This window comes from Amblyomma maculatum, chromosome 11 (assembly GCF_055883805.1).
Source record: "Amblyomma maculatum isolate TAMU_Amacu chromosome 11, ASM5588380v1, whole genome shotgun sequence".
NCBI classification, from domain to species: Eukaryota; Metazoa; Arthropoda; class Arachnida; order Ixodida; family Ixodidae; genus Amblyomma; species Amblyomma maculatum.
The window spans coordinates 155,042,082-155,114,170 of record NC_139354.1 but is presented as its reverse complement, the minus strand read 5'-3'; the positions used below and the strand labels follow the sequence as shown (position 1 = coordinate 155,114,170).

The following is a 72,089-nucleotide window of genomic DNA, read 5'->3' as shown; positions in this document are numbered from 1 at the left end:
CCTGGACTAACCTTCGTGGTCTAACCTTGCCACGTATCATCTTGGTGGAGGTGGCTAAAAATCCCCGTGTGCGCAGATAAATCCATTTAGGCAGCCAAAAGCTGGACTTGCGCAGTGGCCGCCACCTACCTGAGGTCACGTCAACAACGGCCACTAAGACCACTGAGGCAGCTCCTAGCACCGTAGCGAAATCGGCGCAGCGCTCGTCCTCACAAAAATCTGCCACCCTCCCATCTTTAATGGCGAAAACAAGACAGATGTTGATGATTGGCTGTGTGAATACGAGCGCTGCAGCAGGAACAATCACTGGCGAATCATGGTGGCGAATCTCATTTTCTATTTGGCGGGAACCGCTCGCACGTCGTTTTGAAATCACGAGCACTAGCTGGTGACCTGGGAAATTTGCAAGCAAAAGCTTCATGACTTGTTCGGGAAGACCATTGGACGGGCTCTCGCAGCCAAAACGTAACTTTCGTCTCGCGCCCCCTTGCCTACATTCAAGACGTGCTTGCGTTGTGTCGCAAAGTGAACAGCTCCATGCTGGAAAGTGAAAAGGTGGGGCACATCCTCAAGGGCATCGCAGATTACGCGTTCAACATCCTCTTCTGCATGGATTGCTCTGCCGTCGAGTCGGTGCTTCAAGTCTGCCGAAGATTCGAGCAGGCTAAATAACGACGCCTGGTACACAGCTTTGAGCGCCTTCTAAACACGGCAGCTACATCATCCTGCTATAATCTGGCTCCTATACAAGAGCCTTCTCCTTCCACAACCATGACTCGGATCGTCAGGCCCTAACTCGAGGCCGTAGCACCTACGCCACTCACATCTCCACTGACCGGCACCGTGGCCATGACACAGGCTGTTGTCCGCCAGGAACTTGCCAACGTCGGTCTTTCCTGCAACCCCGTACCGCCCTCGTCACCATCGCATCCTGTTTCAGTAGTGGCTGCTGCAAACACTAGGCAAGCTCCCCCACGTCGCTACGTTAGTTGCAATCCTGCACAGTGGCGCACCTCAGACAACAGGCAAATTTTTTATTTGCTGTCGAGCCGGCCACACTTTACGATATTCCCGCAGCCGTACCTTCCCCACCCCTCATTCTTATTACAACGCTGACCATCGGTACTAAAACGGACCTCGACGCTTCCCTGCCCAACCTGAAGAGCTCCGCTCCGCAAATGATAGACCTGGACACTTCCCTCCTCAGCCAGATGAACCTCACACCGAAGTCGTCTCAAGTGTCCGTCACTCCAGCCGATCTCCATCTCCACGGCCTCGTCGATCCCATTCACGGGTGCCTCGCCGCAGCTCCTCACCATTTTACTCTGGTACCTACTCGGGAAACTAGCGAGTGCAGCGCCCGGGAGTGACACTACATTACAGATTTAGACTGTTAACTCGGAACTTACCCTCGCACCCAGATGTAACCTCATTGACATTCTTGTGGACGGAGTCTCAGTTTATGCCCCTATTGACCCTGTCGCCCAAATTTTCGTCGTCAGTTTCTCGCTGCGTCAACGCCTCAACAAAGTCCTCACACCCGCTTCCGCATCTAGCGTTCGTGTTGCTGATGGTAACACAGCTACTGTGATTGGTATGTGTACGGCGAGAATTACCATTGCCGACCCCACATCTCTGTGCTATTTACAGTCCTCACCAGGTGCCCTCACGACGTTATATTAGGACTCGACTTTTTAACTAGACATTCCGCGCTCATTGACTGTTGTTCTGGACTGCTTCATCTAGACCTGCCACTCTGTCCTGACAAACAGGCTTCTGATACTTCAACACTCCGTCTCCGCTCCTCTACATTTACTCGCCTGCCACCAGAAGCTGCAGTGTATGTGCTCATGTCGCCTTTCCTCCCCGTTCCTGAGGGTGACTACGTTCCTTGTCCAATAACCGACGTGACACTGTATCATAAAATCGCTCTCCCTCAAAACATCGTGCACGTAGAAAATAACGTTTATATTCCAGTCTTTAACTTCGGCCTTTTTGTGCACCTTCTTTTTGAGGGCATTACTGTCGCCGAACACCCCCCCCCCCCCTGTCTGACATCACAGTGGCCGCCCTTGTACCTGACCCTACTGCTAAAGTGCCGACACGACCTGCACGTCCCAACCTCCGGAGGCCCGCATATCAGGAATGGTTGCACCTAACATGTATCCTGATCGTGCTACTGCACTTACGAGCCTTCTGAATTCGTACAGTGATATTTTCGATTTTGGTGACCACCCCTAGGACCATCCCTCGTCACACATCGCATCGATACCGGAGACGCCAGCCCAATTCACAGACGACCTTATCGACTCGCCGTTTATGAACGTCACGTCATACAAGATGAGGTGGATATGTTAGCAAAAACATTATGGAGCCTTCGAGCTGTCCCTGTGTGTCGCCTTTCGTGCAACACAACAAAATTACAAAGAACGTTTACCCGCTCCTAAGAATAGATGATTCCCTCGACTGCTTGCACTTTGCCAGCTATTTCTCTTCCATTGATTTTCGTTCCGGTTATTGGCAGATCGCAGTCGACAAACGAGACCGAGAGAAGACCGCCTTCGTCACTCCCGATGGCCTGTATCAATTCAAGGTGATGCCTTTCGGCTTGTGTAATGCGCCCACAATGTTCGAGCGCATGATGGATTCTCTCCTGCGCGGCTTGAAACGGACGACGTGCTTGTACTATCTCGATGACTTCATTGTATTATCCTCTACATTAGAGAACCATCTCCATCGCCTTGATGACCTTTTTGGCTTCTTCCAAAGAGCTGGCCTTCATCTGAACCTGAAGAAGTGTAGCTTCGGCCGAAGTGAACTCAAGGGGCTCGGTCACGTGGTCGATGCCCGTGGCGTTCAACACAATCGAAACAAAATATGTGCTGTAAGTGCATTTCCTACACCCCGTTGTACCAGTGACGTTTGTAGCTTTCTTGGGCTTCACTCCTATTTTCGGCGGCTTGTACCCAACTTTGCTGAGACGGCTCGTCCACTGAACAATCTTTTGAAGAACGACGCTCCATTTTGCTGGGACCAAGAACAATCCCAAGCCTTTTCTGCGCTCATTGCAGCCCTCACCAACCCGCCCGTCCTGGCACACTTCAATTCCTCGGCACCAACATAGGTACGCACAGACGCCAGTAGTCACGGTATTGGTGCCATACTCGCCCAACAGCAGATGGGTCGCACTCGCGTCATTGCTTATGCCAGTCGCCTCATTTCTGCGGCAGAACGGAATTACTCGATTACAGAACGTGAGTGCTTAGCCCTTGTGTGGGCCATTACAAAGTTTCGCCCTAATAGTTTCGCTGCCCGTTCTCCGTCGTCACAGACCACCATGCCGCATGCTGGCTTTCTACGCTGAAGGACCCTACTGGTCGCATGGGCCGTTGGGCCCTCCGCCTTCAGGAATACACATTTTCAGTCGTCTACAATTCCGGCCAGAGCCACGCTGACGCCGATTTCCTGTCCCGCAACCCGGTAGAACCCCCACCTGCGAGCGAGTGTGACGATAACACATGTGTGTTGGCCATCTTTGACCTTTCAAACGTTCCCCATGAGAAGCGCTTAGAACCCAAGCTTTGCAGCATTATCAATCATTTCAGCACAGATCACCTTGATGCTTCCCTTGCTCTGTTTGTGCTCCGCAACGGCACCTCATACCGGCGGATTATGCGAACAGATGGCGCCACACTTCTGCTCGTAGTCCCTGAACACCTGCGGACCACCGTTCTTCAGCAGCTGCACGACGCGCCCACTGCGGGCCATCTTGGCGTATCTTGTACTGGCGATAGCGTCCGCCGCCGCTTCTTTTGGCCATGCCTCTATCGCTCAGTTCGTCGTTGCGTGGCTTCTTGTGACCGGTGTCAGCGACTGAAGAAGCCCTCGGGTATGCCTGCTGGATTTTTGCAGCCGATCGACATCCCTTTAGACCCGTTTTCACCAGTTGGCCTGTATCTCCTCGGACCTTTGCCACTTTCTGCGTCGCGTAATAAATAGATTGCGGTGCCCATGGAATATATTACGCGCTACGCTGTCACCCGATCGATGCCCACCAGCTGTGCAACTGACGTGGCTGCGTTTCTTCTCCACGACATAATCCTGCTCCATGTTGCTCCACGCCAGCTGCTCACTGACCGTGGCCGTTGCTTTCTTGCTTGAGTAGCCAACGAATTTCTTCTGTACGGCTCCATTAGGCACTATTTTACCACCGCTTACCATCCACAAACAAACGGCCTCGCCGAATGCCTCAACCGCACGCTCACAGACATGCTGTCAATGTATGTCTCGGATGATCACCGTGACTGGGATATTACTTTGCCGTTAATAACGTTTGTGTACAATTAATCCCGTCATGACGCAATGGGCTACTAACCCTTGTATCCTCTATACGGCCGTGAGCCTCCCCTTCCGCTTGACAGCGTACTGCCTCCCACCGTTAACGCCAGTTCCTACGTTCCTGACACCATCTCCCGAGCTGCTCGCCGTCGACTGGCTTCCTCACGAAATTCTCAAAAACGGCGCCATGATTCTCGCCGATGATTCAGAAATTGGGCATAGGCAAAAACCAGATGTATGCGATGAGGGACAAGGCGGGCAACGTCGTCACTGATATGGAAAAGATAGTCAAAGTAGCCGAGGAGTTCTATACAGATCTCTACAGTAGCCAAAGTAGTCAGGATCGTAATGAGATTGGCGGTAGGGAAGAACAGTCAGACGTTCCACCAGTGACGAAGGACGAGGTCAAGAAAGCACTAGAAACTATGAAAAGGGGGAAATCAGCTGGAGAGGATCAGATAACTACAGATTTGCTGAAGGACGGGGGGGATATCGTGCTAGAAAAACTGGCCACCCTGTATACGCAGTGCCTGGTGTCATCGACGGTACCGGAAGCATGGAAGAATGCAAACATTATCCTCATTCACAAGAAAGGTGACTCTAAGGACCTTAAAAATTACAGACCAATCAGCTTACTGTCAGTTACGTATAAGGTATTTACTAAGGTAATCGCTAATAGAATCAGGACAACCTTAGACTGCAATCAAACGAAGGATCAAGCAGGGTTTCGGAAACGGTACTCTACCATCGATCATATCCATACCATCAATCAGGTGATAGAAAAATGCTCGGAATATAACCAGCCCTTATACATAGCATTCATTGATTACGAAAAAGCATTTGACTCAGTTGAAACCTCGGCGGTGATGCAGGCATTGCGAAATCAGGGGGTAGACGAGCCGTACGTGCAAGTGCTGGAAGATATATATAGTGGCCGCACAGCAACCATAGTTCTGCATAAAGAAAGTAACAAAATTCCCATAAAGAAAGGTGTTAGGCAAGGAGACACAATCTCCCCAGTACTATTCACAGCTTGTTTAGAGGAAGTATTCAGAGACTTGGAATGGGAGCAGTTAGGGATAAGGGTAGATGGAGAATACCTCAGTAATCTGCGATTTGCTGACGACATTGCCTTGATAAGCAACTCGGCGGATGAACTGCAAATAATGATTGATGACCTAGACAGGAAAAGTAGAAAGGTAGGCATGAAAATCAATATGCAGAAGACTAAGGTAATGTTCAACAGCCTCGGGAAGGAACAGCAGTTTACATTAGGTAGCGAAATACTGGAAGTAGTCGGCGAATATGTCTACTTAGGACAGGTAGTAATCGCAGATCCGGACCACGAAAAGGAAATAACAAGAAGAATACGATTGGGATGGAGCGCATTTGGCAAGCACTCGCAGATTATGACTAGCGGCTTACCGGTATCGCTCAAGAGGAAAGTATACAACAGTTGCATCTTGCCTGTACTCACCTATGGGGCTGAAACGTGGAGGCTAACCAACAGAGTTCTACTTAAGTTGAGGACAACCCAGAGGGCTATGGAACGAAAAATGGTAGGGGTAACATTAAGAGATAGAAAGCGTGCAGAGTGGGTCAGAGAAATAACTCAAGTTACCGACATTCTAGTAGAAATTAAGAAGAAGAAATGGACATGGGCAGGACATGTAGTGCGAAGAGAGGATAACCGATGGTCGCTGAGGGTAACAAACTGGATTCCAAGGGAAGGAAAGTGCAGCAGGGGGCGGCAGAAAGTTAGGTGGGCGGATGAGATTAAGAAGTTCGCAGGGGTCAAGTGGATGCAGCTAGCACAGAACCGGGTTAAGTGGAGAAATATGGGAGAGGCCTTCGCCCTGCAGTGGGTATAATCAGGCTGATGATGATGATGATGATTCTCGCCACCGGGATGTCCACTACTCTCCGGGCTCTCTCGTCTTGCTCTCGACTCCCGCTCGTAAAGTTGGGCTGTGTGAGAAGCTCTTGCCACGCTACGCAGGTAAAACACGCTACCGTGTTTTACGGCCAGGCACTTCTGTGACATACGAGATCGCCCCTACACATACGCCACAACAGTCCTTCATGCCACGCACCGAGATTGTTCATGTCACCCAAATGAAGCCGGACTACCCCTGCAGTAGATCGACCTAGTGCTCACCGGGACTGTGCTTTACATAGGGGTGGGCGGGACATATATGCCCTGTGTCGCTGGACATTGAAGAAGACAACGATCAGCAGCAGTGACACAGAAGAAGACGAAGTGGTAGCAACGGTTGGTGCTAGAAGAAGGTGGACGCTGCTGTGCTTCTGTGTGCTGTGTCATCTTGGACTAACCTTCGTGGACTAACCTTGCCACGTATCAATATGTATATAAGGGTTTCCTCTCATCATCAACATGGAACAACTAGCTTTTGCTTCTTTATTGCTATGGTGTGGACCTTAACCGATCGACACGAGTGCTTAGTTCTTTTTCTAACTTCAGGTTTCCATTTATTGTTCAGACGTTTACCTCATCACCATAGTACCAAACGAGAAATACGAGTCTATCGTGCAGTGTTTCCCATATTGCGGCAACTTACAATGTGAAGCTACTAACTCCGCGCGAACTAATAAAGGCACTAACTAAAATATTTGGGAATAGGGGACTCGACATGTGTATGCACTCGAACCAGCATCTATAACATGATCTGCAATTAAGTGCCATTAAGGCAGTTGCATCAAGTTTAAAGGCACAGCTTCAAGGCGCTCAATTTATTGCAGCACGTTGAAAGATTTTTTCCACGACATCAAGACATTTCCATTCGGTCTGCTAAGAAATGTCGTGGCATACAAAAGGTGCACTGCATTACCATTTGAATTAGACCTTTCAATGTGTGCTGCAATACGTACTGTTATGAAATTTTAATCTTTCTCAATTATACATTCGTTTCTATAAAGGGCTCATATGAACATCACTTTGAGCAGCAAAGAGAAAAATGTAAAATCTCGACAACCTGCAGAGCAGACATATGTAGTATATAGCTTAAAAGAGTGCGGAGTGTGCTGTTAGTTAACTATAATTTTACTCCAATCAGTGTCCCATAAGCAGCAAGCCTACAATCACTCCAAAATCCGGAATCTTTTTCCAGGGCTTCTTTTCGGCAGATCGAATTCCGAGGTCCGTATGGTTGTTCGAGCCCGAAAGCGGTCATTTGCCATTTGTTGAACCCGAAGGCTCCGGAGACGATGTGATCGTCATGAGTCATACCTCTGGAACAACGGGTACCTCAAAGGTCATAGAAGTGGAGCAACAACCTTTCATATCGCAAATGTGCTGCCGAGAGTAAGTAACTTTCGATGTTATAAACATCAACGCGAAACGCGTTACTTCACTCTATTTGACGTGCTGCTTCCTCACATTTGTTCAACACCGCCTGGGTGGCGCAGTGTTTAGGGCGCCCGGCTACTAAGAATGCGGGTTTGATTCCCGGCTTCGTCGGCTGCTTTTCGGTGGGGGCGAAAAGCCAGGCGCGCGTATGCTGTGCGATGTCAGTGTACGTTAAAGAACCTCATGTGGTCGAAATTTCCGAGTCCTCCACTATTGCCTCTCTCAGAGCCTGAGTCGCTTTGGGACGTTAAACCCGACAAACGAAACCATCACATGAGCTCATGTAATAGTTTGTGGATAGTAGTTATGATTGAATGAGGAAAATAGGCAACTTCTGCGGCAATATCTTTAATCGCCGGTTGCTGCTGTGAAGACCAGCGTTCTAAGAGCGAGCACCAGCTTCGTCAGCTTCGTTGTCTTCTCCTCACGCTTTTCTACCGGGTGTCCCAAATTCCATTCTAAAAAACCGTGCAAGGAACAACTCAGCGACACTCAGGAGAGCGGACAGCTACAGGTGCTGAATAATAACTGTAATTTTATTTCAAAACGCAATGTATATAAACATCTATATAGAGGTGGATCAATGGGGACGCTGCGCGATCACCAAAAACAGTGTAGTCATATCAGGAGTAAAATAATAGATGATCAAAAGAATAAATGCTATAAGAATAACAGCATTGCATTGGCCCCACCCCTTAATGCATGTTTATATACTTTGCGTTCTAAAATAAAATTTGAGTTTCAGCGCCTGTGTCCGACCTTTCTCCTGTGTATCTCCACGTTGTTCGTTGCGTTGTTTTAAAACGCTAGACCAACTAGCCCGGTATTTGGCACCCCCCTTGAAGAGACGCAACACAGGCGGATTAAGAGGAAGACAAAATAAAGGAATCATAGAATTGCTTGAGGCAGTCAGTGTGGAAAATTTCGTGGCCTTGGCATCGGTGATCTGCTGAAGGCGTGGGAGACTGTACAACATAATTAACCGGATAAGTTTGTTAAAGCTGGTGATAGGGGAATGGTATTGTCTGAGAAGCTTGGTCGGCGGCCCCGAAATTAAAAAGAGCACCCATAGCCACTCCAAGGATTCAGGACGATAACCAAGTGGCATACATGTAGAACCTGTGCGAATATTTTTCTCCTGGTTCAGTTCTCGACCTCAGATCTGACGTCAGACTTAGGCACAGGATAGGATAGTGTCCATTGTACAAGAATGTTTCCAGCTGTACAGAACGAAATGAAGAGAGACTCCGGTAGCCACTAGTGTGGCAGAATTATATTCACAGGTTATAAATGGCAATACATGGTGCTAGTTGGAGTGGGGAGGAGAAACGCACATGACCATCACATCTCCAAGGGTCTCACTAAAGGGCTCAACGAATACATTTGTCTGCGTGTAATAGGAAGACGTTGTACGGTTAACAACATTACAGCCCTAAGAAGGGCTACAACTATACCTGACAATCCCACGCAACAATGATAACTCAGCTATTCCTAAGAGTACCTTGACGCAGGATAATTCTCTGAAGTATAAAACAGGCATCACGGGCGATGGAAGCTGGACGCTGGTAAACAAGCAGTTCCGGCATATCGGGTTAGATGACCGATGGCAACCATGATCCACTGACTTCCTGCAGCAGAGGAGGGATTAGGCTCATAAATGTCAATTCATTCACCCTGGAAAGGTAGAGCTGAACACGGTGGATGCTACAGACGATAGGAGTCGTAGTGGTGGATTATGGCTCCGCTGCTAGTTGATGTAAGAGCTGACCAAAACGATACATTCCTTGCCAGTGGTAGCGATGGCGATTAAATGTTTTCAGCAATCCAGCATGGGCGAACTCTCGATCTTCGTGAAAGCTCGCAAAAATGACGGAGCGGAGATGTCGAGGAATTGCGAGTAGCCATTTTCGGCCATCGCGGAGGTAGTTTCGGGGGTAAAACAGGTTGTCGTAGAGAGCAAAGTGGTGTGCTTGACGTAGAAAAAGCTTTAGAAGGCAGGGTCGGTGATTGATAGGCGATAACGTCTTTGATAGAAGCAACCCAGGAATCGTTATACTGCTCATACGCCATGTACATGGTTTCAAGGAAAGGAGGATTGAGGCGGGGACTGTTTATGGTTCAGGAGCGGGAGAATCTGCATCGGAATGCGTATGACCAGAGAAGTAAAGGACCTGATTGTCGTAGTCATGTAAACGAAGAGGCCAGCGATGAGGCAGCTGGAATCATCTTTGAGAGATGACCGCCAGCAGAGAGCTTTGTGATCAGTGATAACATTGAATGACCATCCGCATGAATTCGGGCAAAATTTACTATGGGCCTAAACAATCGGCAAAACTTCCTTTTCTCTGACTACTGCAAGTCTCTCCTTTGGTCAATGCATGACGCGAGTAAGAAAATGCATACTCATGAAAGCCAGGTTTACGTTGAGCGAGAACGGCAGCAATAACAATGCAGCTGACCTCCGTGTGGAGTTATGTAGGAGCGCAGGGGTCAAAATAACGACGTATGGGAGGGGACGAGAGAAGTTCGCGGAGTGTAATGAAAGTTTCATCAAATGCCCATGTCGACAAGTCGGGGCTCCCAGCAAAGAAGCAATTATTTCTGGAAAATGTTTGACGAAGCGGCAGAAGTAGGAGTGAGGCCCTATAAATATTCTCAGTTTTTGATATAGGTGAGCCTGGGAAATTGCGCCACTACCCGAAGCTTGGAAGGGTCCGGTAGGACACCATTCTTGAACACGGTGTGGCCTAATATATTTAACTGTCGACTACCAAAGCGGCAGGCCTACTTACCTCAGAAATCAAAGAAAACTCTCGAGGTGAAGTAGATCAGACATAAATTCTATCGAGAAGACGACAACATGGTCGAGGTATGAGAGGTATGACTGCTATTTCAGCCCCGGGATGATGTTTTCCATCATGCGCATTAAAGTGAGTTGAAAGCGGCGTGAGACGCTGCTTTCAGAGCTCGTCATAACTCTGACACAATGAGAGGAATCCAGAAACGCTTTGGGGGTTATTGGCGACCAGTATCTGAAGTGCGTAATCTTAAGTGCTCTGGATGACATGCTTGATCTTGTCTTCTTCAGCCACAGACGACGTAGGTCGACATCGTCAATGTAGCTGGTGAAGTATTCAGCTTTCTGTTTGGCCCGAGAGGGCAGCCGTTGTTCGGCGCGAAGTTTCCGAACAGCGAGGTGGCCGAAACCCTCAGTTCGAGTAGATTTAGAGCCGTCCACGTAGAAATATTAGATTCGTAATATCGAAACCAATTAGAACGAACTCAGACAGAAGATGACGTTGATGAGATTAACGCTGTCATCCCACTTATTGTAGGCACTCATCAGTTCCTGGCTCACCACTAGTTCACCACTGGTGAGCCAGGCTTTTACGCCTGTGTCGTCCATTCCTCTGAAGATTGGGGGAGGGATGGTATTCCGCACTGGTCAGAATGGATGATGGCATTGTGAAGCGGGGCAGGCTATGTCGTGATGTCGATCATAGTGGTAGAGCTGGTTAAAGAGCGACTTCGGAGCTCCAGGATGCGTACAAGCGGCACATCCACCAACTGTAATGAGTCGGATTAAGCAATTTGTAAGGCGATATTTTAGTCGCACTTTGCTGCTGTGAAAGCCATTGTTCACAGAGCGAGCTCGAGCTTCGTTAGCTTCGTTGTCTTGCCAACTTCGTCCCTTTTGTCATCAAATTAGGCGCTTGTCGCGAGTATTGCAAGATCCAAATTTCCGACTTACAATGAGAACAATTCTGAATAACGCACAATTCTTGTCGTGTCATGTGTGCGTATGACATGGGCCACTAAAGCGGATTAAAATATACCCGCCAGTCCACAAAGAGCAAAACTTCGCCTTTCCTCCTTTGGGCGATCAGGAATGCATCGCAGACGAAGAGCCAGGTCTGCGAAGAATAAAATTCATGTGGTTATATACACAAGGCAGCTGTACGCAAATACATTGGTTTATTTTACACATTTTTACCTTCGCATGTAAAAAAACGAGTGTAAGATCAGGTCGTTAAAGCCCGTGATTAACCGCCACTCATGGTGCCGAGTAAAGCTAGAGCTATGCATGCGCTGACTATTAGTTACGTGCTTCTTGCGCGGCCGGGACGTCATTACATGCTCTCTACGTTGAAAAAGGTACGAGATTTTACGGCGTTTACCTCAATGGCGCAATCCGCGTGGAAGAACGGCCTCTGCAGACCTTCAAAGGCTTCTCAGCACTTTGCTTGATGCAGTAGAATGATGCGCAATCAACTATTGTAATCCACACACTAATTTTGACGTCTCCACCTGTTTTGATGTTCTTAGCGCGATCATCATCTTACATAAGCCGAAAACCCTATAGGAGGTGACATTATATGTATGCGCTTTCGTTTATAACACTTCCTGTCAGATGGATGAAAATGTTCAACTTATAAGAAAGTGCCGGGTAGAATAGTGCTACTTAAAAGCAGTTCCTAGAGTGGGTAACTAAGAATGACATATTTAGAGTAGTTTCCTTTAGCCTAAAAAACCAGTGACTCATTCAGCTGTTCATTTGTGCTTGCACTAAAATATATAGGAGCGTTGGTGTCGCTGCCTCTTTATCTGCACTAGATTAGAATTCAGAGAAACTAAACATGAAATGCTTATCAGCATGCTTGACGCCATCACTTCATAACTTTACTGCCATTTTGGTAATTCCAGACAGTGTAGTGTCTTCAAATAATGGTGTTTCTAAGTGAAAACTCTCTTTCAGGGTTCTTGACTTGCTCAATGAAGATGATGTGATGCTTATAGGCGGCAACTTATCCTTCTTCTTCGCCTTCTCCTCTGTGATTAACGCGCTCTTCATCGGAGCAACAATTGTCCTGGTCAATTCCCCAAACGACCCACGTGTCTTGCACGTCATCAGTCAACACAAGGTAAGGTTTTTCTGTAGTACGTTTCAATGAGATTGGGACTATGTAGCAGGAAAAGCACCGAACAAGGCACGGCGCTCAATAGTCGCTTATGAAATGCGTACGCCATTATTTTAAGTAGAAGGGCACTAGTCGGCGTTTGCTCTACAAAATGTTTTAGGCAATAAAAGACGCGTTCATGAAAGAAAATGAGCAATAAAAAATTGTTTTTGTTTCTTTTCATCCCGATAGAAATTTGAGACGAAAATATGTATTCCTGATAACAGTTTCAAAGTGGAGGTGTAGAGCAGTTAGCCTAGGAGAACCGTGTAAAAATTACCTGGTGTCACAGAAGGTCGCATGAGTCAGTGACGGTGTCTTCGGTAGTTCAGTGCTTGGCCCTTCGTAATGCGTTTTAGAAATAGACTTGTTTATGACGCTTAACTGTGTTAACCTATCAATTCATGAGAGCCTATATTTGTCTTCAAAGCACATTTTTCGCCAAATGTTTGAATTTCAAATGATTTGTTTGTGAGCCACATCGTTTATCTCGTAAGGCATCCTTATTGTTGTATTTGCAGTGAACGTAACAAGCTTTCAGGCCCTGCCCCTCAAAAGGGTAGTATTGGTGCCAGTGGTAAGAGGACGATGAAAAGGAGCAGAAGACGAAGAAGTTCCTGTTTTCGCGCCTAGACCGGACGTCCCTTGACTAAGCCAACAGCGGCTCTCTGTGTTGCCGTCTCTGCGGCCTTCGTACGTCTTTTTGCCGTGAAATCTGGTGGACACAGAACAGTTAGAGAGCACTGCGTAAACGGAGTTTTAGGATTGGCGCTAACTGCTCTGTCTGTTTCTAGCCTTGAGAGGAGAGGGCGCAGATGCCATAAATCTCTGAAATGCGAGGAAACACGGGTTGGAGAAAATGCGCGTCAGAGGGAGCCGCTGTCGGTGTCTTCTTGGGAAGATGCGTGGACATACGTCTCTTTGAAACCGCCGCCCACTCGCAACAGACCTAGGGCAGTGATCGCAATGTTTGGGCCTAAGATTTGCATGTGCGTTATATCTGTGTGGATTGAAAGGGCAACCGTCGCCGTTGTTTGTCTTTGTGACTGCTGATCACCTATTTCGTGGGAGGATTTTGGAGAGAGGGTAAATCGCAGTTGTGTGTGTTTGCGGGCCCAGCCACTCACTGCTTAGTGTGTGCTTTGTGTTTGTTTCACTTAACATGCGTTGCAGAGGGGTATTATGTGGCAAAGTGATTGGCCAGCTCATTTTAGAAGCACTGCATGCTTTTGGTCACAGAGTGACTAGTCGTTGATTGGTCAAAGGACTGGAGTGGAAGTTTTGGAAATGGAGGAGAGTTGGGTTCGAAAGACAGTCAGGTTCGGGCGAGAGTCGAGTGCAGACTCTCTGAGGAGGGAGGCTAGGCTGACGGAGGTTTCCAGGGACGACGTCCTAAAGTGCAGCAGAATGCCAAGGCCTGGATCTGCTAGCCTCTGACCTCCGATCCTTCACGTATTTGCAGTTTAACCTTCTGATGTTGTGATTTCGTATCTGATGACGTTGATGTAAAGTCTCCTAAGTGAAGTTCTCATCTCCGCACCGCAATGGGCCGGTGAGCCTACGGATACAGCGGTGGTCACCAACGCTACTCGACGAGCGAAGGCAGAAGAAGAAAGGACGAAAAAATACCTGCCATAGAGGAAAGCCATTCTCTCACGCATTCGCACATCATAGTTTAACTACACCCAAGTGAAAGTGTGATGGTGTAGCGGAAGAGATGAAGCTCCTTTTCCGCCGCGCAAATCCAAACAGGTCGAAAGAGTGCAAAGTGCGATTATTGATGAGAGGTGTTAGGGAACAACTCTTCGTCGGTCTGGTTCGCAGTCCGCCAGTGACCGTGGATGTTTTCGTCACTGAAGCTACTTCTATCGAGAGGGGGCTTGCCATGCGGGCAGGGCAGTACGAGCGCACGACCATGTCGATGCTGTCCAAGTTTACAGAGAGATCCATCGTGTCATCCGCCGACTAACTGCGTAAGGCCATTAGAGCCATTTTGAGCGAAGCGCTGGCGAAACTCTTGCCTATGCCGGCACAGCCACAAGTTGCGTCGGTCACAGATGTTATTCAAGAAGAAGTGAAACAAGCATTGGGTGCCTCGCCGCTTCCTGCAAGCTCTCCACAATCACCTACAATGACTTACGCTGCCATCACAAGTCGTTTTCTTCCGCCTTCAACACCACGTTACGAAGCACCTGTGCCGGCTTCTCCCTAGATGCACCGCGGACTACCCGCCCCTGTGCTACAATTGTGGTGAAACTGGGCATGTCTAGCATCACCACCAAAGAGATGGCTCTTACTGGGTTCCCCTTCAGTGCTCGCTGTCCGCTGCCGTGACAGCGCCCACGGGAGATCGCCGACTACCTTTGTAACTCGGACTCAGTCCAGCGTCACCTTCGACCCGCCGCTACGATTCCTCCGAGTCGCGGGACCAGTCTAGAAATCCCCGTAGGGGAAACTAGATGCAAAGGCTTCTGGGGTGTGGCTGCTCAACGACGATAAGTACAAGCCTATCGAACGATGCAAACTACACCGCCGACGCTGAACAACCCAGAGACGACAACGACGATTACTGAGCTGCCTAAATTTACGGCAAGCCCATACCCCGACCAATGTCGTAGCCTGACTGCCTCTCTACGACATCGCACCTCTTCAAAGCGCCGCAGCCGAGACCAGACACCGCGACATTACCGCAGTGAGACGCTACCACCAGCTGATTCAAACCTTTCAGTTGGCGGCATCGCCATAGCCGCTTTGGTGGATACTGGCGCCGATTATTCCGTACTTAATGGATCATTTGCCGCTGCACTCAAAAAGGTTACGAACGCCTGGGACGGCCACAGATACATATCGCTGGAGGACATTTGATTACACCTAGAGGAGCGTGCACGCAGCGCGAGTCGCAGTGCAAGGGCGAACCTTCCTCGCAACATTTGTTGTGCTGGCGGTTTGTTTCAGAGACGTTATACTGGGTATGGACTTCCTGACGGAAAACGGCGCCATCACAGATCTGCAATCACAGTCGGTTCACTTTTCTACAGACAATGCCCTCGAAACTAACTCTGTTTTGCCAGCGCCGCTCTACATTCTCGACGAGCACGTGGCTGTTCTTCCCCGCTCCAGTGTAATGGCGACCGTTGGTGCGCGCACGTTCCGGAAAGTTGAAGGTGTCGTCGAGAGTAAACCGCCTATGCTTCTCGACCACGGCATTGCTGTTGCTCGGGCTATTGTCTCCCTCGAAGATAGAATAGTTGACTAACTCCGACTAATTTCAGCAACGAACAAAGGTTTCTAAATAAGGAAACGCTGTCGCTTATATTGATGCCATCACTGAAACGAAGTACTCTACATAGTTTAACTTGGGATTCTCGAACGGAACAAGAGGAAGCCGCTGACTACGCGAAGACATCAACCTGGTACTTTCGCAGAAGGAGCAATGAATCTTGAAGGAGCTCCTCAATCGCTACAGAACTGCCTTCTTGTCGCTACCACGCATCGGTCAAACACACCTTGTTAACACCTTATTATCAAGGATGATACAGTCTAACCACTCCAACAGTCAGCTATTGTGTCTCATCTAAGGAGCGTGCCACAATTACCACTGAAGTTAACGAAATGCTGGATCACGACGTTATTCCACTATCTCAGAGCCCCTGGGCGGCACCTGTCATCCTTGTCAAGAAGAAAGATGGAGCATTATGATTCTGTGTGGATGACCAACGATTTAACAAAGAACTAAAAAAGGATGTTTACCCCTTGCACAGAATCGATGACGCTTTAGATCGCCTGTGCAACACCAAGGATTTCTCTTCCATAGACCTCAAATCTGGGTACTGGCAAATCGAGGTAGACGAGATTGACCGCAAGAAAAGTGCACTTATGACTCTAGAAGAGTTGTACGAGTTTCAGGTAATGCCGTTCGGGCTTTGCTCCGCTGAAATAGCAGACGTATCTCGTGTACCTGGACGATGTGATTGTCTTCGCCCCAAGTTTTGCAGAGCACATTCGTTGCCTGGAGGTGGTACTGCAAGCTGTGAAATCTTCCGGCCTTACTTTAAAGGCGGAAAAATGTCACTTCGCCTAGAAGAATTGAAGTTTTTAGGTCATGTCGTTAATAAGGAAGGAGGGTGTCCCGATCTCGAGAGAACTGTTGCCATTGCGAATTTCCCGCCGACGTCTTTGCAGACTTCGGCGCTCAACAAAGCACCGACCCTTATCTTCAAGGAATAATTGATTACCTGCAATGTGCTACCGGCATAGTTCCTGCAGCTTACCGGCACGCTTTATCTTCTCTCTTTCTACGCGAGGACCTACGTTTCAAGAAGAATGTTGGTCCCGACAGTCGCCATTACTTGCTTGTCGTTCCTACGAACCTACGCAACGAAAGTTTGCGTACCTGCCACGACTAACCAGCTTCCGGCCACCTTGGAATCACTAGAACGCAAGCCAGGATTCAAGAAAAATACTACTGGCCTCTTCTGGGACATGACGTTAAAAATACTTTCGCACTTGCCATGACTGTCAGCGCCGAGCGATTCCACCTGTCAAGCCAGCCGGCTTCCTAAAACCCATGAGCACCCTTTCGAGTCGTTTCAACAAATCGAAATGGATTTGCTAGGACCATTCCCTACCTAAAGCTCCGGACGCAAGTGGATGCTAGTCGCCACCGACTACCTAACATGTTACGCGGAGACAGCGGTTCTTCCGAGTAAAACCGCTATTGAAGTCGCAAAATTCTTTGCACAGCAAATCCTTCTGCGCCACGGTGCTCCTCGGGTTGTCATCACGAATAGAGGTGCTGCCTTTTCTCCTGAGCTTATTCAGCATATTATTGACTTCAGTCATACAAGTCTCCGCAGGACTACTTCCTACCGTCTCCAAATGAACGGACTAACCGAACGTTAAAACAGGACGCATGTCGACATAGTTGCAATGTAAGTGGATATTAAACACAAAACTTGGGACGCAGTCATACCTTATGTAACATTCATGTACAATACAGCCATTCAAGAAACGACCAATATGACGCCCTTTAGCGATATGGTCGCCAAGTCACCACAACCCTCGACGCTATGTCGACGATCCCCCCCCCCCCCCCCTTCCCAATGACGACGTTGCGTACTTGCTGCAACGTGCCGAAGAAGCCCGCCAAATCGCAAAGCTGCGCATTCGTGACCAGAAGGTACTGGATGCGCGACACTACAACCTGCGGAACCGCGAGGTTGAAAATCAGACGGGTGATCTCGTCATGCATTGGTCTCCGATCCGACGACGTGGACCTAAAGGGACATTGAGCCTGTTTTCAAATGTACCTATACTATAAGATTTTGAAGTAGATTATCTGTTGATCATGCCCGCGAAATTAGTTTTTCTATTATGCATAAAACACCTGCGCAATCGTCGACTGAAAGCGCCCAATTAAAATTTCCCATGTACCGCGCGACAGCTATAAAGTAGGAAAGCAGAGGGAGACATCTCGCTTCTCCGTCCGTCATGACGTCAACGTGACGAGCCGGAGGCATTCAGAGCCAACGGAGGGGGTTTTCGGCGTGCGCTGTTCCTCTTTCTGCGCGCGTTGCGGACGTACAAAACACTTCAACTTAGTGTTGTGCACCTGATACAACACGGCTCTGCATGTGTTCGGATGTACGAACAGCTGTGGACGCGACGATGTAATCGTCCATTGTATTAAAAGCTAGCGGCGCAATGCGGCGTTGCTGAGAAGAGAGATAAATTCAAGCCGACCAAAGGAAAAATTCTAGTCGAAGTGTTTTCGTAACTGTGACTACATGCAGTTTATTTCTAATGAGACTTCTATAGGGCTTTGACGAAAAGGCATGGCTGAACCATGACGCGGTTCCGTCTGTTTCCTTGTACAAAACAGTCGAGACAGTCATCTGCGACCCGTTCATGGACTGCAATCTCATGATGGGACGGTCAGATAGCATCGATGCGTGGTTGTATTCGCGTGTCTCGGTTTTTTGTTGTTGTTTTTTTTTTTTGCGAAAACGCTTCGCGCAATGGCTTCGGTGTTAAACATGCACAACTCATCAGTAATACGCGCTGATGATTTTTGCGAACTAGCAGATGATTAATAAGAGTCCACTGCTGTGTCAAACCTAGGTTGTGAAGACTGCGAGATCTTTTCCAGCCCGGCGCGTGCCTGATATGTTCGTGGAACCCTTACGGGAGTATTATTAAAAGATAAGGAGTGTACCGCTCAGCTGGGTATATGCGCATTCAGGTAAGGAGCGCAAAGAGCGAGGTTTCTTTCCGTGCGTCCAAGCAATCAATAATCGAAGTTGTTCATACATGGCCTTGCAAGTTTGCACTCGTTGCTGTCTCGTCATTTTACGTAGTCCTGTCTTGCTTGGGGATGCACATTAGGTTGGAAATGAAAGCGACGAAGCTCTTGTAAGAAAACACGTTTCGGCACACTGTTTTCTCGTTAAGGTATGGCTGCGGAGGAGCTGCGGCTTGGCTTTCAACATACGTCAGCCGTGAATTCACTAAACGTGTATTGTGATTGAACGATAAAGAGGAAAGGCTTTCAACGTTTGCTAAATGTCGTATGACTCAAGCAGCATTATGCATGCATTTGACTTGGTTTCCAGCACAATGGCCCCGTCAATGCCTCATATGCATTGCAGAGCTCCGCAACCGCGCTTTGCTTATTGTTCATTTGTCTGTTGGTAGCTGTGTATTGCTTCACCCTTTCTATAACATTCTACGTTTCCCCAAGGTACCACGACTGGCATTCAAAGCAGGATTTGGTACACCAAGCTTTGGGTTCATTTTTCACAACAATGACCTTTCAGGCGCGGCGAGAGGCCTGAGACGGAGGTAGTCGGCTAGGGCATTGTTCGCTGCCCTTCCATCCCAGGAAAATGGGGGCTGAGGTTTCGCTGAGGGCCATGTAGTTTCTGCTAATAATGACACGCACTACTTTTCAAAATGCCTCACTGTAATCAAAGCAAGTTTTCATGCCAAATCTACGCTCCCCACAACGGAAGTGTTGCATCGTTTGTGGGCGTATCTGGTACGGATACATGCGGTAAAAATCCGGATGGTCATTTGTGTGGAAATGGCATACCATATTGACATTGACAAAGCCGCAGAGAGCTTCGATCAACCCAGCGCAGCGAAGGAGCCGCACCGGCAGCTTTACCGGTCCTCAGAATGTTGTCACGCGACGTCTTGGCTAAGCACGGGCGGCGGCGCGACCCGCGGTGGGCCCTGTCGTGCGGGCTGCGTATTTCTGCTGAAAAAAGGCTATTTCTGCTTTCTTCTGCCTAATTTTATTCTGCTATTAAAGTTCGCCGCATGAAAAACTATGGCTTTCCGCTTAAAGCTCAACTTTTGCAAAAAGTGCTGCAGTGTCCGTTTAACAAAAACTTCTTGCGTCGCTATTTGGGTCCTTACCGAGTTCGGCGCCGCTTTGGCGCTCTCAACCACGAAGTTGTTCCTCATGAGGCCCCACGATCAAGTCGTGCCGCACGTTCAGAGATGGTCACGTAATTCATGTGAAACCATATCATGTGAGGACTCCCTCCCTGTGAGTCCGTGAATTTCCTTGAGCATTGGGTGGATGCTTCAACACGGGGGGAGCTATGATGCCAGTGTGAAGAGGACAAGGAAAAGGAGCAGGAGATGACAAGTTCCCCGTTTTCGCGCTTGCAACTGACGTACCTGGACTACGCGAACGGTGACTTTCTGTGTTACCTTCTCTGCGACCTTCACACGTCTTTTTGCTAACGTGAGAGTATGTCCTGGAATGAAGCAGGAGTCCCACATCAGGGCTTTCAAGCCAGCCACCTTGACTTTAAACATAACACAACCCTATTAAGAAAACCTATTTTAATAGGTCCTTATGAAATGATATGGGAGCATGTAGGAGCCGATATCGGGCATAAAGGACATGTAAAGAAGAATATAGGACGAGTGGGAGGACGCGCAGGATATGAATATAAGCCCTGTGTCTCCTTTTCAGACTCCTAACTGCAGTATATCGCATGTGTGATATATATTGGGAGTTATCGAAGTTGCGACTAGGTCCTGTGTACCATGATATAGTAGTTGGATGGGCTCATACATCAGGATTTGTTTACGAAAGGTTTCAAGGAAAAGTTTGATATACGCATGCAGTGTCCCAGCTAAATTCGATCAAGACTTGAAAACAATAAAGCGTTTTTTTAAATTTGAGGGAAGTGAACATTATTGAAAGTTTATTTTGCCTTATCGATCCCTCGATGTGCTCCCGTGAGCGTGTGCAGTATTTACAATCAACAACCGCTGCACGTCGTCTGATCTTATGTCGCACATATCTGCCAATGATTACGAGTCTACAATGCGAAAGTGCTGGGAATAAATCCGCCTTTCCACAGAAACATAGCAAGTTTGCTCGAGATTAACTGAAAACTCGTCGCCGCCCACCGAACTATTCACCGATAGCGGCATATAAACAGCTATGCTTATTTAAGTGCCAGGATATGCAAAAGGCGTAATGGGATGCAAATATTGCCGCCGCTGTTCCTCCGGCAAGCATGTGAAGCTAAACAAATCAACCGTGACATGCAGCGCCGTATGACATATCTCTGTAGTAAAACGAAAAATGCGCTCTAACAAGACGAAACAATAGCCAGCACATAAAATACTCGGATATTATGAGATGTGCGTGCAAAAAAAATACTGATACGTTTGAATGATGCATGATATTAGCCATCCGTGGTGATAGAAGAAAAAGGTTCAGCGTGTTGTTCAGCGTGTTTACAGGGCAGTTGTCGTAGGATAGCCACACTCAAGGAAAAGATACTAAGTGCGAAACATCCCATTAGCGCTAGAGAAGGACGTATATAACCGCACCAACCATTGGAGGTTGATTGTTAACAAATGGTTAGGGGCCCTAAATCAGCGTAAAGCATTCCGTACGCCAGGGCTGTCCCCTCTTGCCCTCTCTTATTTTGCATCCATATCGAGACCCTTTGTTTGAAAATACTGAAAAATAATTGCATTCAGGATTTCAATGTAAACCAGCCGAAGTAAAGTTGCTAGCGTATGCCAACAATATCGCTGTTTTTACTGATGACGTGAGGGGTATTTGCCAAGCTAGGAAGTGTGTGCGCGAATTCAATCACGTCACCGGTAGTGGAGTTAACTGGTCGAAATGCCTCGAACTTTGGTATGCATGGTAGCCACCAATGCCTGAAAGGTTTGCCAGTGCGCCTTGGACGACGACACCTGACAGGTACATGGAAGTTCCGCCTATGGCTGACCGCGACAGTGAAAAGTATTGGAGAGGGCAGGCTAAAGAGATAAAGGACAAAGAGCAGAAGTGGAAAGGGACCAACCCATCTATTTTTGCCAGGGCTACCGTTTGCAACTCGTTCTTTACCAGCAAGCTCTGCTACGTCATTATTCCTCAGTATTCAGAAGATACTTTCACCGTATATGTCTGGGCATTTGAATGGGAGGGCTGCAGTCCGACCAACTTGGCCCGACGAGTAAAGGACGGTGGGGCTAGGGTTGGGCCATCTATTTTTCCGACAGGTAGTCAGTATTTTTTTTTTTTATTTAGGAACACGACTGACCTTTTCTTATGCACCGTATGCAAAGTGAGGCTGAGGCGGCTGCTGCCGGATTATGTTTAAACAAAAAAATTGTCTGCATGAATTAAGGTCTTTTACAGCAAAGTCATAGCAAGTCTGCTGTTTCTTTCAGCGCATTTTTCAAACGATTATTTGGCAACAGCAAGACGAAATAAATTTTACTGTGCATTGTGCGGCATTATGTTCCGAGTGCCTTTGTACCGGCGCTTGCACAGTGGAGGCCAACATCAGGATCATCATCATTAGCCTGGCTGTACCCACTGCAGAGCTAAGACCTCTCCCATATTCCTGTAATTAATCCAGTCCTTAGCTAGCTGCATCCACTTTACCACTGCGAACGCGCCCATCTAACTTTCTGTCGCCCTTGCTATGCTTTCCTTCCATTTGTGCTTTATCTCTTCTTATGCTTTCTAACCTTAAGCGGACATCGATCAGCCTCTCTCCGCAGTACTTGTCCTTCGCATTACAGATGAGGCCAGGAGCGAAAACCTTCTTTTTTTTAAATTTCACAGAGGGAACCTTGCCGGTAAAAACATTTTTGGAGATAAAGGAAATATTTACACCCTGTGGATCACACTGTTTAATATGCAGGTAGCCAGAAACAATAGGTCATGTTTTTGGGAAGGGATTTATTTTTGGGATATATTGGAAAGAACGCTAATGAAAGATTTTCCGCTAGACCCGTATGTTATCCGGTACTTATATGTAGAAAGAGAGGATAGGTCTCCACTGTATATAGAGCTCAAGAATGGCTCGTTACAATTGTGATAAAGATGAACGGCCTGCCCGAATTTATTTTCAGGACAGCATGTACAGGTTTTTCGCAATTCAGAAAGCTGCTGCAGAACCTCCCGAATGGCTCTCACGAATAGAGCCTTTGTTGTGTATGTGTGAATTTTAGTGTGTCATATGCAATTCGAAGAACACAGATTAAATACTGGCAGAAGACAACCAAAGGCACATGCGCTTCCCTGAATTTTTCCTAGGTATCCAGATATACAATCTCACATTCTTGGATGCTTACAGATGGTGAGCTCACGCACGTGTCACTAAGCATCCAAGAATGTGAGATTGTATATCTGGATAGCTAGAAAAATTCTGTGAAGCGCATGTGCCTTTGGTTGTCTTCTGCGAGTATTTAATCTGTGTTCTTCGAATAAACGTTCAGTTGATAGTAGCGCCTGTCCTTGTCATATGTAAATAGCGAATGTAAATAGCATTTTGTGGGGTTTTTGTTGATTTTGTTTTCGTGAAATTCAATGGGTAAAGACAAGGTAATAAACAAAAAAAGGCGCTGTAGTGTAGTGGTTAGCGTACTGGGCTGATGTGCGTTGGGATACCTAAACCCGTGATTCCATTCCTGGCGTGACTAGTTTTTATATTTTTTTTTTTATTTGCCTGCTTCATTTTATATGTCTGAACGTTTTAGCTTTGATCCACATTTTATCCTCAACGAGGGTTGCTGACCACATTCTACAACCCCCATAACCTGCAACACCTAAAATTACACAACTCCCATGTCCAATACCATGATATGTAGAGGTCCCATATATATATACGTTTTTTCAATAGGGAAATGGGTGTAAATCTCAGAATCAATAATAATTCATGCTTCAAAAGATATTTGACGTGGTATTACATGTCTGAAACATTGCAGTTATCTTAGCAGCATCATGACAAGGAGCTGTTTCTCAACATTTCATACAAAAGAAAGTCCGCACATAGATGCGACTTTGTGCAAAGTATAATTTATACAATAAAGGGCTGAGGTTTCAGTTTAGCCGTCTGCTTCAAAGAAAACGTTTCACTTACCTTTTATGCTATTACACGGGCTATGCCACGAACGCCTTCATGTAATGTCGTTCTTGGTTTTTACAGGTATTGAATGATGTGTTTATAAATATAGTAGCTATATAAGCCATATTGAAGACAACGATTAAGAACGGCAAAATTACCTGGAGTTCATTAGATGTTATTGCTTTATTAGCAGTGATATTGTTGAGTATTTAGAGACTAAAATGGCAGTCCAAATAAAAGTGGCAAATTAGTACTTAGTACGAGGACTAAGCATTAGCGCTTTTAGGGCATCTAAATAGTGTTGCTGTTTGTCAAGGCTAGTTGTGATTGGAATTTTACTAGTTTTACCTTACAGTTTTCATCATATACCATACGGCTGTTGTTTACCGTATGGTATAAGATGGTTTCGTAAACATCTAGACTATCTCACAGAATGAACACTGTGCACTATTGTACACGTAGAGAGCATATCCGAGAATGAAGTGTTTCGATTCCCCATCAGCACCTTTGCTTTTGCAAAAAGTGTTTTTTGTTAACAGGTACGCTATGCTGATGTTTATCTTAGATTTCGAATCTGAGGATGATATAATATGCCACCAGAGGCTCGTTGCCTTGTCGGTGGTTTGGAGGGGAAGAGTTAGGGGGAGAGCCGCCATTGTGTATATTAGAGTTGGGGGCCGCAAGACCAGACGCTAGAGCGCCAATGTAGTCTGTTGGGGCAGCACTATGCTGACTGAACCGCGGGTTTTGCGCTCACGTCTCGCCGCGAATGGGTTGGAGGCCTCGAGCCTGAAAACTTTCTCTTCGAAGGATTGGAGCGACGCCTGCATGGTCGCGAGCAGGTGAGTCAGTTTGTCAACCGTGGCAGCTAGTTCCTGCTTGCCATTCGTGAATGCCTGGCTGACCTTCATGATAGAGGGGTCAATATGCGCCACCGGGTGACGCGGAGGAGCGAGTAAAGATGGTGGGGCTTGGTGTTGCCGCAGAGACAATACTTGTCGCCGAAGGGCGGCGATCTCCAAACGTAGCTGCCGAATTTCGGAGTGGGCAGGTATTGGGGCCACGATGGCAGCTTTGGGGCATTTAACAATGCTGCTGCTGGGGGTGGAGGAGCCGCTAACAAATCTGCCTATATGAGCCCAGGACGCATGGAGAGAGAGAGAGGTCAACACGATGAGGGAGATGTCCGGCGGTAGAGACGTTCCCCCCCCACTCCCCGCTGTGGCGTGTCGCTGGAGTTGGCTGTGTAGCAGGATTTGTCGGCGGAACAACGGCTCGCGAGGTGGAGACAGTAAGATGTACACGTTGCTCGCTGGGTGGTCTTCGCAGAATCGGAAGTCGAGGACGCGGTGTAGCGTAACGGCGAGGGCAAGTAAGGTCCGCCGTCTTTTGCTTGGCGTCGCACCTTGTGCGACGCCAAGCGTTTGTCTAATCGGGTGTGCTGACCCATTGTCGATCATGTGATGGGTGTGGGAAGGCGGAATTGGTGGTGGCGGATCTCGAGCAAAGTCGAACACGTCCGCATGTTTCAAAAGAATTTCCATCAATATTCGGCGGCCTTTGATGGGTAGCGATCCGTTTACCACGGACTTAAACTGCAAATCGGCATAATCAGGACGTCTAGTTGAACGAGCAACGCCGTCACTGAACGCAGCGATGTGCATAGAAAGACGTTCTTTTTTAAAGTCGGCGAGTTTCAAATCACACGGCAATAAGGCAGGTTCGTTGGAAAGGTTGACAGTTCAAAGCATGGCACCACCCTCGTTCACTCGAACAACGCTGCGGGGCACCGACAATACCTTCAGAAATATTGTGCAACGAACTGTTGGTGGTTAGGGCTGGAAACGTGCGAGGAATCTTAAGAGCCCTCCCAGGACCACCACTAAGGCAGTGAGGGGTGTCGTATATCCCTTCCGACTTATCTTACTCTACCTGCGGAGGGGCACCAACACACTCATTTTCGTGCCAGAAAGGGAAACGGGTTCCACCAGAGCGTCTAAGGCATTGGGAAACTGCCACCAGAAACAAATGGGACGAAGATGACGGACATCGCCGGAATGACGGTATCCTCGAAGGCAGAAATTGCTTGGGCATCCCGCGGCAATTCTTCAATGAGGGCCGATCGAAGGCTGGGACTTATTAATATCTCGCCACTGTTGAAGTCGAGAGTTGCGCCACACTGCTGTAAACCGTTACCTCCTAGAATAATGTGATGTGTAGAGCGGGAGCAGCGTAAATTGAGTTCTAAACACGTGCCTGGCGGTCGCTACATTAACATAATAAACACCAAGCTGAACCAACCATTCTTCCCCTACACCTCGAAATATAACGGTTCTATCCCAACCAAACATAAATTTGCGGCCGAGGCAATTCTTAAAATCTAAGCTCATCACGGAAACTCTAGCACCCGTACCCACCAAGGCCATAACACATAGTCCACTAACACTTCCAAGTGGTTCTTGAGCATAACGACAAGTCGAGGAATTGTTCATCACAGCCAATTTTGCGAATCATGGCGACTAAATACGGACGCTCATGAGTATTCTCGTGAGACTCCATGCTTGCAACTGTGGCAATATCGATCACTTGGCGACTCCTGGACTGACGTTAGAACCACGATTCGACCAGTGGCGCTGGTAGCGTGGAAGCGGATTCCGGTGGTGGCAGAATCTAGATTATAGTGAACTAGAATACTATCCTAGTGGCGTGACCGGAGATGCCTGGCCGTGCTCTTTGGCGTAGAAGGCACCAGATGGCGCCACCGCAACCTTTTCTAGCAGCGTCGTTGGTGCTGCTTCGGGAGCTCGCGCGTGTTTCTCCATGTCGTTGCCCGTTGTGGTGCACTTATACACCTTTAATAAAGAAACTGCATGCCGCTGGCTTCAAACAGCTTCAGTGTAACTATCTACGCCTTTATTTTTTCTTACCTCGCCCTTTTAAGCAGTTCGGCAATGATGAAAAATCCCGTCATACCATGTCGTCTGCTACCGACACAGGGCGATGTGAAATGCTTGTTTTGCTGGCGGATGTCAATTATTTACATGCACATCTCGGGCTAAATTTGTTTACCTGCGGTTATGGTGAACTACACCTGTGATTCATCTGTAAGTGCGCTCTACTTATGCGCACTTTCTTCTTCTGAAGCGGTTCAGGGGCCTCAGAAAGCCATTTTATTTGCAAAATTTTACCCACTATCGAACATATTCCCAACCCATTTGCCGGCAAGTCTTTGCAGCGTGTGCAGATGTTGTCAGGTTGACAATACACGGGAGGCGAGCGTTTTATTGTTTATTGTCAAATGCAAGGAATTTGAAAATAAACATTGAACCAAGGCTTTGTTTCATGGGAGGCAGATTATTGTTGTAACCAGCTGAAATTTGGTTACATGGAAATTTCATGCACAGAAAAAAGGAAACAAGGCTGGGCTTCTAGCCACTCAAACTAGGTGCTTTGCAGATCTAAGTGCACCGACTCATTTTCAGGTACTTAGAAGCTTGGCGCTTCCTGTTGTTGCTGCTATTGATACTCTTCATGAAAAGTGAAGGCGGGTTGTTAAGTAAAAGGCAATGAGCTCAGCTGCCACATTTTCACAGTGGTCAGGACCGTCAAGTCCGAGCTCTGTTTTTGCCTTAACTACTTCCACAACATCAAGGATACTGTCTGCATGTAGTTCTAGGAGGCTAAAACATGTCATGAAGGCATTTTCCAGGTCAGATACAAATTTGTAAAGGGGGCAGCGGGATACAGAAGACCACCGTTGTCTTTCATGCGAGTGAACTGGGCTAGATTTAAATTCCCAGCCGCTTCTTTGGTGATTAGAAGCAAATTCAGGAAGCTTTCATAGCCAGTCTTCAGAACACATTTTCTGGCTACATAACCAGCTATATAGAGAATTAGCCAGCTGTCACTTGATGCTAAGTGCAAGTAGAATGGTCTGGAAGTACTTTCAGGAGCAGTGCGTCTGCTGCATCTATATTGCCTGAATCTAGCAGTTTATCAACAAGTTCCTGTCTTCCACTAGGAGAGCTTTGCTGGCCAGCATCTGCATCCAAAAGGGAACTGAGGATGCCAGGCTCACGGTTTCCCGTGGACACAGTGTGGGCCAGGTTATTAAATGCAAGGCAGTTCACAGTAACTACGAACTGCTGAGGTGTTGGGTGGGTATTGCAACCAGAAGACTGGCGCACAATCCCAAAAAGATGCTCAATCGGATCTTGGCTCAGCCTACTGGTCATTAAGTACTTGAAATTTACACGTTCTGATAGGTACTCCAACAATGACAGCACACTAGACAGCGTCACACATAGCCCCCTTCTTCCTGGGGTCATCGTCAACGGGGGCAGCGAACAAAGACGCCTACCGGATAACCACTCCGACAGCAAAGCAATGGGAGTCCGTCTTCCGGCATCGTGCCTCCTAGTACAGTCAGCACTGAAGTCATACGATAGCATACACGAGGCTATTTTCCTCTCTCACAGTTGGTTGCTCGAAGAGCCACGGCGAAAAGCACAAAAAACGCAAGGGGCCACCGTCCGGAGAGCCGTTTCGACTGTGCTCAGCAGCACGGCGGCAGCGGCGCGGGGCCAGCGGGGCTACTAAAAGGCGCAGCAGCGCCCCCTGCGGGCCGGAGAGGCGTTTTGCTTCAGCCGCTCCGCTGGCGCGCGCCGCCGTTCGCGCCACTAGGATAGTATTCTAGTTCACTATAATCTAGATATATGGCCAAGCATACCACTGCGGTAACATACTGGTGGCTCACGAGCACGGTCCAGATAATAGCCCTCGTAAGCAGAATCCAAGTGATCAGCACAGTCCAGCCGCTGGTGTCGTTGCCGAGGAGATGGCGCGCTTAGTGGGAACGAGCTAGTGGAGCAGAGGAGTCGTTTCTGCGGTCACGGACAGGAGAAGGTAGAGGGGTAGAGCCCCAAGGAGAAAAGGGCTGGATGGGAGCTGCCTACAGATAGCAGCTATCACAGGGGATTGCATCGCGGTTCACAACATCTTGATGGCGGGAGAGTTCATCACAGCCAATTTTGCGAATCATGGCGACTAAATACGGACGCTCATGAGTATTCTCGTGAGACTCCATGCTTGCAACTGTGGTCACATTAGGCAAACGGCCGGACTTCGGAGTTATTCGACGCAGCTTTAAAGCTTCGAACTTACGACAGTGCTTGGTCACGGCCGTGAGAGAATCCATGTTGTATTTTGTAATTAAACGTTATATACGTTCTCCGCGATGCCTTTTAGGAGGCGTCCAACTCGGTCTTCTTCAGACATGCTCGGATTCACCGCTTTGCAGGGTTTTAGGACCTCTTCAGTGTACGTTTTGCATGTTTTTCCAGGCACTTTGGCTCACTGGAGTGAAGACTGCTCAACGCATTTCTGTTTTGCCGCGGTATCTCAGGAAAAATTGCGAATCTCCTCTTCAAAACGATCCCAGCTCGTTAGGGACGCTTCATGGCTCTCAAACCATGTCAGGGCTGTGGCATCAAAAAAAAAATCATTTGCCAGCTCTACTGTGGCATCACAGCGATTGTACTTGCTCACCCGCTGGTAAATGGTAAGCCACTCGTCCACGTCTTCGCCAGCCTTCCCAGAAAAGGTTCGCGGCTCATGGTAATGCTGCCAAAAGGGTGCCGCCGGGGCTGACTGCCGTGCGTCGCCGTCTCGGATCATTGTCACGGTCAAAGGGGAGAGCCCAGCGAGTCGTCGGCTCCAACGAGCAAGAGACGAATCAGTGGTGATTGTTGCAGCACCTGCCACCACTCTGTTAGATTATCGTGTCTCGCCAATGTTCCAAAGGCCGCCGCCCTCGGTAAACAGCAGTAGTTCATGTCGCAAGAATGAAGTGCTACCACTCTCCGAACTCTGAATGACAGCCCAAGGTCCTCGTCTACGCAGGGGGAATATCAGTCATGCGCACAGAAGAGAACAAGAAGGTGTGAAAAAGAAGCTCGACAGAAGGGAGGTTGAGGAAGAGGAAGATCATTATATACTCTCTCTGTGCCCTTGTTAATGCCCTATTAGTAGCTATGCCTGTAAATCATGACTTTTGCCGGACCACCTCTCAATTTAGGTGCTAAATTATAATTGGTTGAGATGCTAAAGGCCTCAAGGCGACGGCGGTCAGCGGGGTCTATGATATCCCGAAATGTTTAAGCTATCTCAACACATTCTGACATTTCCGTGACACACAAAGGATAATCTTTCTACTCGTTAGGATTCCAGTTAGAGGCGCAAAGCGCCACTGAATTTCAAGCTGAAGCTCTTGAGCGCCATACCTCGATTGCGCGACTAAGGCGCTGTCCGCATAGTAGTTGGCACATCTGACCACCTCACACATGTGACAGGCCGCAGCAGGGCTAAACGTCATCTGTCTTGGCTTGTAAGTATCAGCGCGGCTAGATAAAAACGCCATATCGCAATAGAGAGTGCGAACAAGGAGAAAAATATCCTCCACTGGGTTGCATACTATGTTTTGTGGAAGGAAATGGTCGTTGGAATTGGAAAAAACTGGAAAGTGGTTACCGTGAATGGTTTCTATCGCGCCTTGACTAGGGTGCTTTGATTCTCTAGGCGATGGTGTTCTGCTCTTCCACAATTGCTTTGGCTTCTTCCGAATCTGTGATCCGCACTGCGGTGAAAAGTTTTAAAGTGGAGGGTAAAACAAACAGCGGTGGCCGTAGAGGCCGCGGTCAAGGGCCGGCTGACGGTCTTTGTGTATCTTTGCCGGTTTTGTACTCCGGGGCTTTTCTGTGTAGCAAAGGTTCGCCGATAGGAGCCATCTACATACAGGCGATGCATGGAGAAATAATGATAAACAATTCAATCTAAACCTGAGAAAGTGCTGCAACCAATTACCTCTAAATTACTTTAAAACTTACTGAAGACATATCACGTTTTGTCAATGGACCCTCAATTGATAAGAGCGCTCCCATCACATCAACATCTTTTTTGCTGCTTCAATGACTCTAAAAAAGATTGATCGCGCAACCTACAAAGCAGAACTTTGACATCAAGACTTACTCTTTGAAGTTTTGAAAAAAAAGAAAGCATAATGACAACCTCCTGAAACAGCAGCAGCTGACTTTCTGGCATGTGAACGTAACCGACCTCGCCGTCCAAACACCATCTGATGAAGTCTCGCTGAGACTTCAATAGAGCAACCGTGTCCGACCGGCTCAACTACCTCCTCAAGGCGCGACTTTTAGAAGAGGAAAAGCGCATTTATGCACTTAAAGGTGCTATGGAATCGCTAGAAAGGCCACTGATCACGTTTGGAATCTGTAGAACGAAGGCTTCCTAGCGTTTCTCCAAGGTACAACTGTTTGGGACAAAGGCAGCTATTTATTCCTAATATTTAAAAACGTTTTCTTTAAATCGCGGGCTGCTCAGATCTCGCCTGGTAGTGAGATTTCTATTCTGCCGTGAGTACATACGTCAGAATTACAGAGCGAGACAGGCTGCCATTGGCTGCAGCCGCGACGACCTCTACGTCACGGGCACACTTCCGGTAGCTATGAAAGTCCTCTTTCGAAGGATTCGTGCACTGCCTGCGTGGTTTCCTGAGCTTGGCGCTTCGATTCGCGAAACCGAGAAGGTGATGGCGTCTAACTGAAAGTGCAGGTCGGCGCCGCGGAGTTTGAAAAGAGCACGAGCTCGCCCGATTCAACTCCGTACAGACTGTACATTTCTGCTTCAGATCATATATCATGAGCAGCACATAAAATGGACGGCGTCAAGCTTCGTGCGCCGACAGACGGCGCAGCAACACCGTACTTAAGTCCCGTTTCGTCTTTGCAGCGTCAATCAATTGTGCGGCTCATTGATAATTAAATGAAACGTGCGTCAAAAATTCTTGCCCTCAGCTGTATCGCCAAAGTACACAAACTTGCACCGGTTAAGTGCAGCACCGTATGCCGCCAGGCTACTGCAGAGATGCCGTCCGCAAGCCCTGCGGCTGGCGGCACTCCGCTCGTGCATTGTTCCTTGGTCATCGCTAGGCCTTGTGCGTTTGTTTCGCATAGAAGCCACAGGAGATAGCGTTTTGGAATCGGCCGCTTTGCTGTCTGTCTAGTGTAGCCACACACATGCTCCTGTGCGCGATTCGTTTGTGTAGCTGCGGAAATCAGTGAGAACTCTCCACGCAATTCCGAGAGGTCAAGAAACTGCAAAAAATGGCGGTTGAGAAAGACACGAGACAGGGTTGGAAGCTATGCAAACTCAGAAGGGAGGGAAAAGCCACAGACCGATGAATGCGTGGACGACGCCGCGACGCTCGGGAAAATAGGCACGACAACCGGAAGTCTGCGAGACGGGCGTCACCCGAGGACGTTTCATGGGCGAGGAGGAGCTCCTGAGCTCTTCTCAATTTTTTTCAGGTGTCTCTGAGTGTTAAGTTGGGGGGAGAGGAGGAGCATTATTTTTAATCGCCATTGTCTGCGGTGTTAATGAAGCTAGCTGAAAAATGTTTGCGATTAATTTATTCATGAGGGAGCCCCTATAAATCTTGACTGATTTCCTTCGCCTCATTTTAGGCATTTCATAGCCACTCCAAAGTCAAAAATTTACATACTAAACCCATGCAAATGTTCAAGTGCGAGATGTGCGAACAAGAGCCTAAAACTTGAAGCGAGAAACTTCATTCGTATATGCGGTGAGCACGAGCACTCAATTAAATTGGCGTCCAACTCACGCTACGCCTACATAATTGCACCACAGGAGTACACGCGTGCTAGTTCATATTCTGTTGGATTGTGAGGAAACAGCTTTAATTAGGCGTGTGCTTCTGGGCTGTCGCGCCGAGCATATAGTAAGCGACATGAGATAACTCGGGTTGCGCCGATTTTTAATGCTGCTACATCGCAGTCTCGTGCAAACAGGTACTCAATATGAGATGTACTTCTGGTTGTGGCTTGATGCGGGTTATTAACAATAGCCATAGCTCATAGCGCCAAAGCAACATCGGCGCAGTTTAGAAGTAGGATATGGAAAAGGAAAAAAAACTGCCATTCAAGCAAAAGAACCTGATTAGCGGAGTATACGGCTACTTTTAGGACAAGTGGCGCCATCTGGTACCAGTAACACGAGGAAACGCGATGCACGTTGGCTGTGCTAGGCGGTGCACCTAGTCGTGTAGCTGCAATCATTGGCGCCGGGCTATTAGGCTGGTTTGTTGCTTTCGCCGCGGCATTTGCCTTTGAAGAATGACTGTCTTGTACATTCACAAAATCTTTACAGGAGGTATAGGAAAAATCTATCTGCGGTTAGTAATTTCTCACTTCACATTATTTTGAATAACACGTAGTAGAACAACACACGATAATTTATGTAACTCCGTGGAGCGTAAGGATGTCATTCAGGAATCTCCATATATTTTCGCGGAAGGAACCGTGAATAACAAAAAGAACCCAAAATTTTGCCATTATAGTTATTCCTAGGTCCAAAACTCCTTACGTGCCCCCCCCCCCCCCCCCCCGCAGGGGCACCTTGTGTAACGAGGTGTTGGTGCTTGGCGCCACCGCGGACCCTGAGCCCCCATACCGAAGCTGTCATCCGTACCGTAGCGAAAGGTTGACAGGTGGAGAGAGGAAACCATGAACGCTGGCATTAGAGGCCGTGCTCAAGTCTCGGCCGATGGGATCCTCGCCTGTCTACCAGGTGAGGGGCTCCGGGACCTTCCTCTGCGTATAAGGGTGAACCAGAGGCGACATATATTAGGACCCCTTAGACTATCCATACTGTATGGAAAAACTATCTTAAAAAAAAAACGTGATTGACCTCCAAAAAGGAGTCGCACCGAAGTTACACAACAAATAATGGCACCAACTGATAACTTCCCGAAGTTTCTTGTTCTGCGCTCTATAACAGAGTCTAAACCAGTAAATGAGCTATCAGTTTTCCTGATTGCCATTTTGCTGAAGGCCATCATTGGGGCAAACTATAAAGACAAAAAACTAGGATCTGGTGACCTACTAATAGAGGTATCAGACAAAGCCAGTCAGACAAGCTCCTCATAACAAAGACATGTGCGCCCCTTGACGTTCAAGTATCACCGCACCGCAGTCTGAACAGCGGCCAGGGAGTGATTTCTGAACGAGACCTCCTAAACGAAACAGAATCAGATCTCTTTGAGGGCCTCCAGAACCAAGGTGTACCTGCAGTTCGAATGATAACAATCAGGCGAAATAAGAACGAAACATATTGTTCTCACTTTCAACCAGAGCACGCTTCCTGAATTCATCCGATGCAATGTTAGCCCGTACATACCAAGTCCGCGCAGGTGTTTCAAGTGTCAGCGGTACGGGCATGGCAGCCAGATATGCCGAGGACGCCTTACCTGTGCAAAGTGCAGCGCACACGACCACACAACAGATAACTGCAGTGCAACTGACTACAAATGTGTGAACTGTGAGGGCATCCACCCCGCGTATGCACGGCCTTCCTGTGCGGCCTGTGCGGCCTTCCAGACCGAAAAGGAAGTAATCAATATAAAGGTAACTGACAAGACAACATACGGAGAGGCGTGAAAAAAGCACAGAATGCTTTCCTCCGCTCCCTATGCTGACGCAGCCCGCCGTGTCTAGCAGCGGTGGGGACGCAGTGCAATGCTACTGACGTGCTCCTACCACGGCTCCTCACTAAGCAGTCACCGGCTGCACGCACCAATCTTTGCAATCCCGAAGGTCACTTTATCCCAGACGTCCGGGACACCAAAGACATCTGAGAGGGAGTTGGTTCCTCTTGAAAAATCTCCTGCCTCCATGCCTTCCCCAGGGGCGATGGAGGTGAGCATGGACTTCGCAGCATCAGTGGCGCCTAGGGAGTCCACCAAAGAGAGGCGGGGCCTGCTGAACTGCTTCAAATAAAAAGAAAAACATACGCCTGTTAAGGCACCTGATAAGGGCGGCGAGTCTTAATCCTACTCTATATTCTTTCCACATTTACCACAATGGCTATCGAAAGCATCATTTATTGGAACTGTCGAGGACTACTAAAAGTCTGGATGACGTATATGAAATCCTAGCCACCAACCAAGCATAGTTTGTCTGCAAGAAACGCATTTGAAACCAACGGACACAAGTTAGTTTTCTCATGCAGTAACATGTATTGAGGAAAGATAGGCAGGGCAGTACTCACCCCTCCGGTGGCATTGCCATTGTAACTCATAAGTCAATCGCTTGCCGAAACATTGTCGAAAAATAAAAACAGTATGTTCGCAGTATATTCCACCAGATTATAGACTATGCAGCAAAAATTTTGAAAAGCTGATTGACCAACTTCCAGAACCATGGCTGCTGGTCGGAGACCACCCATTATGGGGATGTACAAGAACGGACTTCCGAGGAGCACTAATTGAAAAGTTCTTGTTGTCCTCAGTATCATGTTTGCTCAACTAAAAACAGCCAACGTACTACAGCTCAGCTCATAATACGTACATAGCCATTGATTTAGTTATCGGCTCCCCGATGCTCTAGCAGCTATAGAGTGAGCTGGTATTGTCAATCTATATGGAAGCGACCATTTTCCAATCTCTGGGAAGTACACAGGCAATAAAAATGTAAATGTGTCTATTCCCAGGAAATTTAAAGAATATGCGGTCAACTGAAAGATGTTCAGGGAACACTCAGCTCTGCCCTGTTCATCAGCTACTGCCTTAGGCGTTGGCGAATCTCAACTCTTGATAACGCTGCACATTATAGATGCCGCTAAAAAGCACATCCCACAAACATCAAGGAAGCCACGAAACAAACGAAGACCCTGGTGGAATGCAGAATGTAAGATTGCCAGTGAAACACAAAACAAGGCATGCTCAAAGTTACGCCGATACCCCACGGCTGAAAACCTGATAGGATTTAAGCGCGCAAAGGCAAATGGCACGCCTGTTCGACGCATCTCCAAGCGAGAAAGCTGGTCATCATTCCTTTCTTCTGTGAACTCCTATTCTGATGCTCACAAAGTATACAACAGGATAAGAGCACTCAAAGGATATAGCACTCTTCCAACACCCCTTGTCAGCACTAGTGGTGACTCTCTTGAACATCAAGCAGACACACTAGGGCGACGCTTTGAATGCATATTCAGCTCAGCGTACTATACAGATTCTTTTTTGCTGCACAAGGTAACGGAGGAGAGGAAGCCAATACATGATAACAGAACATGCAAAAGAGGGTACAATAGTTCCTTTCACCATGCAGGAGCCGAAGATTGCACTAGGCGCGTGTGGGAACACAGCACCAGGTCCTGACAGGATCACATACGAAATGCTCAGGCGCCTGCATGCGGATACGCTTGAAGCCCTACTCTGCCTGTGTAATAAAATATGGGCCACAGGACGCTTTCCTAAAGCATCGAAGGAAGCGATCATTATCCCAATATTAAAACCCGGGAAAGAACCCACACTTGCGGCTAGTTATCGGCCTATTGCACTAACCAGCTGTCTATGCAAGCTTTATGAAAAATAGGTAAATTGTCGCCTTCCCCATTTTCTTGAATACGATGGTCTTCTTCATCAAAACCAAGCTGGTTTTAGAGCTGGGCGGTCAGCAGCTGATCAGCTCATTACATATGAGTCTTATGCAGTGGATGCTTTTGTACATAAGCAACATTTTTATCTGTCTTTTTCTATCTTGAAAAAGCATATGATACCACTTGGAGCTATGGTATCATCTGCGACCTCTTCTTTCTTGGCATCACAGGGAACATGTTGAAAACAATACGAAGTTACTTGTCTGAACGGACCTTCAAAGTTCGTGTCTGCAATGCAAACTCAAAGCAGTACACACAGGAAAATGGTGTCCCTCAAGGTGGGGTACTCAGTTGCACATTTTTCATAGTCAAAATGAACTCGCTAAATAGCGTACTGCCCAAAACCATTTCTTGTTCTGTTTATGTTGATTACGTGCAGATAAGCTTCAAGTCTTGCAAACTGGCCATCTTGAAACGACAGATTCAGCTAGGTGTTAACAAATTGTCCAGGTTGGTTGATGACAATGGGTTTAAATTTAAATCTGAAAAGAGTGTGCACTTTTCTCTAAGCAGCGTGGCATCAGACCTGACCTAAACATTACACTGAATGGTCAGAGCCTTGACTTTAAAAGAGAATACAAATTTCTTGGCGTTGTTGTCGACGAAAAACTTTCCTTCATTGCCAACATAAAAGAGTTGCGACTGAAGTGACTCAGAGCAATGAATCTGCTAAAAATTCTCTCTCACCGGTCATGAGGCAAAGACCGCGACTGCCTTCTGAGACTTCTGAGTAGTGTAGTTTTATCACGCATTGACTACGGCTCGATGGATTATAGGTCATCATCATCCTCTGCTCTAAAATTGCTTGATCCCCTGCACCACCTCGGCCTTCGCCTCGCAACAGGCGCTTTTCGAACTAGCCCAATTGCTTGTCCTTATATCGAGGAGAACCGATGGTCACAGCAACGTGAGAACTTTCTTGTGTAACTTATGCAACTAAACTAAATCATCCAACTAAATTATCCATGTCGCCGGCTCCTGCTTGACACTACTAGCACAGAAATTTTCTCAAGAAAACCATCCCTAATGCGAGTTGCCACGCATATTGAACATCTAGACATTCCGGTTACCAGTCTTCATACAACTTCCATGAAAGATGTACTATTTCCTTCTTGGGAAATACACGCTGTTGTGATCTATCATTCCTTGAAGTCGGGAAACATGCGTCACCTATTGCCATACAGCAGCACTTCATGCCACTTCAGGAAAAGTACATAGGCATTGAGTATTACAATGATGGTTTAAAGTCCGCTCAAGTCTCCTGTGCAGCACATGGACCACAGTTTTCACAGTCAAAAACACTGAACAGACATACAAGTATATTTACCGCTAAATACCATGGTATCCAAGAGTGGAAGCGTGGGCGAGTTGTTGATGGTTCGATTGGTGCATAGCGCTAAAAAGACAAGGACACAGCGAGACACACAGGACGGGCGCCCGTCCTGTGTTTCTCGCTGTGTCCTTGTCTTTTTAGCGCTATGCACCAATCGAACCATGGTATCCTTTTAGCTGTGAGACACAATATAGAAAATAAAATACAGACATCGATCATCTACACAGGCTCCCTCAGTGTTTTAACGTCCCTATCCTTTTGGAAGTGGCATATAAGAACCCAGTCCTGATTTCGCGTCATAACACCCTTATGCCTGCCCATAAATTAGAACTTAAAATTACACTATGTTGGGTGCCAGGCCACCGCTGTATACTAGGTAACGAGAGAGCTGATGGGCTTGCTGCATCAGCTGCCCTTCGAAACACTACAGACATTACCAGCATATCATATCAGGACCTCAAGCCACACATCTAAAACATGATTCGACAACAATGGCAAGAGGAGTACGACACAGCAACTGGGAATAAACTACACACAATAAAACCAAGGATAGGCAAGTACACTACAGAAAAACGAAACAGATTCAAAGAAGTAGCTCTGTGCAGGCTGAGTATAGGTCACACATTATACAACACATTCATACCTTTTAACAAACTCTCCTGCACCACATTGTTGAAGATGCAGTGACCGGGTAATAGTGCTCCATATTTTAATTGAGTGTCCGAGACTGAAGCAGCATAGGAGACGTCATTTTCCCGAAATACACATGGAACAAATACCCACACATCCATCCATCTTTCTTGGCGATCATCCAGTGTTCCCCTTAGAAAGAATGGCGTCTCTCGTAGCCTGAGTTGCTTTGGGACATTAAACCCCACAAACCAACCAACCAACCCACCCCTTTAAAAGAATGCTTAAATATTTATTAAAAGTAGGTTTTTATATGGCATCATTTATCAACGTGGGCGTCAGCCCGTTTCTTTTACTTAAATGGCTTTATTTTGAATAAATTGTTTGCTGAGGCAGCTTATCCTTTTAACATGTACATGTCTCCTTTTAATGTTTACTTAGACCACTATACACCGCAATTCAATGTTTTAGGCCCTTTACACCACTGTTTTTAGACTATACACTCCGAAAGAACATTTAGGCCCTATACACTACCGTTTTTAAGTACATCATTAAACACCACACCTCGGACATTTTATTAACTTCAGTTGACACCTCACCTTGTGTTTGGCGCTCTTTGGCCTAAGATGCCCTTGCGCCATAAAAATCAGTTATCATCATCATACTACGTGAGCGGCTCACTGCTAGTCTCGGCCCAAGCTCATATTGAAAAGCGTCTGGGATCATGCATCCAGTACTCAAGGCAAATGGCGTGGGGCAAACGGACAGCGATTGCTCCGGGCAGCGATTCGCCAGGCTATGTCCTACATTGTCTCCGTATGGGCCACCGTGCCTTGTGTGACTCGCGGGGTCCGCAATGCGTGCCCCCGCTGCTGCAAAGAGGTCCACATAGGAGCAGCGTGCCGAAAGCCGCTGTGGTCGCACTGCGATTTTTTCAGCTTTCAAATTGCCGGGTGGCAGGCGGACTGTTGATGCTGCGGGGAAGCGCATGCAGCTGCAGATTATATGCGACCACGTAATTACGCCGATGCCGATACAATATGGAAGCCTATATCTCCACTGACCAAACTTCCGTAGATCGGAGGAGAGGCTCATCAGGCTGAGCAGCACCTGGTAAACAGGCCCTCAAATTCAACGGGCGGAGCAGCCCTCATAGATAAATCAGCCAACCGAAGCTGCTCAGGCGTTGTCAAAGGGCGCTGAGGAACTGTTCAGCTTTGGGTCGTTTGCGTCGCAAACCATCTCGGACATGACAGGCACGTTTTCGCTAGACTCACCTTTCGCGTTAGTGAGGACGGAGAGCCCGACAACGGCACCTCACTGCGCCTCACAAGTGCCCTGAACTGCGAACAGCGCTTGGCCCCATCACGACAGGCTACCAGGGCCTGCCCGTCAAGCGCCTCGAAGCCAGCATCCTGTGTGGAGCCCGGACGGAACCTGCCGCACCGCTCCTATCAGCGGGACTGAAACAGGTGACCACGACCCAGTCCTGGAGCCTAGTTAAGCACTTCCCCAAGAACCAGTGAACTGAAAATAACATCAGTGGTCGATCGATGAATACATGAGTGAAAAAATATTTGGAAACTACGCTCTGCATGATTCATATGAATTGTCTGAGGGCACCGCACTGCACCGCATCGATCGGCCCAAGATAACATTTATATTTAGGTACAGAGATCAACAAATGCTCGAGAAAATGGAATCCTTTTATATGCATATCAGTGGAGCTAGGTGCGTACGTCACGCTTCCGTCCGCTTCTCAAATAGAGAATTTCGGTTCTTGGTCCACTCAGTCGGATATGCGGGGTAACACGTGATGTTCTTCTTGTCAGCCTTCTTTTGTTTAAGTTAGTTTTCGCTATTTATTTTAGCATGTGTCTTGAATTAACTTTAGTTGTGGGTTAGCGCTCGTCCTTAATTTTCGCGACCTGTCCTTGTTTTTTAGCGCAAACCTTTTAGTATGCATTTCAACCAAATCGCACAACTTTCTTTTCTACATGAAGGTAAGTTTACTCAGAAGACAGACTGCGCAGTGTTGCGCAGTTAGCTTCAATATCGGGTATTCGGCGCACATATATTTGAAAGTAACTGCTTGGCTATATGGTATATTGTTTTTTACATGCATTATATAGATGCCATCAAAGAGCAGATGCTGCTGGCGATCAGTGGGCATTTGGTACACTGCTGTTATGTGGCTGTATTCGCTAGGGAAAAGTGTGACGTCAAGAATAGCTTATTGTACATCTTGCGTACGAATCAGAAACAGGTATAGAAAGCTGCACGTTATTAAAATTGGCCACAAATGGCTGGAGCTAGGCTTCGCCATGAAAGGGGTCAAATTAAAATACTCCCAGGATATTTTTACATTAGAAGGCACTAAAATCCGCATTCTTAAAAATTCGTTATCCAGTGTCGCCATAAATATTGTCGCGCATCTTTGAAATCTTTATTTCTTTTTTTCAGAGCCGCCGGCATGCAGGCCTTTACATTGTTTGTAGCGCGCTGATCGATACTCTACTCTTTGTTCATGCTGGCAGCTTGAACACTTTCTTTGTCGTCCAAAATGCACCAAGATGCATTACAAAGATTGCAGCCACTAGCGTCAGTTTTTACAATGTTCCAGGTCAGGCTAGTCATCGCTTGCTGCTTTCACATTCAGTGGCTACATCGAAGACTGGCTTCTTCGCAGCCTGTAGCTCCACTACTTGCGTGCTTTATCTAGGAGTTTCTTCGCCGCCTATAAATTGAGAGTTGATGGTTAACACTGGTATGACTGTTCGACAACCAACGAGCTCTTGTTACTATTGCCGCCACCTAATCACTTTGTTTGCGGGAACAAGTCAACCAAATACAGAGTTTCGGCAGTGCACTCCCATACACCTAATTTTTTTGTCGTCGGCCTTGTCATCACCATGTGAAATCTGGTGTAGGTGCTAAATTCTGTCAGCGTTGGATACCATTGAAGATTCCCTACGAAGAACAGTATGGTTCTCTTGTCAGGAAATCGTCCATGTTGTGCGCCTTAAGGCTAATACGGGCGCTAAATGTACTAGTTATTTGATTTTGTAGAAATGTGTTTACATTTTTGTGTTTATTTTGTAAGCATCGAGGGGACACTTTATAAAGGAGGGAGTCGCTTAGGGTAGCAAACTAGATTCCAAGGGAAGGAAAGCCTAGCAGGGGGCGGCAGAAAGTTAGGTGGGTAGATGAGGTGAAGAAGTTCGCAAGGGACAAGTGGCTGCAGCTAGCACAGAACCGGGTTAATTGGAGAAATATGGGAGAGGCGTTCGTTCTGCAGCAGGTATAGTCAGGCTGATGATGATGATGATGATGAATGCCGCGAACCTTTGAAATCTGTTTTCTACAGTCGCCGGCATGCAGCCTCATCACTGTGTTTGTAGCACACTGATTGATACTGTGCTCTTTTTTTGTTCAGCGTTCAGAATGAACAAACACCACTCAATTCGGACGCAGTTTAAAGGGCCATGGGCCGCTCTTAACTTTCATCCTCAATGCAGAGCTTAAATTTTTGTTTAGTTTTTGTCCTTTAGTAGATGCAGCACCGCTGGCCTACAGGGCCCAACTGAAGTTCTAAATGCATCACAAACTCTGCATACTATATTTAAACCAGGAATCAGTGCCGTCATCCCACTGCTTTTTTTTCTAAGGTGAACGTGATAAGTGCCACTCCTCAAGTGCTGCTCATGTTTGCCAATGAGGTCAAGAGCAGCGGCACGACCGTGGCCTCACTGAAGAAAATACGAACCCAGGGAGTCTTCCTCCCGGAGCGCATAGCCAATGAACTCAAAGAAGCTTTCGATCCCGATGAACTGCGAGATTGCTACGGCATGACCGAAGTCAGCGGCTACCTTGCTGTGCCTCCCAAGGGAGAATTGGCAGAGGGGAACGTCGGTTTTCCCGTCTGCGGAACCAAGATGAAGGTGAGCCATCAAGCGGTGTGCTTACATGTTTCGCAGCAGTGCAGCTGGTCCTTCATGTCTAAATGTGTCACAGTACATATAATCATCAGCTGGACCATGCACACTGCAGGGCGAAAGCCTCTCTCATAATCTTTCAACCAACCCGATCCTGTGCTAGCTGTATTATGTGACCCCTGCGAACCTGTAAACCGATTTTCTGCCGCTCCCCTTATACGCTTTCCTTCGCTTAGAATGCATTGCGCTGCCCTTTTCGACCATCGGTTATGTTCTCCGCACTACATGCTCTGTCCATGCAAATTTTTTCTTCTTGATTCGAGTTAATTTTCTGAGCAAACTTCTTCTTCTTGATTCAAGTTAATTTTCTGACCCATTTTCCAGGCTTCATATTTCACATTACATCTACAACTATCCGTTCCATAGCTCTCTGCTTGATTCTCAACTTAACTAACCCCTTTTTCGTTAGCCTACAAGCTTCAGCCTTATAGGTGTGTAGAGGTAAAATGCAACTGTTGTTAATGACGTCTTGAGCGATACCGCTAACCAAATGGTCATAATCTTCGTGTACTTGCCAAATGCGCTCCATCTCAATCTTATTCTCGAAGTTATTTTTTTTTTCATTTCCCAGATTTGTCGTTACTTCCTGTCCTATATAGACCCATTTTCCTACCCCTGCCCCTGTTTCATTACCTATTGTAAACTGCTATAGACCATGAACGATGATAATATTCTAGGAGCATTGTGTTGCAGAGGACGTAGACGAGGTCGGCTCCTAATTTCCTCATTCGGAAACTATTGGGACAACTCGAATTGGGTGTTCATCTGTTGCAGAAACCCTCCAACCTCAAACGAGTTGAGTTCGGAAGCCTCTTACTGTCACACATTGTTGCTCTTTAGAAAACCGTTTTTCAAGAAAAAGTTTTTCAGAAATGCAACAATTATGACCATGCGAATCACAAGCCAGCCCGTTTTGAAACCTTTTTTGGGACCTCTCATTGTGTTACTACCTGGCAGGCTGCAATTACAGCAATGTCACAGCACAAAATAATGTAAAGCCATCCCCATAGGCCGAATCAATAAAATTTAAAGTAAATATATTTTCTTGTTTTCTTTTTCCACAGAAAAAGAGACCTTAGGTGATGGTGAGCGTGTAAATCCGCTTTGACGCTGCTTTTTCTCTCTTCGCATCAGTAGTGTACACGGCCTTGTTAGGAATAAAACTGTAGTGTATTTTGAGCCAGGTTATTCCCACTAAGACTGAAAAATAGTTATTTGTTTCGCTTGCTCTGTAAATAGCAAAATACTGCGATGCTCACAGTGAAAGATACGCGCGTTCTAGCAATGCCCACTGTCATGAATTCCAATTTTTTATGATGTTAAAAATGAAGCAGGGGAAATAGAAACAAAATACGCATTAGAAACGGCACAAAAGAGTAAGCAACATTCGGTTTTAATGCAGATTGTGAGCACTGAAGACGATTCTCTTCTGGGACCGATGGAAACTGGAGAAGTACGCTTCCATTCGCCCTACATAATGCGAGGTTACTACAAGAACCCCCAAGCCACGTCAGCGCTCATCGACAGTGAAGGATGGATTCACACAGGTAATGAGCTGGAGCACTCATTGGGCCTATGAAAAGAAGGGGATAACACTGAGTCCTTGGAAATATTTTTTTTTCTATTTGAAAACGACGAAATGACACTGTGCGCTGTGCAAAGCCCCCTCTTCGTGCAAATAGCAGATTCCTTATAGATACCTGTAATAAGAAATGAATGTCTAGTGGGATAAAATTTCGGAGGTTAACGATAGGCTCGACTCCCACGACGTATTTCCTAAACGCCGAGATCAAATAAGAAATATCAGATTTTTGCTAAACAAAAGAAACCATTTAGGAAGATTGCAGTACAAAATAACATTTAGGAGTTAATAAACGCAAACAACTGCACCTCAGATGATAAGAGAAAAATGTCGCAGCAAGAGTAGCCGCTCCTGGCATCTCCAAGGGCTGCACCTAAAGTGGAAAACGTTTAAAGTGGAGACTTGATAGTCAGCGGAGCGCTGACTCTCAACTACGTTTTCTAATTCCGAAAGAACCATATTTCTAGCTAACCATCAAATAACAAAAAACTCGCGCGTACATGCCAGACGTAAATAATTGCAGAATAAGATTAGGATGGAGAATACTATTAGGATGGAATGTGATTGCTTACTACCATGCACTGATAAGCATGTGCGAGATAACTGAGTTCCAAATTAAAGAAAGTAGTAGTAGAGTAGAAATGTGCACGTACACCATACATAATCAGCAAGATTATCCCCCAAACTCTGCACCAACCATGCGACATTTTGTGAGGGCGGGACGCTTACATAATTGCACAGGCGTGCGTATGACGTAATATGCGCAGTGCAATAGCCAGGATAGAACAGCTGGAAACAATAAAGGACGGAGAGTTACTGAACGTTGATACTTGGCTGAAATGACGAGAGGTCGGATAAGTAGAGGACGGATAGCGCGCCAAGTAATTTCTCTAAATTTGCTTTCAACACTGGTGATGAAAAGTATTAATCAGGGCTGTATGCATATGCTTGTCTAGAACCAATTTTATTCCTCCTCTTTAGAGCTTAAAAAAAAATTCGCAATACCCCGTGTAAGGTCGTCAACAGTACACGTTTGCTCGGGTTTTCTTTTTTGTGTCTGTGTGCGTTTGTGTTTCCTGCCGTTTCGGGGAGCCGGCCCGCGAGGCGCGCGGGTGGAGCGGCGACCGTACCCAGGGAGGGGGAACCTTTTTCTCGTTTTGGATTACAGCGTGAAGTGTCCCTGCGTGTGCGCGTTGTCTGTTTTATATATTTCTTGAGGGGAGGGGGGGGGGGGGGGGGGGTCTCGCGCATTGAAAGGCGTTCGGTCGTTCTGTGTTTGGCCGGTTGGTTAGCGTGAGAAGCTCCGAACGCCGCGGGCGGACCCCTTGGAGTGCCTGTTGGGTGTTTGTACGCTGTTTATTTCTTTGGTAAGTGTAACAGGCAGCCGTAAATCTCGCGCGCGTCCTCGAGAGTGGCATGCAAGTGGTGGAAAGGTCGGGGCTTAGACGCTTCGGCGAACTAGATCTCGGCTACGATTTTCCACAAAGCTTTTTTTTTATCAATTTTTTTTATCAATAAATGAGTTTATTTTCGCATACAATGTACAGAGAAAAAGGGTGACAAGAGAAAAAGCTGCTTTTATTGCAGCTTGACTGAGCTCCAGTCACCCAGCAGCATTGACGAACGATGCACTAGCTACGTTTATACATAATTTGACTACATTAATTATACATAATACACTTTTACATAATACAGAAAAATTTGCACGCAAAATACATAAGTAAAAAAGGTGTACAGGATCAAAGAGAAATGAACATGCAAAAGACATAAGTAAAAAGGTTTATATGATCAAAGACTCCAATTACTAGGACACACAGTATATTATACCCCAATACATTACATATGGGGGCAGTAAACGACAATATATAAACAGTTCAACAATACCGTTTTGAGACAGTTCTGCGATATCAATCTGAACCGCATCGTACTGATTTATCAGTGTTGGTAACATATGTTGAGTCATCATTTTACCATAATTAGTTCAGTGTTGCGCGCTAAGTTGATGGATTACGAAAACAGTAGAGACTGGAAGATTTTGTTAGTGGGGCTAAATCCAAAAATAGGTCTAAGATACCTTTAATGACCCGTTTATAGGTGCAAAGTATTTTATGCGTATATATATCTTGCGCTTATGATCCTGTGTATACGAAAAAGGGGTGCTGTGTGTTCTAAGGCTGACACATTTCCAACTGCGCGGAGAGCTCGTTTCTGGAGGACGGAAATTTTATTTATATTGTTGTGGGACGCTGTTCCCGCCTAGAGATAGACACAGAAGAACGGAGGACGCCAGGCAAACACCACTTGCCCCGGCATTCTTCTTTTGCTTCTACCCTCGCGCTGGCGCCGCGTGCTCGTCTCGCGCTCGTCCCGCGCCTCTTCTTTTTCTGGCGCAGCGCTCCTCGGCGCGCGCCGTAACATCTTTCCACCGGACGGGGGGGGGGGAGAGAAAGTGTCTGTGAGCTGCTGCAGGCGCTCCACTTATGGGGCGGCATTTCGTGGGGAAGGCAATAAGGCAGCAGGTGACGATCGTAGTGGTGATGACCCGGTATCTGAAGTCGGAGTCAATGCTGGCGCCGTTGACATATCGCTTCATGTTTGACGCATGCTCCGAGAAAATGTGGTGCACACCGCATGGTCGATGCTCGGGGAGGTCTTCGAGGCGGTATGTCACGGGGCCGAGCCATTCAACGACACGGTAAGGGCCGCTGTATCGGGGCATGAGCTTCGTGGCACGGCCAGTCGCGCGAATAGTGCGGCGAACGAGGACCAAGTCACCGGACCGGAAGGAGGAAAGTGGTGGTGCTGCCGCATTAGCCAATTGCACACGCGCATGAGCCGTGAGAAGGTTGCGCTGAGCGTCGAGGCAGGCGTAACGAAATCGTTGGGCGGAGTGAGTTGGTGATGCAGTCTGATGGGGAAGGCCCAACTGCGCGTCGAGAGGGATGGAGGGTGTTCTGCCATAGACGACTGAGAACGGCGTGGCATGCGTTGTTTCATGCCTCGCAGTGTTGAGTGCAAAAGCTGCCGCAGAAACAAAACGATCCCAGTTTCTGTGGTGAAAAGCCACGTAAGAGGCGAGTATTTCCGTGAGGGTGCGGTTAACACGCTCCACGAGGCCATTGCACTGGGGATGATTGACGGATGTAGTGGAATGCGCAATGCCGAAGGAGCGGAGGACTCGCTCAAATTCATGGGACATATAAAGTAGCTCCCACGGTCCGTGATGAGGCGTCGGGGCACACCATGCCGAAGAACGAGATGCTGTTCCACAAACAAAACGGCATGAGTGGAACGAGGTGTCTGGAACGGGCAGTGCTTCGACCCACTTGGAAAATTAGTCGATCGCAACCAGAATATACCTGTTTCCGGCGGGCGCCTTCGGGAATGGGCCCAAATGGTCCAGTCCAACCAGTTCGAAAGGTGAACTCGGCGACGAAAAAGTCTGCGGAAGTGGCTTGGTTATTCGTGTGGACGGTTTCCGGTATTGGCACGTCTGGCAGGACGCAACGTGTTCCTTGCCGTTTCTGGACATATTAGGCCACCAAAAGCGCTCCGACACTCATGCGTAGGTCTTGCCGCGACCAAGGCGACATGCTGTAGGAGCGTCGTGTAGGCCGCGCAAGACTTGCGACCGCAGTGTTGCTGCCACCACTGGCAACCACATGGGTGATCGACCACGGAGCCGCCTCACATGACACAAGAGATTATCTTTAATTCGATAGACCCGGTGCAGTTTACGGAGACCTGCGCCGGCGGTGGTGCCAAGGGATTGGACTATGGCCGCAATGTCGGGATATTGCGTTTGTGCAGTCCTGAAATCCGTCAAAGCCGTCACGAGACAAGGGTGGTGAGAAAGGAAATAGGCATCTTGATGGGCAGAACCGCGCCGATCTACTATGGTGAAATCTTACTCTTGAAGTTGCAGTGACCAGCGTGCAATCTTGGCATTTAAGTGTTCGCCAGACTGCAGCCAAGTGAGAGAGCTATTGTCCGTGACTATGGCAAAATGACGGCCGTACAGGTAGGGACGCAACGTCTCGACGGCCAAGAGAACGGCGAGGTACTCGAGTTCTGAAAAGTGGCGGCGGCGCTCTACGTCGGAAAGCTGGCGGCTGGCAAAAGCTAGAACTTTGTGTTCACCACACTCGTCTTCCTGCAGAAGGACAGAGCCGACCCCATCTTGGCTGGTATCCGTGTGGAGGACGATGGGGGCCGATTCGTCACAGTGGGCTAATGTGGGAGGCTTGAGGAGGGCGTGCTTGACGTCAAGGAACGCGAGCTGTTGGACCGGCGTCCAACTCCACGCTGCATTCTTCAGCAAGGTGGTCAACAGAGCGCTTCGCTTGGCAAAGTCCGGAATGAAACGACGGAAATACGAAGCAAATCCAAGGAAACTTTTGAGCTCCTTGGCGGTGGTGGGAGCTTCGTAAGCCGTAAGCGCTTTTAGTTTTTCAGGGTCGGGACGGATGCCATGCCGGCTCACAACGTGACCCAAGTACGTCACCTCTGCAAAACCGAAGAAACATTTCTTTGGTTTTAAGCGAAGCCCAGCAGAGGTAAGGGCTTCGAGGACGAGTTTGAGTCGCGTTTGGTGTTCTTCAAACGTAGCCACGTAAACAATTACGTCGTCCAGGTAGACCAACGCCATAGTCCACTTCATATTGCCTAAGACGGGGTCCATGAGGCGCGGAAAGGTAGCTGGAGCATTCGAGAGACCAAAGGGCATACGGTTGAACTGGCAAAGGCCATCGGGAGTCATCAAAGACGTCTTTTCCCCATCATCGGGGTGAACAAGCACCTGTCAGTAGCCCGAGAGCAGATCTAGGGTGAAAAAATAACGGGCCCCCTTCAGGCGACAAAGTGCATCGTCGAGGTGAGTGATAGCATTTAACTTGCGATAATCAATGCAGAAGCGGAGTGTTCCATCCTTCTTGCGCACAAGGACTACAGGGGAGGACCAAAGGCTACAAGACGGGGCAATGATAACTTGGTCAAGCATGTCGCATACGTGCTGCTGGATGACTCTCCGTTCGGCTGGCGCTACACGGCGAGGTTGGTGATGAATGGGCCCACGGTTTTCGGTGTTGATCTGGTGTTGGGACCAGGAAGTGCACCCGAGTTCACCGGCGCTTAGAGCAAAGCAACTGCGATATTCGAGCAGCAAGGCCTTGAGAGAGGCAAGCTCCGCGTCGGTGAGGGTGGGGCCAAAGTTAAATGCTTCCCATGGTAGGACCGCCGGCGCTGGAGGGTGCTGAGGCGGTGCTTCAGGTTGCAGAGACGTAAGCGGTGATCCGGAGTTCAGGATTGAGGCTGTACCCAACTGAGTACCAGGAGTCAGCACGAGGGGTGCGCGGCTGCTGTTAAGCCTAAATACGTGGGCCTCTCATTTGAGCACAGGCAGAAGGCTTCGAGGAGAGGTCATCTCACGGGTTGGAGCTGAACACCGAATTGCTTCGAAAAGCCCATCTGCTGGGATCGGGCTGTCAAGCTTGGCATACACCCACATTGCCGCACCCGGTGGCAAAGTCACGGCGGACGCTACAGTCACGGTAATGACGTCGATCGGCTTGACTCGACGTGGCCACTTCGTTGCAAGGTAAGGCACAGATACTAAGGCACGCTTGGTCGCTAACACCGGGGACTGCCACCGGGCGACACCTAGACTGGAAATCCGGCTAAGCCAGCCCGTTCTATGCAGAATTCGGCTCGCCCGTGGTTCTGTTGTGGTAAAATTAAGGACGACTCCGGCTTGCTGGCACCACCCGCACCCGAGGACCACTTGCCAAATAGGGCTGTCTGCTACAACAAACTCGGTGGAGAGGGTCTTACCGAGCGCTGTCAGATTGATGATGACACGTCCGACTTGCTCCACCAGGGCGCCGTTAAAAGCTAAGAGCCGGGTTTTGCCGGCTGGAAGAAGCCGGTGGGGCTCGTTAACAATAAACGATTTGTCCAGCACATTGACAGCCGTTCCGGTGTCGACCAAGGCCTCTACATGTCGGTAAAGCAGAGCGACGTCGACGAGTACCTAGGGAGCGTCAGTTGTTATCGAAGCCGACAAAAGGAGTGGAGAAGGAGAACGAAGAAGTGTGTTCCCCTTGAGTTCCGACAAATCGTTTTCCGACGTCGGAAGGCTAGCACAGTCCCTCGCGTAGTGCCCCTCAGGCCGCAGCGGAAGCAGGTCGTGCGGGTGTCGTTACGCTGGGTCGGTTAGAGGCCACTGTAGGGACTGCCAATCGAGGAGTCTGCACCGAGACGGTGCGCGCGGCAGACGGTGGCGACCCCCGCGTGGCCAACAAAGTCAATTCCGCCTCGATGGAGAGCGCCATGGCGGCGCGGACGGACTCAGGACGCCCAAAACGGACCAAGCGCTGCACCTCAGGGAGTCCCATGGCGTCGACAAACGCCTCGGCTCAGACCAGGGCCACGACGTTCTGAGGTGCCCCCGGCAACGACTGCAGCACAAGGCGCTCAATGGCGACGGCGAGGTGCGGGCTCTTGACGGCGGGCTCGCAGGCGGTGGTACTGCGCACGGGGCTGACCTGAAGCTCTGTAGTGGTCGGACAGGAGGCCCACCAGGACGGTGTAAGAGCCCAGCTGGTCGGGCTGCACGTTCTGCAGCAGCTCAGTTGCGCGGCCTCTCAGTTGGGAGACGAGCATCCATGCCTTTATTTGTTAGTCCCAGCCTCTCGCCGTCGCAATACCTTCCAGTTGGATGCGGTAAGCCTTCCACAAGACAGTGCCGTAAAACGTGGGTAATTCCACTACGTCCAATGATGTCCCCGCGCCGAGCACATTATTGGCGGCTACGACAGCAGGCCCAGCGACGGTAGGGCTGGAGGCAGCGGTGACAGTGACGCCTAAAGACTCATGACCTGTGTTCGGCTCGGCTGGCACAAGGTGACGGAAGTCGCGCCGGAGAGCTTCCATCTCCACAGCCTGGGCAGTCAGACGGGCCTCCCATGCGTCCATCCGCTGAGTAACTATATACAGGAGGCGCTCAATACCGCCATCCAGCTGCTGCGAAGGACCGAGCCCCTCCGAGTGCCTAGGTCTAGCTGCGCCAGCCGCTGCGTCATCGGCGCCATCGCCTGGTGGCAGAGTCCTGTCGTCTGGCACGTCGGGTCCTTGACTTTGGGAGCGGGTGAGCGGCATTATCCCATTTCTGACACCAAAATGTTGTTGGACGCTGTGCCGGCCTAGAGATAGACCCAGAAGAATGGAGGACACCAGGCAAACACCACTTGCCCCGGCGATCTTCTTTTGTTCTCTAACCCTCACGCTGGCGCCGCGCGCTCATCTCGCGCTCGTCCAGCGCCTCTTCTCTTTCTGGCGCAGCGCTCCTCGGCGCGCGCCGTAACAATATTTTTTTGCAGTAGTGTTGCCCCGAACTAAAACACAATTACACAGATGCGAATGAAAAGGAGCATAGTAGATCGTGCGTTTTACTATAGCTGGGAAAAAAATGGCGACAACGGTTTATCATTCCCACTGCCCTGCTTAATTTTGATGAAAGGTAGTTTCCACGACAGGTGTTCTTGAAAGATCACTTCAAGTGATTTGACACATTTTTCAGTACAAACTACATACAGGCCTAAAACAAATGTATTCGGTACACCAACTAATGAGCCGCGGGAACGAAATACCACGCATTTCGTGTTCGCCTCATTTAAAATAAGCGAATTTTTTTCACACCAAGCTGTCAGTTTACAACAAAAAGCACTTGCTTTTGTTTCTATTTCCGCCATGTTCTTTCCAGAGAAAAAGCACAGTAAATTCATCTACCTATATAACAAAACGCCAACTATCCTATATTTTTACAATGTCATTAATATAGTAAAGAAACAAAATAGGCCCAAGAATGCTACCTTGCGGAGCTCCAGATTCTATACATCTTAAACGTGATCTGTTATTATGTTTGTGAACTGAAACCCGCCTTCAAGATAAGACTGCATCAGTTGTTGAGCCGTTCCTCTGAAGCCACATCTTTCAAGTTTATGTGGTAAAATTGAATGATTCACGCAATCAAAGGCTTTACTAAAGTCTAGATACAGTCCGAGAACCTGTAATTTATTCTCAAAATTCTTTAGTATTAGTTCTGTTTGTACCAGCAAGGATGTTTTTGTTTTACGGTTTTTTCTAAGGGCAAACTGATGACTAGTTATGAGTTCATGTTTCTGAGAAAATTTGTCAATGCACATTTTAATGACTTTCTCAAAGCACTAAGAAAAAAATAGCAAGTATTTAAACTGGCCGGTAATTGCCAAGAGCATTTTTGTCACCATGCTTGTGGATAGCAGTTACCCTTGGTGTTTTCATACTGTTTGGAAAAACACCCGTGGAAAGTGAGCAGTTATAAATATGTGTTAACAAAGGAGCAATTATGTCAAGTACGTATTTAACCGGCCTGATTTCTATGTCAATTGCATCTCGACTGTAGCTATTTTTTAATTGCTTGGAAAAGCGAAGTAACTTCCGAGACACTCATAGGGTGGAAAAAAGTTGTGTGGCAAAGGCAGAATACACAGTGCTGCTTCTGGAGAAGGTTTAGAACTACCTATTTCGAGAAAGAAATCGTTGAATTTGTTAAACTCGTTGAATCGTTGAACTCGGTGAACGGTGGCAGTGCGACGCCGGGGACGTTTTCGCGGAAAAGTGAGACCGCTCGAAAACGACGAATTGCGAGCCCGGGAGTTGCGGCCCGAGCGAAGGAGAAGACTGAAGTTCTTCCGTACGCTCTCTTGGGACGACGGACAGTCCTAAGCCGGAGGGCGACCCAACTCAGTTTCTCTACTGTTGCTTCTTTCGACTGTGCTGTGCTTGTTTATCCAAACAGCCTAATATTTTATTTAAATTAGTTTGATAATTTAATTCGGCCCATGGCCATTGTTTCGGCGAAGCAAGGAGACGGGACCATCACCAAGAAGAAAAAGAAGAAAATAAAGGAACTTCAAGAAACAACAAAAAGAAATTTACTCCCCGGTTGATGCATTAGAAACAGGAGTATTTATTGGCCATATCGAAGAAGCCAAAGAAGACCACAAGCAGGTTAAATGGCTTATCGATAGATAGAGTCATATATCTAAATTTTGAGAATCCACGGCTGCCGTCTATTTTAGATACGGCTAGACACTATTTTCGGTTAATCACGCGCTTATCGTCGTGTTCACGGTTTGAAGAGTGACATTTCAAGGCGTTTACATTCAAGTTCAGTCAAGCTGCAATTCCGGATTCTTGAAATAAATGTTTTGAAACTTTATGTGCAAAGGTTTCCTTACTAGACAGTGGTGGCGGAAAAATATGACCAACTCTATCATTGCTGTACTGCCCGAGTTTTGATAACTTATAATCGAAAAGCAAGGAAGTAGCAGTGCTAGGCTAAGATTATATTCCTTGTCTACTTATGCGGACCATTCCAGAATAGATTAGCTTACCGCAGGTCGGCACGTGGTGAACTTTGCCCATGATAAGATATAAAAAAAAATTTTGGAATCTTATGAAGACAACGTTTGAAAAAGCGATGCGTTGAAGGGAGTGCAGTGATATTATAAGTTTAACACCCCACTTGGGCGAAGCACTACGTCAGCGGTTAATGCATCTGTTTCGGAAAGCAGTTAAAAAAATGAAGGATCTTATTTTTATTTTTATTGTGTGGCATTGTAAGACATGATAAATATTTTTACGCATGGCTGTTGCATTTCTGCATGTAGTATGTAATATTGCATGAATAAAGCATTAGCCAGTCAAAAAGACGCATACAGGAAAAAAAAAAACATAAAAAGACAGGAAGAAGACTGCTCATTTGTTTTGTGGAGTTTAACGTTCCAAAGCGAGTGAAGCTATGCGAGACACCGTTGTGGAGGACCGTAAATTTAGACACCCCAGGGTTCTTTAACGGGCACTGACACCGCACAAAACACGGGCGCCTTGCTTTTCACCTCCACTGAAAACCGGCAGCCGAGGCCCGGGCTCTATCACGCATTCTTGGGCGCAGTAGTCGAGCGCTCTAACCACTGCGCCACCCCGGCGGTCTCTGCTTAAGAAATCACGTTGCTGGGCTAGTAGTAAAACATGGTTTCGTAGCAAACGATTCAGCCCTATGTAAAGGCAAGGACACTGGACGGAACATCCAGCCCGGGTGCCGACTCGAACTTACTCCAGCTGCTGTGTATTCCTGCCTGTGTCCGTGTAATTTATGTAGCTCTGAATAAGATGTCCAAAAACCATGCTTCACCAAATCGCCAAGCAACGTATGTTGTTCTACAGTGGACACTTCTTTTTGTGTTTCATCCGTAAAACTGGAAAACACCTTGAAGATCGTGAGCGCAATACCAGTCACTACCCGCAGAGCGAGGCTCATCACCTTCTGTCTCAAGAAAAGACTGGTCAGCTCCCATCTTGCGCATTTATTTCTGTGTGCCTGTCATTTATGCAGAGCTGAATAAATTATAGCGAAATCGTGTCTGCTTCTTTTGTTTTTCCTGCGTGCTTCTTTTTGACTCTTTTCCCTCTTCATGCATAGTTCAAACTCTAAGCCTGACAAGGACCAGAATAGCGGCTTTTTGTCATCACATGAGGTGCAAATATAAATAAATATCAATTTAAATTAATTCGAAGTAATCCACGAGACGTACTACTGGCCGCGACTGCCTGCCGAAGTTGCCCACTACGTAAGGACGTGTCGTGACTGCCAACGACGCAAGACGCCGCCGATCAGACCATCGGCAGAACTGAACCCTATTCCTCCCCCTACCCTGCCTTTTTAACAAATTGCGATGGATCTCCTTAGCCCCTCTTCATCTTCATTTATGGGTAACAAATAAAGCATCGTTACCACTGACTATATTACCCGTTACGTCGAAGCAAAAGCACTACCAAATGGTAGTCGCCAAACAGGGGAATGGCGTTTACGGCAGAGTTGACGCACGTAATCCTGGAATAAAGTTCTACAAGCCATCGACGAACAACTGCGTATCATCCCCAAATCAATGAACTTACGTAGCGTGTGAACAAAATGATCGCAGACATGATCGCCATTTACGTCGACCCTCAAAACAAGAGCTGGGATGCCACCTTACCGTACGTGATCTTTGCGTATAGCATGGCAGTCCAGGAGACGACCAGAGTGACCCCTTTCAAGCTTGTGTACTTCAGGGTGCCCATGACGACGCTCGACGCAATGCTGCCGCACGTAACCAACGAGAAAAACTTTGAAGTCGCCGTCTACCTGCAGCCAGCAGAGGATGCCTGGGGACATGGCACGGCTGCGTATTAAAGACCAAAAGCGCACCGAGTCCCGACGATGTAACATACGACGATGCCACGCAGAGTACAATCGAGCAGACAAAGTGTGAGTTTGGACTTTGATTCGCCGCCCTGGACTATATGAAAAGTGACTGCGTCGACAGTTTGAGTCATACAAAATCCTCCACCGCGTCAGACAACTAGACTATGAAGTCATTCCCGACGGTACGACAGCATCTCAACGCCGATGCGCGCACCCAGAAATGGTTCATGTTGTTCGTCTGAAGTCTTATTACAAGCGTTTGAGAATCCATGGTGTTTAAACTTTCTAATGTTTATGTTTAAGTTGCTTTGTTTATTTTAGAACATCAAGGACTTGTTTTTAAGGAAGGAGCAATGCCGTAAAACCTTCAAAACTCTATTTATTCTGTTTTTAGCAGCCGTTGGCATGCGGCTTTATCACTTTGATTCTAGCATGCATATCAATTTTGTATTCTTCATTTGCTAATGCTCGTTGTCGAGAGACGCACTTTTGTCAGTATCTCTGTCGCGCAAGGTGCGCCGAGATCTGTCTCGAAGATTACGGTTACTCGCGTATGTTTCTACAATGTTCAGAAGTTGTGCTAGTAGCAGTTTGCGACGTTATCTAGATGGTTCGGAGCAGCCTCTAAATTGAGCTTTGCAGTGCGCGACAGGCATTCTTAGTTTGACGATCGACGAGCACGTTTGTAGATGTCGCTGCCGCCGTGTCGCTTAGTTATTTGCGGGCGCAAGTGAGCCTGCTAAAGAGTTAATTTCAGTACAATCAAGCCTGTGTCTTGTTTTGGTGTGTATGGCCTTGTCACCACTACGTGACAATGTAAAGACTTTCCTCCTAGGTGACATAGGGTACTACAACCAGGAAGGGCGACTCTTCGTTGTTGGACGCCTCAAGGACACCATCTTCCGCTATGGTAGACACGTCAACCCGGCCGAGACCGAGCAGTGTCTGTATGGCCACTGGGCAGTTGCTGAAGCGGTGGTGGTCGCCGTTCATCGGGCGGACACAGACGATGACTCGGCAGCCATCATTGTGCTCAAACCGGGCGTCACGCCGGACGAGCGGATAGCTGAAGAGATCAAAGCATTCGTTGCAGGTGAGCTCTTTATCAAGCTGCTTTATACCTTGTAAACTGTTATTTTGAGCAATTGAGGAAAGTTGAACTACGGATAAAATGGCATGAGGGCATGCATGAGGCCACATAGTGAACTTAATGGCACAAGCGGAACTATAGCCACAGAGGTACTGTTTCTGACATTACAATTCATTACTCACACGAATTCACCTAATCAAAGATGAACACCTTAAGAGCAGAAGAACAACTTTGAAGTCTGGCGCACTGAAGACCAAAAAGTGGCCTAAAGGAAGTCCTACCGGAGTGTTAGCATTTCACACTACTGTTTAACTGCCCGTTTTTCTAAGAACTGGTGAGACAGCAATGACGTCTATGTCGTGACCGGAAACATTGGTCGGGTATTAGCTCTAGCTACGCAAGGATATGCGTAGCGAAAGCATGTGTGCCTGGCGCTGGGCTGCCCACTCCTTTCGAATGCAATCTAATCCCGTCCAATCCAGTGTAATCCCACCCAGTAAAATCCAGTACAGTTCATCACCATTGCCATCCGCCTGACTGTACCCACTGCAGGGCGAAGGCCTCTACCAATTCCTCCAATTAACCTGGTCCTGTGCTAGCTGCAACTATTGGACCCCTGCGCACGTCTTAACCTCATCCGCCGACTTAGCTTTCTGCCGCCCCCTGCTACGCTTTTCTTCCCTTAGAATTCAGTTTGTGGCCCTAAGCTGCAATTGGTTATACTCTCTTGGCACTACATGTCATGCCCATGCCCATCTCTTCTTGATTTCCATAAGAATGCCAGAAACCAGTTATTTCTCTGACCCATTCGTCAGGCTTCCTATAACGTTGCCCCTACCATGCTTCGTTCCATGGCTGTTTGCGTTGTTCTTAACCTAAGTAGAACGCTCTTGTTTAGCTATCACGTTTCAGCCCCATAGGTGAGTACGGGTAAGATGCAACTGTTGTATACTTTCCTCTTGAGCGATACCGGTAAGCTGCTAGCCATAATCTGTGAGTGCTTACCAAATGCGCTCCATCCCAATCTTATGCTTCCAGTTACTTCTTTTTCATGGTCCGGATCTGCGGCTACTATATGTCCTAATTAGACATATTCGCCTACTAGTTGAAGTGCTACGCTACGCTAAACTGCTGTTCCTTCCCTAGGCTGCTGAACATTACTTTAGTCTTCTGCATATTGATTCTCAGCCCAACCGTTCTACGTTTCCTGTTTAGGACATTATTTATTCTTTGCATTTCATCCCCCGAGTTGCTTAGCAAGGCAATGTCATCAGCACATCGCAGATTACTAAGGTATTCTCCATCTACTCTCATCCTTTACTGTTCCCATTCCAAGTCTCTGAATACTTCCTTTATGCAAGCGGCCAATAGTACTGCGGGAGATTGTGTCTCCTTGCCTAACGCACTTCTTTATAGGAATATTTTTACTTTCCTTGCGTAGAACTACGCATGCTGTGCAGCCACTACATAAATGCTCCAGTAATTTCACGTACGGCTCGTTTACACCCTGAGTTTGTAATTTCTGCATGACTGCCGTGGTTTCTACTAACTGAAATTCTTTTTCGTGATGAATGAATGCTATGTTTAAGGGGTAGTAATATTCCCAGCATTTTTTTGTCACTTGGTTGATGGTATGGATGTGATCGATAGTAGAGTACCATTTCCGAAAACCTGCTTGATAGTTTGCTTGATTGAAGTCTATTTTGTCCTGATCCAATTAGCGACTACCTTAGTAAATACTTTTTTACGCAACAAACAGTAAGCTTTAGTGGGTTGAACAGCGCGAAAAGACGAAACACACAAGAAAAGACGCACAACAGATGAGCGCAGACTCGCAACTAATTTTTTATTAGGAAGAAAGCGGATTCTTATATAAAAATATGTCACACGAAGTTACAAAGAACGATACCCTTGACTAGGCAAATTTAAGAAATATCTTCTTCCTTCATCAGCCATGTGGAAAACCCTATCAAGCAAGACCAAACATACCAGCCCCCCCTTTGCCTTCTCCCCAACGGCCCGCTTTACAAATTATAAATTATCACCAAACATTATCCAGAAAAGAAACCTCTTTTTCGATAAGCACCAATGAAGACTGGCTGACACACTGCGACTGCTTTTTACTGCTGTAATAAGCCTCAGTAATTTCTCTCGTCGTTTTGTCCCTATGGCGAAACAAAATCTTTGTTTTTGAAACCAAGGGGTGACAACTTCTGTTTTTCTGCTTTCCTTCTTTCCCACAAGCCCTACAAGGATCGTTCAAGTGAGAATATCGTGTGTCCGACAGCGAATTGAGGTGTTCACAGAGACGAATATTTATGCACCGACCCGTTTGACCTATGTATACCTTATTGCATGGCAGTGGAATTTTGTACACGACAGCGCCAAACGACGACATAGGTATGCATAGGTACGCTGGCCAATCGTACGAAAGAGCTCGGTCTCGGGTATCGTATGCGCATACGCAGTGCGCTTCACGATATTTTTGGCGTGCGCTATTCCTCTGCGTGTGTCTTTGTACGCTATACTAGAAGTCCCTAGTTATGCGCACGCATTGTATATAAGGACTGCAGCAACCATAGTTCTGCATACAAAAGTAAAAAAATTCCCACAAACAAATGTGTTAGGCAAGGAGACACGATCTCCCCAGTACTATTCACAGCTTGCTTGGAATGGAAGCAGTTAAGGATAAGGGTAGATGGAGAATACCTCAGTAATCTGCGATTCGCTGATGACATTGCCTTTGCTAAGTAATTCGGGGGATGAACTGCAAATAATGATTGATGACCTAGACAGGAAAAGTACAAAGGTAGGTTTAAAATTCAATATGCAGAAGACTAAGGTAATGTTCAAAAGCCTCGGAAAGGAACAGCAGTTTACGTTAGTAGCGAGGCACTAGAAGTAGTAGGCGAATATGTCTACTTAGGACAGGTAGTAACCGCAGTGTCTGGTGTCATCGACGATACCGGAACTATAGTAGAATGCAAACATTATCCTCATTCATAGGAAAGAGGACTCTAAGGACCTTAAAAATTACAGACCAGTCAGCTTACTCTCTGTTACGTATAAGGTAATTGCTAAGGTAAAAGCTAATAGAACCAGGACAACCTTAGACTGCAATCAAGCAAAGGATCAAGCTGGTTTTCGGAAACGGTACTCTACTATTGATCCTATCCATACTATCAATCAGGCGATAGAAAAATGGCAGGAATATAACCAGCCCTTATACATAGCATTCATTGATTACGAAAAAGCATTTGACTCAGTTGAAACATCGGCGGTGATGCAGGCATTGCGAAATCAGGCCGTATGTGAAAGTGCTGGAAGATATATATAGTGGCTGCAGAGCAACCACAGTTCTGAATAAATAAAGTAACAAAATTCCCATAAAGAAAGTTGTTAGGCAAGGAGAGACAATCCCCCCAGTACTATTCACAGCTTGCTTAGAGGAAGTATTCAGAGACTTGGAATGGGAACAGTTAGGAATAAGGGTAGATGGAGAATACCTTAGTAATCTGCTATTTGCTGATGATATTGCTTTGCTAAGCAACTCGGGGGATTAATGTGCAAATAATGATTGATGACCTAGACAGGAAAAATAGAAAGGTAGGCTTGAAAATTAATATGCAAAAGACTAAGGTAATGTTCAACAGCCTCGGGAAGGAACAGCAGTTTACATTAGGTAGCGAAGTACTGGAAGTTGTAGGCAAATATGTCTACTTAAAACAAGTAGTAACCGCAGATCCAGAGCATACGAAGGAAATAACAAGAAGAATAAGATTGGGATGGGGCGCATTTGGCAAGCACTAGCAGATTATGACTAGCAGCTTACCAGTATCGCTCAAGAGGAAAGTATACAACAGGTGCATCTTACCTGTACTAACCTATGGGGCTGAAACGTGGAGGCTAACCAAGAGAAATCTACTTAAGTTGAGGACAACCCAGAGGGCTATGGAACGAAAAATGGTATGGGTAACATTAAGAAATAGGAAGCGTGCAGAGTGGGTCAGAGAAATAACTCAAGTTACCGTCATTCTAGTGCAAATTAAGAAGAAGAAATGGGCATGGGCAGGACATGTAGTGTGAAGAGAGGATAACAGATGGTCGCTTATGGTAACAAACTAGGATTCCAAGGGAAGGAAAGCGTAGCAGGGGGAGGCAGAAGGTTAGGTGGGCGGGTGATGTTAAGAAGTTCGCAGGGGTCAAGTTGATGCAGCTAGCAAAGAACAGGGCTAATTCGAGAAATATGGGAGAGGCCTTCTCCCTGCAGTGGGCATAGTCAGGCTGATGATGATGATGAATGCGCACGCCGGCGGATCCGAGGGATGCACGCTCGATTTTCGGTATAGACGTTTTTCTATTTCTTTGTTCATGAGAAGACCGGCCCAGTGTTGTGACGTCATGCCAGATGGCGCTGCGAGCACGCGGAGTCCGCCAGATGCGGTGGCTTCTAGGCAACGGGTCTGTGCCTCCCTAGTGTGCGGCCACAGAGAAATCGCAAGTTCGGGCCCAGTGTAGCTTCCGCTACGAAATAAGTGGGTGCTACCTGGAAGGTGACATGGGCGAGCACTAACTGGTCTGCACGTCGCATGACGCCACCGTGCCATTTGGAGGAGCTATAAACTGTACTTCTATATAAGATACGACTACGAGACTGAAGTAGAGCCCTCGGTACTCCGATCCCAATTCAAACAGGCTACTTGTGAGCTTGATCGTAAGGCTTGTTTAAATCGAAGCTTTATAATTTTGCCTCGTGGCCTATTGTGTTGAGGAGCTTGGGAAAATATGCCAATTTGTATGCGTACGCCAATAATCAAAACAAAAACGCATATTAATGAACTAGATGAAAAAGGCAGTGAAAAAATTCTACGTTGCTTTCTTGGCCACTTAACGCAATGAAGCAAGAGCCTCTATCGCGCGGTAGTTCGAAGCCCTCCACAACGGTACCTATGTCTTTTTTCACTCACACCTCCTCACACTCACACATATAAGAAACGCATTTCTTTATAGGGGTGCATTTCAGTGAAATAGATCGCATATATTTCAATAATGTTCATCGGATCTCCAAACGCACAGCACTCATTCCAACACCACAGTAAGAGAGCCATTACTCATTATTTTCATTGAGAATCATAGTATGGGCTAGTTAGTTCAAGTATTTACAAATTACTATGCATAATGAAACTGCGCAAAAAAAAACAAGGGACAACGATGAAACCAACAGGAGAAGCCGCGAGATGAAAAAAATAGTAGTGGGCTAGCTCTGGTTAATCCTAGTTGAATTGCGAAAGCAACAGCGGAAGTTTCTTTTGCCTGCTGCACTATTTCCATATCTCGCTCTCTCTGTGTAAGATGCTACATTATCAGGACACTTAAAGGGAAGCTTAGGTTTTTTCGCAAAACATTAGTTATGTGCGGTATTTTATAGTATTTTGTCCGCTGAACGAGACTATTATACTTAAAAAGGAAGAAAGGAGCGCAAACGGCAGTTTTTACAAGAAAACGAGCATAGCACCCAGCCAGATTGGGACTGCCCACACAAAACCGCTACAGATCCCATATTTGCCTTGGCGGGGACAGAACCAGAGCCTCGATATGTTCGTCACATTTGTAAGAATGATTGCTGACGCAACATAAATTCGGGCTCTTGTCGCAAGAAATAGCGCTAGCCCAAATGGGGCTGCCGAATCAGTGCCGCTGTAACTCTTATATTGGCCGTAAACACACCAGTGTTTTCGCCCACTATTGTGCAAACATTCTTTCCATCGTTTGTTTGTAATGGTCGTTGCCCTAAATTACGGTTATAGATTATTTGTATAATAGTAGTTAGCATTTTTGTGGCTTGAAAATATTACATGGCTTTATTTCTCGCGCTTATGCAAATTGCACTAAAAATAAAGAAACATAGTGTTGGCTAACTGTTGCTCCTTATGTAATTGCCGTGGACAGCCTCAAACTCTCAGCAGCAATATATTACTGTGAGTCTTCCCTGATGGGGCTGGGACCGGTAGGTCACTGCCGCTTGTGGTTGGGGCTAGCCTTTTTATCTATTGTAGGCCGTCATTGCACCCGCCACCGCTTCGGCGGTGGACGACGGCTGTTGTTGGTGAACGACGACTCGAGAGCCAGTAGCAGACCCGTTCATTTTCTTTTCCTTCTTCTTACAGCCACAACAACAACAGCGACAATATTACTGTTCAGAAGACACACCTCCACTGCCTAAACAAAATTGACTTAAAGTCATTTAGACTTGAGTAATGTTATAAATTGTTGTGAAATTTAGTATTATAGCTTTTTAGAAAGGGCAGAGATATATAAAATATTTTCTTAATTATGTCCGTAACTATTCAATGGGAGACCTTGGTCTTTGGCTTTCCATCAATTACTCGGACTCTGCTAGAATAATGTGGGCAAGCCCAAGGGCGGCTTGCGCTTTAGAACCCTGATTGGTCCGTCAATATCTGATGGGCTAAACTACAAGGGAGAGAGAGAGAGAAGGCAGAGAGGTTAACCAGGAAAGCTTCCGGTTTGCTACCCTGCACTGGGGAAGGGGAATGAGGAGTTTAAAGGAGAAAGATAGAAGAGAATGATAGGAAAGGTAAGGCGGCGAGGAGCACAGTCACAGTTTTTCAATAAACTGTGACTGTTTTCAGTTTTCAATAAACTGTTCAAAAACTACAAGGGCTTCACCCCTATGAGAATAATGTGGTCAAGGCCAAGTGGGACTTGCGCTATAGAACACGCATCGGTCTTATGTCATCATTTGAGAAGCTGGCCGACTAGGGCTTCCCATCAATTGTCTGCGTGGGACCCCTATGAGAATAATGTGGGCAAGCCCAAGTACTCCTCGCTCTATATAATCCCCATCGATCCTATGACATTATCTGAGGGCTAACAGAAATAGAAAATAAATGGTCAACCAGAGCGGCTGCTCGAATCGGTCCAAAGTAGGACCATTGGGTGGAGTTCGCGGGATGTGTACTTTTGGCAACACGGGAAACATTTGGGCTGCCCTGCAAGGGTTGCCTGCATCGGTCTCAATTGAGACCCTGTCACCCGTTAATAATTAGGGGGTATTATTAACGATGCGCCCTTAACGGTGCGCACACTCCCAGACACCCTTAGATTGAGTGGGCGTAGCTGTTCCGGTCGCAAAGGAGATGCCCTCGACCTGCGTGGCAAGCTCAGCCGGAATTAAACTACCTTGTAGTGACAGAAGGGGGTGGCCGTTTGGTGCCCAGCTGTCGCCGGTTCAAACTAGAGTAAGGATCGGAGTAAGAAGTAACGTACAAAACACAATTTATGCACAGCAAGAGACGATACAAAGGAATACACAAGATCACTTGAAATGCACAGACGAGAGATTCACAGAATACAAACGCTAAGCATGCAACTACAGAATGATTCAATAACACAGAGGCTTTACAACAGATCAAACACGAGAGAGTTACATAAACAAGCACCAAATTGTTCACCGGGCACTGTTGCAGTCCGACGCCTCAAGAGTCACGATGTGGCCGCCATACGAGACGAGCGCCGCTCCCTTGCAGGTCCGTGGGCTTGCCAGCAGCGGGTGATCCCCGGGAGTCCAGCCGAAGCACTGGCGAACACGCCGCAACCACTGACTGACTGACTGACTGACTGACTACACAAGCGGCGCGGTCTCCTTAAGTAGGGCGCGCCGCGTCTGTCTGTTAACACGTGCCAAAGCTAGCGCGCACACACACTTAGCTTCGCTGGTTAGAGCGCTCCTTTCTCCTCCCGTCGAGCCGCGCGTCGTCATTGGCCACAACCCGTAGAACATTCTGGAATTTTCTGGCGTATTCCAGACTGATGAGTCCGCGTCATCGCCGGGTGATGAGAAAGAGGGCGCTCTCTCGCGCGGGGAAGGAGGTTTTTCTCGAGCTTTCCACGCGACGCCGCGCGGGCCTCGCGCCGTGCCGGCTTGATAAAAATGTGCGCCGATTTCGTGGCAGACCCATCGCGGCTTTGTCCGCAGCCCTTTTCAGGCCTACATCGGCCCCCCTTGAAGCACCCGCATTGAGCCTGTCCTCAATGCGGGTGCTCATAGTCTCATATGGACCTTTTCGACCGTGTGTCAGATTTCAACGGCTGGAATGACGCCGCGAAACTTAGGCAAGTCGACTTTGTTCTTCAAGGACATGCCCGAGTTTGGTTCGAAAATCATGAGGCAACTATGAAGGATTGGGAGACTTTCAAGGAAGCGTTTCTGACTGCCTTTTCAAGCATCGTCCGAAAAGAAAAAGCCCAGGCCCTTCTTCAGTCGTTAAACCAAAGGAAATACAGCGCTAAGATTTAGACGAACCACACAGAAAGACAGACGGAACAGGCGCTAACTTCAACTAAGTTTATTGAAAGATTCATGAGCACATAAATAACCCGAAGACAGTGTACGCTTGCGCATGACCCTAAAGTAAGAAGGAAAAAGACCATTCAGAAAAAACACCCTAAGGTAAAAACCTTCTCATAATCTCGTATTTTTTAACAATCTGTGTTCACTTTCGCGTAAAGATACAGAAGCATTGCTACAAAACCTCAAGGGCAAGCCAAAGGGGCAACGTCGAAAACAATCCTTTCGTGGAGCCAAGCCAGTGGAGTATCCCACAATTTAAAACGAGTTGGCAACAAGTACGAAGTTGCCATGGTCTTCTCCGCCCCGTGCAAATTGGCCAAGATGTGCCCCAAGGTTACCAGTAGGGCTCAAACAACATTTGGGTGTGGAAAGAAACACTCGAAGCCCTACGTAAAGTGTGCCACGGGAGTGGTCTACGAGATCCCCCTTACGTGTGGCAAGGTGTACGTCGGTCAGACCGGACGCTGCGTTAACGAGCGTTCCGGCGAGCATAACAGGTCTTTAGGGAACGCATCAGACTCGTTCCAAAACCTACCCGCCTATTGCCGCTCTTGCCTTAATGAAAATAAAAAAATCTGTGAACCACGATTTGGAGAGATTAAAATTCTAACCAGAAGTAAAGACAGATTAGCTCGCGAGCTCGCAGAAGCCTTTTTTATCAAAGAGAGGGGGGGTAAGTGTGTCAGCACGACTTCTGTATCTTTACGCGAAAGTGAACACAGATTGTTAAAAAATACGAGATTATGAGAAGGTTTTTACCTTAGGGTGTTTTTTCTGAATAGTTTTTTTCCTTCTTACTTTAGGTCCTCATAGTCTACATCAGACCCACTGTTCCCCCCCCCTCCTTCATTGCCCACTTTGTGCTGCCTAGGATCCTTTAAGGGTATGACGCGAGGCTAAGCTACCAGCCCACATATAAAGTCACACTTTGACTAAGCCGTATGGACAAGGCACCGTATCGTACGGGTAACGAGAATGCAAACGATTGTGGCAGGCTGATTCTGATATCACCTTCCCATATGAAATGAGCGACTCGAGTTGGCAGCTCCTGCCTGTTGCAACGCCGGCTCGGGGACCACGGACACGGTACACAGCGACGAGCGGTTAGACCTGGAGTAGTATTGCTTTCGCAATAAAACACACAAGACGGGACAGAACAGTACCCGTCCCCTCTTTTTTTTTTCTTGTGCCTGCCCCGTGTGTTATCTTCTCGTTTCCGATTTCTTGGCGCTGTGTTAATTTACTCATTAGCATCCACCCCAGCATGGAATGCTCTGCAGATTTCTCTGAAACATCTTAGTTAAATAATAATTCGTTCTGGTCTGCTAGCCATACTTGTTAGCTCAGTTGATAACCACGATTGTAACGGGCATGCGACGGTTCTGGGTTCGAACTCTCAACTAAGGTAAATGTTTTTTTACTGCGGAGTTTCTGAGAAAGGTAGATGGTTGTGCGTGTAGCGATGTGGATTCCCTTGCTCGATGCTAATGAGTACATACTTCGTTATTAGAGCTCTACGCGATATTTTGAGATGCTAGTAAACATTGTACAAACATTTGCACATTTCTAGGAAAATATGATACAATCTGTGGCAATATAGTTATCTATTAGCAAGAATATTTTGGCACCGACCAATTCGTTAAGTTTCAAGCTGTCTGGGCTGAAAACAGAAGCCTGAGCGCGATGTAAGGCCTACAGCATTGCCAATTACTAATCACGTAAAAAACGAACAGGAATGGTGATTTCCTAACGAAGGACTTACATGCTTTTGACGTTACCGCCACGATAGTACAGCCGTTACACTTGAATAACCCAATTATTAGTCTCTTAAAAACGTTTTTACCATAAAATGGACGCCAGAGCTTCCCACGAAGACAAGAAAGGAACTGTGAGCTGAAAACGAACATTTTTCTAGGCACCCCGTTTCGGAGTAAGTCTATAGTGAACGTGCATTTTACGGATTATTGAGCTGGCAACGTTGTCCGACTTCATTTCGCTGCTTTTTTTTAATTAAAAATGGTAAGATATGTGACAACCAGACCGCGTATTACGTCATGAAATACGAATGCGAAAGACGTAGAATACACAGCAAAAATGGCTTATCCCTGCTAAATCCACTAAGGTCTAACGAAGTCGTTCTCTTTGTTTGCTTAGGTTGAAGTTTATATCGAGAGACATGGTTTTGCAGCCATTAAACTGCATTACATGAATCAGAGGACAACGTAAAATACAGGACTGAACACAGGATTCTGTGTCTCCCGGAAAAGGTCAAGGCCGAAAGTAAAGCGATGGTACACAAATACCATGCATGGTTAAGTTACATAGCCACACTGCTACTTCTGGCACGCTGACAGCCAAGCAGACGAACAAATTTACCTTGGGTGAAACATGCTGCAGTGACGCACCACAGATTGAAGAGATGTCATTCGACGCTTCGACGTCTTTCCTAAATGCTCGCGCAAAGCAGTTTTCATTTTTCGTTCATCAATCTGCTCTTTTCAGTACGTGAACGGATCCATACAGCATTTCCCGTGAGCGCAACACTGGTTATATCGGCTTGTTTTCCTCAACGTCCCCCTCCCCCCCTCTCCTTCCTCTGCCGCCACTGCGCACGGGCAGTTCACGTCAAGGAAAGGCGTATCGACAGGTGCTGGTAGCTGCCCTGAACACACTTTGCCACTTCGCAGCCGCAGTAGGCGCTTCACGGAATCGGATTGCGGCGGCTCTAAACTCGTGCTTTTCTTTTGAACTTCTGCGAACACGAATTCTCGCCACTCGACAGAGGGCGTTCACATCTTGTGAAAAAGGCGAATTCCAGAAATATCTTTTCCGGCTCTCCATCACATTTTAGAACTGGTGTTTGTTTTGGGCTAGTTGGTAGCTAATTTTTGAAAACAAAGCGCCAATTGAAACAACAATACAGAAGTAGACAGGACGGGCGCTAAAAAAATTACGGCCAATTTGCATAGTAATCAAATGAAAAGTAGGTACGTTAACACTGCTTATTCATCGCTTGCAGTCGCGAAGCTTGTACTACAGTTTCTACTGCACGTTTGTTCCTCTTAGCTTCGGCATCCGTTTCACGACGACGCTCAGTGTTTTGAGCTGTACCCTAAGCACGTTCGGCATGTTTACTCGTTCTTTGGGCTAGATGCTTGCACCATTTAAATAGCTGCAATACCAGAATCAGTAGACTCAAAATCCCGGTGCCTTCGTACCGTTGCACTTCAGCACGCGCGGCGCAGCCGCTTCCTCAGCTTTCCTTATACCATTCTCAGAAATGAACACAAACAGATATAATGTACCCCTTTACAATGCACTGCACTCGGTCCAAAAGGTCTAGGGTTGGATCATAAGGGGAGAGAAAGAGAGAAGAGGAAAATGCGTTTCAAGTCCAGTGCCAGTTACGGGGCGGAGGTGAGCTCAAGCTCCTTCGTGACGCGGCGAGCGGCTCGGAACCAAGATCCAGAGAACACCGTGAACGTCTGCTGTCCGTGAAGGCTGAGGAGTGACTGATGCGAGGGGAGAAATGCCGAAGTTGAGGACACGCGAGCGACACACGACTGCTCACTCCTGAGTAACACACGCTTGTGCAACGCTGTCCAGTGTCGGCCGCCAAGGGCACAACAGACACGCCCCTCTCTCACTGGGTGCATCTCGCTTTGCCCTCACAGTGTTAAGTCGCGTGATGCTATAAAAAAAGCGCTCCACTGAACGAACCGAGGGCACAATTAAGCGACTATTCAAGGGGTGCCCTTATGTTTCCTTAGGTGCGGCAATTCGTAAACATTTTCCCTGTTATTTCTGATTCTGTTGAGCCACCTATATATGGCGTTCCTAGCTACCGGAGACATTTGCGCTCGGTCAGTTTCTATCGCACGTGTGTCGTCATTGGTACCAGAGAGCAAACTCACTGGCATGTATCGCCGCGGGAATCGTTCTGTGCCGCTGTACAATATCGACATCAGTGACTGTAGTGACGACCTAGTTTGATTTTACATCAAGTATTATGTTAACAGTAGTGAGTCATGTAATTAAAATAAATTAATAGGTTGTAACGAAATATTTGTTTTATTTACGTAATGCTTCCTGAATTCTATTTATTTCATGGTCACCTTATAGGCTATTCTGGCCACTGAATAAATAATTTATTACCGTTTAAATGCTTAGGCTTAATAACACAAGACGAAAGTTACAGTTGAACAGACAACAATCTCCAGAAGACACACACACAAGCACAAGGACGATGCTGTGTGTTTCTTGTCGTTCGTTTTTGATCATGTGGGCTGACGAACTAGCTCAATATTCCATTGTACACTCTACTAGATTTACAGACTTCACTCAACTTAAGATTTTATTAATTGAACTTCGTTATTAACATCATTATTTTTCTTACACATAGAGTTTAAATAAATTAAGTATGTTCCACAGGATTTCAATTTTGTTCCTAAATATTTCACCATTCTCTTAATAATCTCGTAATGAGTGACTGACAGTTCATGAAGACATCCTGAGGTGAAACGCTCTTTGTACAGCTTATGATAACAGACTTGTAGCATTAGCAAATAAATGATTTCGGATTAAAGACGGTAACAACTGGCGCCGATGTCACAACTTCTGTGTCCTCTAGTTCCTCATTGCATAGTGATTGCCTCCATACTGTTAATCATACTCATACATTTATATGCCAGAATGTACACATCAATGTTCGAAAATCGAAACTTCATGATAAATAGCTAAATAGTCTGATGTTTTTTTTTTGTTCTTTCATGCAGAGCGGCTGGCACAGTTCAAGCACCTTTATGGAGGAATATTCTTCGCGGAATCTATTCCGAAAACGAGTTTTGGGAAAGCCAAGAGGAGGCATCTTTCTGAATTGCTCAGCTCACTCAAAAGAATGGACAAGGCCCCAGCTAATGTGTAACACTACCAACGGCTTCATGACCGCACGTTATTGATGCCACGATGTGTTATGATCAGCGTTGCGGTTCGAAATCACTAAATCATGGGAGTTTATCACGACCTCATGCATCCGAACTGAACAGAGTTTAAACTTTGAAGAATTCGCAGTGCTTTATAAAACAAAAAATAAAATATAGTGAGGCAAGAATCCCACTGCATGCTTTAGTCGTAATGAACATCTTTTCAGTGTTATTTCGGCACCAGAACTTACAAAAGGAATTTAAACGACAATTTCTCAGCACATCATGAAATGAATGCAAGCCCTATCGCCATCACGTCAACAATACTGTTTCAAAAAGGGCATGAAATTCGTTCGCTAAGGTAATGAATTATCGAATATGTTCCAGGTAGATTTAGGCCGTCTCCTCTAAACAACCATGTCGTTTTATGACACTTGCTTTCAAAGGTTACATAACATTTCGGCCAAGCGCACCAAAATACCACGTATTGCGCGCCAGCGGTTCCATATTGTAGCCATCTGCAAAATATAACTTAGAGAATATTGCCAAGGGGCACTCGGCGTGAAAAAGGCGTTAAAGTGAATCTGCTGTACAATCGCAGGACATGCCTAACACTTGGACCATGGAATTCCATCTGTACCGGCTCTGTTAAGCTAGCCCCAGTCGCCAACATCGTGACAAATCTGGTGGAGGTGAGGTATGATGTCCCGTATCTTTAAATTAAGCAGAAGTGCTAGTCATATATTCGAGGAAACACCTTTTCACTCGGTGAGCACCAGCCGCAGGCAACGAGGCCTACCAGATGAGCTTTCCCCATCAGGCATGACTAGCGGCAACCACGACGTCATCACAATGCCTGGCGCCCCCCCCCCCTCCCCTACGTGACGTTTCAGAACCCCGTGTCCCAACGACCTTTCACGGTGGCACCTACGAAGACGTCGACGACAGGTTGCTGCGCTACAAAAGGGTAGCTACGTTCAACCTCTGGGATGACGGCGACCGGCTTCGAAATGTCTACATCAGCCTTGAGGATGGCGCTCGGACGTGGTTCGAGAACCATTAGGAGCAGCTGTCTTCTTGGAGTGAGTTCAAGCGTCATCTTGCGGCACGGTACGGTAGCTGAGATTGCCGCGAAAGGGCCGAAAGTGCTCTCCAATCTCGGATCAAAATGCCTAACGAAATCATTGCGGCGTACATCGAAGACATGACGCGCCTCTTCAAGTGTTCAGATCCTACGATTTCCTAGGACAAAAAGCTGCGGTACCTCATGCGTGGCGTCAAAGAGCAGCTTTTTGCTGGCCTGGTGGGCAGCCCGCCGAAAACTGTCGCAGAATTCCTTGCGGAAACATCCACTATGGAGACAGTGCTTCAGCACCGAGCCTCGACACATTATTGTACCGTCCACGTTGCCTCCGTCTGTGCAGAGTTCCCATCGCATGACATGGACACATCGGCGCTACGGGAGAGCTCGCACATTCGATTGTGCGACGAGCTCCGACTGATCTATGGCACAACATCTCAACCAGCTCCTACCTCTAGCAAGCGTTGTGCAGCAAGCGCTCCGGCCTCCGTTTCCAAGCGGTGAGCCTCGCCCTGCTCCTCCTCTTACGCCACCTGAGTCTCACCGCCCCACGTACGCCGAGGTTCTGCAATACTTTCCGCCCCCGTCGCCTCTCCTGATTCTTGCGAACATAGCTGTGCCGAAAACAGCAGCCCCCGTGATACTATGCGTCAAAGACTCCCGACCGTCTATACGGAAAGCAGACGAGTGGCGTGCCCCCGACCGACGGCCGTTATGCTTTCATTGCGGCGAACCGGGTCATGTCTATCGGCGCTGTTCCTACCGTGGACTTGGCCTCGAAGGTTTTTCCGCCGATTCTCTACGGCCTAGTTACGGCAAACGGCCTCGAGTCATTGAAGATTTCATCAATGACCAGCGTCGGCTTGTTTCGTCTCATCCGCGGTAATCTATATCACCTTCACTCAGGACTCACCCTTCGACATCTGCTAAGAGTTCCTCACGGGCAGCTCAGGGCTGATCGCCCAGTCCCTGGTGGGAAAACGGAAACCAGCGACCTTCGGGCTGCGCTCGCTGGATCTCGCTGCGCGGGAGACACCCGCATTGACGCGGACACGGAAAGACTACGCATCGACATTGGAAAAAACCGCGGTTACCGATCATAATGCCACCTCGACGCTACCACGGCGCACCGGCAACCATGACGAATTGTCGGTGGAATCGTCAACGCAGCAACGCACATGCAACGACGACGAATTTCCGATGGA

The 72,089-nt window shown here is 47.3% G+C and overlaps 1 protein-coding gene across 1 annotated transcript; it reads left to right on the top strand.

Annotated features, from left to right (window-relative positions):
* Positions 1-33,658: 33,658 nt before the first annotated feature.
* On the top strand, positions 33,659-69,981 carry LOC146175220 (luciferin 4-monooxygenase-like). Its single transcript, XM_084585552.1, has 6 exons — positions 33,659-33,722; positions 39,928-40,025; positions 42,222-42,494; positions 43,951-44,095; positions 56,253-56,510; positions 69,657-69,981. Exons 1-6 carry the CDS (start codon positions 33,659-33,661, stop codon positions 69,803-69,805), a joined length of 987 nt encoding a protein of 328 aa, XP_084441678.1. The 3' UTR covers positions 69,806-69,981.
* The last annotated feature ends 2,108 nt before the right edge of the window (positions 69,982-72,089 follow it).

Coding starts and splice junctions, on each gene's coding strand:
- LOC146175220 (XM_084585552.1), top strand. CDS start 33,659: ATGAACGCTGGCATTAGAGGCCGTGCTCAAGTCTCGGCCGATGGGATC. Junction 33,723..39,927: donor GATCCTCGCCTGTCTACCAG/GTGAGGGGCTCC, acceptor CCATCACGACAG/GCTACCAGGGCCTGCCCGTC. Junction 42,495..43,950: donor TCTGCGGAACCAAGATGAAG/GTGAGCCATCAA, acceptor GTTTTAATGCAG/ATTGTGAGCACTGAAGACGA.